The sequence below is a fragment of the Oryx dammah genome, unplaced genomic scaffold, assembly GCF_014754425.2.
Source record: "Oryx dammah isolate SB20612 unplaced genomic scaffold, SCBI_Odam_1.1 HiC_scaffold_27, whole genome shotgun sequence".
Taxonomy (NCBI): Eukaryota; Metazoa; Chordata; class Mammalia; order Artiodactyla; family Bovidae; genus Oryx; species Oryx dammah.
The window spans coordinates 44,928,223-45,000,311 of NW_024070211.1; the positions used below are offsets into that span (position 1 = coordinate 44,928,223).

Below are 72,089 nucleotides of genomic sequence, written 5' to 3' on the forward strand. Positions count from 1 at the left end.
GAATACTGGAGTGGGTTGCCATTTCCTTCTCCAGGGGATCTTCCCAACCCAGGGATAGAACCCAGGTCTCCTGCATTGGAGGCAGACGCTTTAACCTCTGAGCCACCAGGGAAACCCAAATCAACTATACTTCAAAAAAATAAATAAAATTTTTTTAAAAAGAAATATATAGGGACTTGCTTGGTGGTCCAGTGGCTAAGAAACTCCACACTCCCATTGCAGAGGGTTGAGTTGGATCCCTGTTCAGGGAACTGGATCCCACATGCTGCAACTACAAGTTTACACGCCACAGTGAAAGATCCCAAATGCCACAGTGAAGATCTGGCACAGCCAAACACATAAGTGAATAAAAAAAAAAGATGTATATGGCTGATAAAAATCCCTTATAATCCCATGCCCCAGAAAACCACTGCTAGTAGTTTGGTATATATTTCTTTTTATTTCTCATTTAACACACACACACAAACATGGTAACTAATATATATTACATAACTATAGACAGTTAAACCTTGAACAACATGGTTTGACTTACACAGGTCCACTTACATAAGGATTTTTTTCAATAAATACAGTACCAGTATTATTGTTTATAGACCTTTAAATTAACTAAGTGTGCAGGGAGAATTTGTGTCTGATTAGAGATCACAATATGTGGAATCAAAACAACTAGGGTTTGAGTCGTGAGTCTATCCAAACTGTTTCAGCTTCCTGTCCTTGAATGAGTCATTTACCGATTCCTTTGTTTTTGAGGCAAGATTACAGCACTTGGATTTTCAACTGCACAGGGGGTTGGCGCCACTAACCACCCCCTCCCAGTTGTTCAATAGTCAACTGTGTGTGTGTGTGTGTACATCCTCCAAAAAATTTGTACCAGTTTACACAATGACATAAACATAGATATATAATTATTTAAAGATATAGGATTATATTATGTGCACTATACTGCAGGTTTGAGACTAGAATGAGGCAAATGAGAGACTAAAAAGTAAAATTTAAGGACTCATCACTCTCCAGGACCAACTCTGCACTCTTATTGTGCTAAAGGCCTGTGCCTCCTTAGGTATTGTGCACCAGGCCTAGGTCTTGCCTCAATTAGTTTCAGTCCCTTCTGCAAACGGCCTTTTATTTTCTTGTAGTTATTTTATCTTGAGTATCTTTCCATATAGAACTCCTTCCAGTGACTGAATAACCTTCCATTTATGAATAGATCAAAATGTATTTATCCTATCACCTTTTAAAAACATCCTTTGGCTGTGCATCTTAGTTCCATGGCCAGAGATCAAACCCAAGCCCCTTGCACTGACAGTTTGAAGTCTTAACCACTGGACTACCAGGAAAGTCCCTACCCAATCGCCTTTTGAAGGACATTTGTTTCTAATTTTGTTGTTCACTGTTGTTCAGTCGCTCAGTCGTGTTCAACTCTTTGTGACCCCGTGGACTGCAGCACGCCAGGCTTCCTTGTCTTTCACTATCACCCGGAGTTTGCTCAAACTTATGTCCATTGAATCAGTGACGCCATCCAACCATCTCTTTCTCTGTCATCCCCGTCTCCTCCTGCCTTCAATCTTTCCTACCATCAGGATCTTTTCCAGTGAGTCAGCTCTTGTGCATCAGGTGGCCAAAGTATAAAAGCTTCAGTTTCAGTCCTTCTAGTGAATATTCAGGACTGATCTCCTTTAGGACAGACTAGCTGGATCTCCTTGCAGTCCAAGGGACTCTCAAGAGTCTTCTCCAACACTGCAGTTTGAAAGCATCAATTCTTTCACGCTTAACTTTCACATCTATACATGACTACTGGAAAAACCATAGCTTTGACTATACAGACCTTTGTTGGCAAAATGATATCTCTACTTTTTAATACTCTGTCTTGGTTTGTCATAACTTTTCTTCCAAGGAGCAAGCATCTTTTAATTTCATGGCCGCAGTCACCTTCCCCAGTGATTTTGGAGCCCAAGAAAATAAAGTCTGTCACTGTTTCCATTCTTCCCCCCATCTATTTGCCGTGAAGTGATGGGACCAATGCCATGATCTTCATGATTTGAATGCTGAGTTTTAATCCAGCTTTTTCACTCTCCTCTTTTACCTTCATCAAGATACTCTTTAGTTCCTCTTCACTTTTTGCCATTAGGGTGGTGCCATCTGCATATATGAAGTTATTGATATTTCTCCTGGCAATTTATACTCATCATATACGCCTGTTTCCTAACGGTCAGACCAACTCTGGACATTATTCATGTTTAAAAGCTCTGGCAGTTAGATAGATAAAAATAATAGCTTGGGTTTTAAAATTAATTATTTTATTTTTGGCTGTGTTGGGTCTTCTCTGCTGCACGGGCTTTCTCTAGTTGGCACGAGTCAGGTTTACTCTGCACTTGCCCTGCATGGGCTTTTTATTGCAGTGGCTTCTTTTGTTGTGGAGGACAGGCTCTAGGCACACCTGCTTCAGTAGTTGTGGCTTGTGGGCTTGAGCACAACTATTGATAGTTGTGGTAAACAGGCTTAGTTGCTCCTTAGCATGTGAAATTTTCCCAGACCAGGGATCTAACCTGTGTCTCCTGAACTTGCAGGCAGATTCTTTACTATTGAGCCACCAGGGAAGCCCAATAGCCTGTTTTAATTTTAACTTGTATTTCTTTAAATGATGTGGGATAATTTTTACTCTTAATTTACAATTTGTATGACTTCCTTTGAGAATTGCCTCATCTTACCCTTTGGCAATTTCCCCAAATTGTTTTTCCCTGAAATTTTATGACATTTTTGTATATTAGGGATCTTAAACTTTTTCTAAATTTATTTTGACAATACTTTTCCCCAGATCGTCTTGTGTCATTTTGTCTTTTTATTTTGTTCAGTTTTTTGGTTTAATTGTTTGTCTGTTTTGTTTTGTCTTCATTTTTTGGAGTTCTACTATTTTGATGGAGTCTAACACATCAGTCTTCTTTTATGGCTTCTGGGTTACATTACATGTTTAGAAAGCCGTTTCTCATTCAAAACAATGTTTATAACAGCTTGAGATTTATTCATATACCATAAAATTCACCCTGTTAAAATACACAGTTTAGTGGTTTTTAGTATAACCCTGAGTTGTCCAACTGTCCTCACTATGTAATTTTAGAACATTTCATTACTGCAAAGAGAAATCCATACCCCTTAGCAATCCTTCCCCATTGCCCCCTCCTTCCATCCCCTAACAACCACTAGCCTAGTTCTGCTTCTATATATTGCCTATCTGGACATTTCAAATGAATAGAATCATGCAATATGTGGCCTTCTATGCTTGGCTTCCTTCACTTAGCATAATGTTTTCAAGTTACATTCACATTGTGGCATGTATCTGTTATTAATTCCTTTACACAGCTGAATAATATTGTTTACAGATATAACAATTGATGGATATTTGAGTTGTTTCCACTTTTGGCCTATTGTGATTAATGCTGCAGGAATTCCTTGGCAGTCCAGTGATTAGGTCCCTGAGCTCTCACTGCCAAGGACCTGGGTTTGATCCCTGGTCAGGGAACTAAGACCTGCAGCCAAAAGAAAAAAAACTTCCTATAAACATCAGTATACACATTTTTGTTTGAACACCTATTTTCAATTATTTTGGGTAGATACCTAGAAGTTTAATTACTGGGTTATCTGGTAACTCTATGTTTGACATTTTTGAGGAACTTCCTGTGTTCCAAGCAGAAGTAGTATTTAACAATCCCACCAGTAATGTATTAATATTACGTTTCCAATTTCTCCACATTCTTGTCAATTTTTTTTTTTTTTTTTGACCATGCTACCTGGTTTGTAGGATCTTAGTTCCCCAATCAGGGATTGAACGTGGGCCATGTCAATAGAACTCTTAAGTCCAACCACTGGACCACTAGGGAACTTCTGTCATACTTCTTATTGTCTGCCACTTAAATTTTAGCCATTCTAGTAAGTGTGAAGTGGTCTCTCATTATGCTTATGATTTACATTTCCTGGCTGACTCATTTGAAAAGACCCTGATTCTGGGAAAGATTGAGGGCAGAAGGAGAAGCGGACGACAGAGGATGAGATGGCTGGATGGCATCACCGACTTGATGGACATGGGTTTGAGTGAACTCCGGGAGTTGGTGATGGACAGGGAGGCCCGGCATGCTGCGGTTCATGGGGTCGCAAAGAGTCGGACATGACTGAGCGACTGAACTGGACGGTAATAATGTTGAGCATTTTTTCATGTGCTTATTGGTGATTTGTCTGGTTTCTTTGGACAAAGTTCAGTTGAAATCCTTTTCTCATTTGTTAACTGGATTTGTTGTTGTTGTTGGGTTGAGTTCTTTATATATCCTGGATATGTATGCATGAGTGAACACTCAGTCACTCAGTCATATCTGACTCTTCATTACCCCATGAACTGCAGCCTTCCAGGCTCCTCTGTCCATGGAATTTTCCAGGTGAGAATACTTGAGTGGGTTGCTATTTCCACTCCAGGGGATCTTCCTGTTCCAGGAATACATAAGCTTATATATCCTGGATACTAGAGCCTAATTATATAGGTAATTTTCAAGTACTTTTTCCCATTATGTGGGCTGTCTTTTTCTTGGTAGTGTTCTTTATACTTGAAAAGTAGTGTTTATACTTTAAAAAGTATAATATTTTTGAATTTTGATAATTTTTATATCAAAATTTAAATCCACTTTTGATAATTTTGATAAAATCCAATTATTTATGTTTTATTTTACTTGCTTGTGCTTTTGGTATCATATCCATGAAACTATTACCTTATCCAAGATCATATTTATTCATATAAAGAGAAGAGCGAAAAAGTTGGCTTAAAGCTCAACATTCAGAAAATGAAGATCATGGCATTCGGTCCCATCACTTCATGGGAAATAGATGGGGAAACAGTGGAAACAGTGTCAGTCTTTATTTTGGGGGGCTCCAAAATCACTGCAGATGGTGACTGCAGCCATGAAATTAAAAGACGCTTACTCCTTGGAAGAAAAGTTATGACCAACCTAGATAGTATATTCAAAAGCAGAGACATTACTTTGCCGACTAAGGTCCGTCTAGTCAAGGCTATGGTTTTTCCAGTGGTCATGTATGGATGTGAGAGTTGGTCTGTGAAGAAGGCTGAGCACTGAAGAATTGATGCTTTTGAACTGTGGTGTTGGAGAAGACTCTTGAGAGTCCCTTGGACTGCAAGGAGATCCAACCAGTCCATTCTGAAGGAGATCAACCCTGGGATTTCTTTGGAAGGAATGATGCTAAAGCTGAAACTCCAGAACTTTGGCCACCTCATGCGAAGAGTTGACTCATTGGAAAAGGCTCTGATGCTGGGAGGGATTGGGGGCAGGAGGAGAAGGGGATGACAGAGGATGAGATGGCTGGATGGCATCACTGACTCAATGGACGTGAGTCTGAGTGAACTCTGGGAGATGGTGATGGACAGGGAGGCCTGGCGTGCTGCGATTCATGGGGTCGCAAAGAGTCGGACACGACTGAGCAACTGAACTGAACTGAACTTTCTCCTAAGAGTTGTATAGTTTTAGCTCTTATAGTTTTAGGTTTGGGGCTCATTTTAAATTAATTTTTGTGTATTAAGTGAGGTGGAGGCCCAACTTCTTTCTTTATGTATAGGTAACCAATGGTCCTAGGCTTCCCAGGTGGCTCAGTGGTCAAGAATCTGCCTGCCAATGCAGGAGATGCAAGAGACACAGGTGTGATCCCTGGGTTGCGAGGATCCCCTGGAGCAGGACATGGCCACCCACTCCAGTATTCTCGCCTGGAAAATTCCATGGACAGAGGGGCCTGGTGGGCTGCAGTCTATGGGGTCCCAAAGAGTTGGACACCACTGAGTGACTGAGAACACACGCACGCACCCATTGGTCCCAGCACCACTGCTTGAAAAGACAATTTTTTTTCTTTAAATTTTTTTGGCCGCTTGGCATGAAGAATCTAAGTTCCCTGACCCAGTATGGAACCTGTGCCCTCAGCAGCAGAAGCTTGGAGTCTTAACCAGTGGATGCCAGGGAAGCTCCCAGAAAAGAGGATTCTTTATTTTTTGAGCTGTTTCAGCATTATTATAAAAAATTAGTTGATCCTGGGGACCCTGGGCTTCCAATGCAGGGGGCCTGGATGCGATCCCTGGTCAGGGAACTAGATCCCATATGCCGCAACTAAGACCTAGTGCAGCCAAACAAACAAACAAATATTTTAAAAAATCCAAAGAAACAAAATTAGTTGATCCTGGAAATTCTCTGGCAGTCTAGTGGTTAAGGTTCTGCACTTTCACTGTAGGAGGCATGGGTTTGATCCCTGGACAGGGAACTGTGATCTCACAAGCCTGGAGTTGAGCAAACAAATAAATATATTGTTTTTAAAAGATTAGTTGATCCTTCATGTATGGGTTTATTTCTGAATTCTCAATTTTATTCCATTGATCTTAATATTTCTGCTTATGCCAGTAACATAAAGTCTTTTTTTAAATGTGTCACAAGTAAGATTGATGCAGCCAAATGAATAAATAAGAATAAATATTTATATAAATAAATAAATTTGGGTTGCTTTATGACTCCATAGAGTCTTGATTTACTGTCACTTTGTAGTAAGTTTTGGGGTCAAGAAGTATGAATCTTACCCCTTGTTCTTTAAGATTGTTTTTGGCTTTAATGGGCTCCTTCCATTTCCATAGGAAATTTGGAATCAACTTGTCAATTTCTGCATAAAAGAAGCAGCTTGAATTGTTCTCTTTCAAATTTTGTTAATATATTTACTCATGATTTCTTTTAGGACTTTTGCTATGCTAATATTATCCCCAAATCCCTCGAAATCCATCTTACTGACTTCAGTCTTGTCAGGCTGTGAAAAGATACAGAATTGGGGGACTTCCCTGTTAGTCCAGTGGCTAAGACTATGTGCTCCAAATGCAGGAAGACTGGATTCAATTCTTGGTCAGGGAACCATACACAACTAAAAACGCCACATACTGCAAAGATCAAAGATCCCATGTGCGACAACTAAGACACGACACAGCCAAACAAATAAAAAGACAAAAAATTTCCTAGCTCTCTGAATACTTACCTCCTCTGTCCAGTTAGGCATAAGAGATGCCAAACACCAAAATATTTGGTTACTACCTATAGGGTATCATTAATTTCAAAAATAAATATAGCTTAGTGCTGTGCCCATATCCAGAAACCAGGTTACGAATCTTGTATTGCCATACTTGGTTTTCTATTGCTACCTTGAAAAGTTTCCTCCTTTTTTAAGTCCATATGCAAAATGACTGAAACTTTAACTCATGTCTATCAGTACCTTGCTCATTTCTGCTCATTTATTCCTGGTAGCATGGTAAAGTCAAAGCAAGACATTCTAGTTAATAAGAAAATTCTATATCTTATTTTATGAAACACTTCGTTATTGTTGTTCAGTTGCTAAATCATATCTGACTCTTTGCAACCCCATGGACTGCAGCACGCCAGTCTTTCCTGTCCTTCACTATCTCCAGGAGTTTGCTCATTTCATGTCCATTGAATCGGTGATGCCATCCAACCATCTCATCTTCTGTCTACCCCCTTTCCCCCTGCCTTCAATCTTTCCTAGCAACAGGGTCTTTTCCAATGAGGCAGCTCTTTGCATCAGGTGGCCAAAGTACTAAAAGTTCAGTTCAGCATCAGTCCTTCCGACGAATATTCAGGGTTGATTTCCTTTAGGATTGACTGGTTTGATCTCCTTGCAGTCCAAGGGACTCTCGAGAGTCTTCTCCAATACCAAAATTCTCAGTGTAATACAAAAATGAATTTATGATAGATTTGACTTTAACTGCCCTGGCCAATATTATAATTCTGAGAGCTATTCCCTATTTTATCATCTAATTCCAAATGTAGATCATGTGTGTGGCATTCATTTTAGGATACTTGGGTTAAACACCATGTGACACATTTATGTAAGTAGTACCTTTGGGTTCTAGTCAAAATTAGCATTTCGCTATTCCTTTGATGGGGTTAACTGACAGTATCTTCTTGTAGCAAGCATTTTTATTTCTTTGCAAACTGGTCTACTGTTTATGTTTACTGGCTTCATTAGTACAAGTCTTCCCAATTACCATTAATGATGTATCTTTCTAACCAATAATTTAAAAATAAAAGTTAATCAAGAATTCTCTGGCAGTTCAGTGGTTAGGACTTCAGGCTTTCAATCCCTGATTGTGGAACTAGGATCGCAAAAGCCTGGAAAGCAAAATAAAAGGGAAATAAGTTAATCTCATCTTATATTTCATTGTGCTTTGTCTTCCAAATCAAAAACCTTTTCACCAGGACTTCCCCAGTGATCCAGTGGTTAAGAATCCACCTGTCAAAGTAGGGGACATGAGTTTGATCCCTGATCCAGGAAGATTCCACATGGCACAGGGCAACTAAGCCCATGAGCCACAACTGCTGAGCCTCCTCACTCTGGAAGCTATGCTCTGCAACAAAAGAAGGCACCCAAAGGAGAAGCTGGAGCACCCCCAACTGGAGAGCAGTCCCTGCTCACCACAGCTAGAAAAAAAGCCCATGTGTAGCAACAAACACCCAGTGCAGCCAGAAATAAATAAATAAATAAAAATGTCTGAGCAGCCAGAAAATTAACATGAATGAACATCTCCAAACTTTAGAAACGCGTTCAACAGTAACTTGACAGAATCAGGCATAGGCTATAATGAGACTAAGTGAATAAGGGAGAGACTTATCAACAAAGTAATACAAGGATCCAGTGCTGAGAGTTAGTTACTTACCATTTTCATGTTCTGTCCTTTAAATCCATTTCTCCAATTTCAAGGAAAGACATAGACTTCCCAATGAATGGGAGAAGTTCCAAAAAGTTGGGTGCTGTTTTATAATCACCAACATTTGGTTTCTTTATGCACCCAAGAACCTCAAAGCAATTTTTTTAGCCCTCTATTAATGGTATAGTTCATGAGGTTCTCACGGCAAGTATACTGGGTGGTCTACCATTCCCTCCTCCACTGGATTGCGTTTGGTCACAACTCTACAGTATGACTTGTCTTGGGTAGTCCTACACAGCATGGGTCATAGCTTCACTGAATTAAGCAAGTCCCTTTTGCCATGACAAGGTAGTGATGGTACAGCTCAGAATAACAGTCTGCAAACTGTGGTGGTCACTATTATATCTGGTTTTTTGGTCAGCCTAGATGTAGCAGCATGATGTGGAACTTTCTCAACTAAGGTTAAAAGTTGTTTCAACTGCACTGTTTATAAGATGAATCATCTGTCATTACCTACATCAATACTGTCTTATATAAAACATCATAGATGCTATACAAATTACTAACACTAGACATCAAAAATGTAAAGATAATGTGAAAAAGAAATTTGTATTTATATACAGGTATGAAGATTCATTCACTGATAATGAAGAAATAGCAATATGATTACTTTCCCATGGCCTAGTATAACCAATATGATTGCTTAATGGCAGCCAGCCTATACAATAATGAATGAGTTGTTATAACATTTTTATGGCATAGAGTATTACAGTCATATTCATAATACAGTATTGGAAATGTTATTACTTAAAAAAAAATAAAACCAAAAACACTTACTGTGAAGACAGGCTGAAATACAGTTTCTCCAGTGACCAGAGAGAGAGAAGCATACTGTGCAGCAATTAAATGTTTTGAAAGCAAAATTATAAAACAGTAAGGAAACTCAAATATTATTAATTTTATATTAACTATAGACTAGTATCTGCATATATTTTATGCATTCATGACATAGTTAACTTTTTCTTAATTTTTTCAACATTTTTAGAGTATGGAGTTTATTTTTTTCAAATTGTGACAAATGTCCCCAAAATTTTTCCAATATACTTATTGAAAAAAATCTGTACATAAGTGGATCCAGCAATTTAAACCTGTGTTCAAGGATTAACTGTATTAAAAACACACTAAAAATAAAGGCTAGAAGGAAACATGGCAGAAATAAAGACACAGACAGAAAACACACTTGTGGATGCAGCAGGGGAAGGGGGAACAAACTGAAAGAGTAGCGCTGAAAGATTTACATTGCCATATGTAAAACAGATAGCTAGTGGGAAGTTGCCGTGTAACACTGGGAGCTCAACCTGGTGCCAAGCTCGAGGGGTGGGAGGGGCTTCCCAGGTGGTACAGTGGTAAAGAACCCACCTGCTACTGCAGGAAACAGAAGAGGCACTGGTTCAATCCCTGGGTTGGGAAGATCCCCTGGAGTAGCAACCCACTCCAGTATTCTTGCCTGAAAAATTCCATGGACAGAGAAGCCTGGTGCGCTACAGTTCATGAAGTCAAAAAGAGCTGGACACAGCTGAGCACGCACACAGAGATGGGGGGTGGGTGGAATGAGGGGTTGGAGGGAGGTTCAAGAGGGAGAGAACATATATTTATTTACTTATGTCTAACTCACAGTGTTGTATGGCAGAGACCAATACAACATTGTAAAGCAATTGTCTTCCAATTAAAATAAGTTTTTTTAAATGTAAAAAGACAAATTTTTTAATTTAAAAAATTAACAAAATTATCTTGAGATAGTAGGTTCATTGATTATTTTTAATGTTCTTCTTTAAATTTTCTGTACTTTCCAAATTTTCTGTAATCTCCAATCTCACTTTCATGATCAGATTTTTTTTTTTTTAAATTAGGCTTCTCCGTCCATGGGATTTTCCAGACAAGAGTACTGGAGTGGGGTGCCATTGCCTTCTCCGATAGATAAAAGAAACTTGACAAATATTGAGATACTTATTTTAAAAGCTACAGCGAAGAAAATGAATCAAATATAATCACATTCCTCCCCTTTAACAACAAGTAGCAGAATACAGTGAAGTAATACCCACAAAATTTGAGGGAAAATGATTGTGATCCAACAGTCTATTTCCAAGCTGGTTCTTCACAAGCTGTACAGCAGAAAGTATTTTCACTCGTTCTTCATTCTTTCAAGGGCCAGAAAATATACTCTCCATGTATATTTTGTGGCTTCCCAGGTGATGGCTAGTGGTAAAGAATTCTGCCTACCAATGCAGGAGATTCAAGAAATTTGGGTTCCATCCCTGGGATGGGTTAATCCCCTGGATGAAAGCATGGCAACCCACTGCAGTATTCTTGCCTGGAGAATCCCATGGACAGGGAAGCCTGGTGGGTTACAGCTCCTGGGGTCTCACAGAGCTGGACATGACTGAAGTGACTGAGCATGGCACACATTTTGTAGAATATTACCCAGAGAAGTACTGCTCTAACTGACTTCCAAATGATTTACGTTAAAGAACTCTCTTGAATGGGAAATGCTGTGATAGAAGGAAGTAAACTTCTCAAATAATACAGTTTCACCCAAATGAATTGTATTTTTAAAAGATTTTGACTAAATTTCCCTACTAATTTACCTAAAAATTTCCTAAGAAGAAACTAGGACTCTTCACTCCTGTTAAGCATTTTTAAATGAAGTTCCATCATGGCAAATAACACCTACTCACTTGAGAAATTTTCATCACAAAGGAGAGGTGGGAAAAAAATCAGCCCTCAGGTGTTTGGACTGCTCAGTATAACTGTGTGATCTGACTTTAGTGTCTCCAGCCAAGTAATAAACAAAGAGTAAACCTGAATGTCTGTACAGGACCTAACTTGATGTGGAATCAAGGGAATTCAAAAACAATCATCCAACATTACATGGTTTGGGCCTTTGTTTTTCAGAACACTGTAATTTTTCACAATCTTTGCTTTGAACTCTCTATTATTGTAATATCCCTTCCTGTGGATTCTTCTGAAAGTCTCTCATCATGTCACCCTGAGGGTCAGATTTGTTCCAGCAGTGAAATGAAAAGATGCTAGTCCTAGTCAAGATGCCTGGAGTCTAGTTGAGCTTAGATAGTTATGAGCGTGATCCTTGAGCTAGTGATCAAAACTCTTTCAGAACCTCAGTGTCCTTTTTCCTCACTATCTCACTCAGGTCTAAATAAATTAATGGATGCACAGATGCTTTGCACATTCTCAGATCCTCTTATAAAGGTAAAGTACTATTGTTCATCTTTTTTAAAAAAAAAAAAATTCTCTTTTTATTCATTTATTTTTTCTTTTGGTAGAGCCAAGTAGCATGTGGGATCTTAGTTCTCGGACCACGGATAGAACCCTTGACTCCTGCAGTGGAAGTGCAGAGTCTTAACCGCTGGACCACCAGGGAAGTCTCTAGTTATTCTTTTAATTTGAAATCACTATTATTGTCAGTCTTTTTTTTATACTTATTTTTAATTGGTTTACAATGTTCTATTAGTTTCTGCGGTACAACAACGTTAATCAGCTATATGCCTACATATATCCCCTCCCCGATGAGCCTCCCTCCCACTCTCCCATCCCACCCAGTCTTGATAATCTAGCATGCTGCATTATTTGCCCTTCAGATTAGTGTCAACATCAGTTCCACTGTCTTCATGCATAGAACAAGTACCAGACATTTTCTGAGTACTAAGCCAGCTCTTACTGGAGATAAGCAAAGCTATCTTTGGCACTTTCACATTTTGGATAAGTTTTTCCACCTTGTTCTATCCTGCGTTTAGTGTAATCCCATTGACTATAGCCCACCAGGCTCCTCTGTCTGTGGGATTTTTCAGGCAGGAATACTGGAGTGGGTTGTCATTTCCTTCTCCAGGGGATCTTCCTAACACAGGGATCAAACCCATGGCTCCTGTCTCCTGCATTGCAGGTAGATTCTTTACCAGCTGAGCCATGGGGGACACCCCTTCCACCCATGTCTTTGTCCTTAAAGTCCTCTCCATTCAGCAGGAGAATGGGTAGTGAAAGACAGAGGATTGTGCTTGGGAGGTTTTAATGGACCCAGACATTGTTCCTACCACGCCTGCTCACATTTCATTGAGCCTAGTCACATCTAGGTGTAGTGCAAGTTGGAAAATGGATTCTAGCTATGCAGTCAGGAAAAAAAGAACACAATTATGGGTGAACACCGAGCCTCTGCCCCACGTCGGCAATCATGTGACACCAACATGTCCGTGGGTCTGCTGTCTTAAGTCCCTCTAGGCTCACACCTACCATGGGGCCCAACCCTGTCCACCAGATGGCCCAGAACTCTGCCCTATGCACCAGTGCTCCAGCACTAGCTCTATGACCCCCAGGATCCTACAGTCAGAGACCTTGTGACCTGGCTCCACCCACCAATCGGCCAGCACCAGGAACAGCCTAACCTATAGTCGATGAACACCCGCACGGGACATTTTAGATGGTGCAGCCAGCCATGTTATGACCTGGCCCTGCCCACCAGCATGCCAATACCAGCTCTGGGACCCCAGGGTCCTGAAGCAAAAGACCCGAGAGATCTAGCCCCAGTCACTAGCAGCCCAGCACCAGCTTTACAACACCCAGGAAAGGAGCACATCAAAGGGACAAACTGAAAGAACTCCAGACAGGCAAAACTGGGACAATGTTAGCAGCGTAATAACATAGTTTTGGATTATATAACTCAGAGTAAAGTTTAGTATATATGAGTCTATACAGATACAAATGAATTAATGAATAAGTAAATGAATGGAGAAGAAACAAATCTTCCTGACAGAATTCCATTTAATATATATATAGATTGGCCCTCTTCCAGATGAGCCTAATCTCTACTCCTCCCCTATCCTGTTCCTCCTCTACCTTCTTGTGAGTAGTCTAGATTTATTGGCTTGCTTCAAAAAAAAAAGAGAGAAAAAAAGTAATTTTATAGTTGAGAAATCTGGCAAATTTTGCCTCAACCTAGTGATAATGGTTAATTTCTCTAGTGATGTTACCTAAGGTCATCTACCCTTGATATAAGAAAGGCACTTCATCTCTAAAGTGTTCAGTTTCAAAAACCCATAACTCCAATCTATTTACGATAGGAAAAAAAAAAAAAAAAAAAACCACCAAAACAGAGAAATCCTAACTTGAGGGACATTCTACAAAGTATTTGACCAGTACTCCTCAAAACTATCAAGGTCATCAAAATACAGGGAACATCTGAGAAGCTTTTATAGCCCAGAGGAGCCTAAAGATTCATGATGATCAAATGTTGTGTGGTACCCTGGATGAAATCTGGACTAGATAAAAGACATTAAGGGAAAACTAGTGAAATCTACCAAGTGTGGGGCTTACTTAATATCTGTGGACCAGTGTTGGTTCCCTAGCTGTGACAAGAGTCCTGTAGTAACATAAAACGTCAAAGATATGAGAAACTGAATGAGTGGTCTATGGTAACTGTATCATTGATGCGACTTTTCAGTTGAGTCTGATGTTATTTCCAAATTAAAGCTTTTCCTTAAAAAATTCTTACTAGGAAAGGTTATTTTTTGGAGGGAGCCTCAGGTTGTAAAATATGGTTTTGTATAAATTATTCCCTCTTGAAAGTGGTCCTACCAAGCAAGAAATAGTGGCCATGAAGGTGAAGGTTAGGCACCCTTGGAAAAGATCCTTTAATTTTATAAACTGTGCTTTAGGTCAGAACATATTAGCATTTGGTCTAAGAACTCCAAGCTAAGCACTTATGAGGAAAGTTCACAGAAGCACCATAAGGGCCTGCCTGTCCTTGCCTGAGGCCTTATTCATCTGTCCTTGTTCTCTGGTAGAAAGTATGGATTTGACATCTAAAGGAACATTTTCCCACTGATTTCTCATGCTAGCCTGGGGCCTCTGAGAACCAGGGGCTGAGCCTTCATGTGGAGCTCTGAATCTGGGGAGGGCCAGTAGGGGGGTGATTATGCAGACTAAGCTTTCTACATTTTCTCTTTCTCCGCTTGGCAGCACAAGTACAAAGTTCTGAAGATAAAAGACTTCCATTAACACCAAACCAATGGAAGTCAAAGAGATTTCTTGACTACAGTTAGGACATATCTATAATTTCTCTTTTTCTCTTCTTTCTCTATCCCCCCTCACTCCACCCTTTTAAAACATGTGTATTAATCAAAGTCAGGATTTTGACTCTATTGGGCTGTTTTCCAGCTTCTACATTTTAGGAGTGCTGCAAAGATTCAGATGAAGCTTTAACAGTGAGTAGAAGCAAATGCCTTAATCCCTGGCAGCTCTTTCCCAGCTTCCAAGGAAGGGAGATAAATGGGGAAACAATAGAAACTGTCTTTTTTCCACGCAAAATCATTGTTCCTTACTTCCTAGACATCTGCTCTCTTCACTCATTCAAAGAGCACTTGAAGAGCCTCCCCTGCACTTCAGGGACTCACATCCACTTTTATATCCGGACCTTATCATCAGGACTGCTCTACTTCCTCCACTAATGTGCTCTTTGGCCACAATCTCCTCCCTTGTTTGTTCATTTATTTATTAAAAAACTATTTATTGAGCACATCCTCTTATACTGAATTAAGTGCAAGAGATACGGTGATGGACAAGATGAAACAGATCCTGCTCTTGGGGAATTTACAGTGTACCAAAGGACACAAGCGTAGACAAGTAACATCGATAAAGAACTGAGGTTCTGAAAAGTTTGGGGTAGAGGGATGAGACTAATGTAAGAAACGTGGTTGGAGAAAGCTCTTTAAAAAGGTAATGCGTGTACTGCAATCTGAATGAAGAATCAGCCTGGTGAGTTGCAGAAAGAATTTTTCAGACTGAGGGAACCAGAAATCATAGGAACCTGAGGCAGGAATGAGCTTAAAGTACTCAGGGAGCTATGTGGCTGGAAGGCTATGTTAAAAGAACAGGAGATAAGGCCTGGAAGATAAGCAGGTTCCACTTCTCAGGGACTTTGTATGTCCTAATGAGTCTTCATTTTCACGTCTTGGGAAGCCATCAGAGAGTTACTACCAGGGGACCAACATGATCACTTTTCTTTGGAGAGAATATATCCTTTTCCATATGAGTGAGTGAGTGAGCGAAAGTCACTCAGTCGTGTCCAACTCTTTGCGACCCCAAGGACTATGCAGTCCATGGAATTCTCCAGGCCAGAATACTGGAGTGGGTTGCCTTTCCCTTTGATAGAGGATCTTTCCAACCCAGGAATCAAACCCAGGTCTCCTGCATTGCAGGCGGATTCTTTACCAGCTGAGCCACAAGGGAAGCCCAAGAATACTGCAGTGGGTACCCTATCTCTTCTTCAGCAGATCATCCCGACCAGGAATTGAACCTGGATCTCCTGCAATGCAGGCAGATTCTTTACATCTGAGCTATCAGAGAAGCCCCCTTTTCCATATACCTTTACTCAAATTCACCAACTGTTTTTTTTTTTAAATATTTATACATTTGGAAGTCCCTAACCAATTATTTATATTTTATCCTTATTTGTTTTTCTCACATCTTATAAAACTTCTCCCATCATGTAAACAAATATACCAACAGCAAAAACCTGTCCCTGGGATTTCTTTAGTGGTCCAGTGGCTAAGACTCTGTGTTCCCAAAGCAGGGGTACTGGGTTCAATCCCTGGTCAGGGAACTAGATTCTACATGTTGAAACTAAAGATCCCAAATGCCAAAACGAAGAGATCTGTGTGTTGCAACTAAGACCCAGCACAGTCAAATAAGAAAAACAATGACCTCTCCCTGGATCTCACTTTCCCTTCCATTCTTATTCTCCTCCTTCTCTGGCAGCTTTTGCGCATCCTTGCCATTAGGCTTTCCTCTACCTAGATTGCTTACCTTTTATTACCTCCTCTTTCATGTAGCCAATATTTATTTCTTCAGGGTTGAACTTAAAAGTTACTTCCTCAAGGAGACTTTCCCTGACCTCCTGGTGTTTTCCTGGAGTCCTGTACTTTCCCATCACAGCATTCCTCTACAGTGTGATTTACCCCCTTGCACGCATGCTCAGTTGCCTCCAACTCTTTGCGACCCTATGGACTATAGCCCGCCAGGCTGTTCTGTCCATGGGATTCTTCAGGCAAGAATACTGGAGTGGGTTGCCCTTTCCTTTTCCAGGGGGTCTTCCCAACCCAGGGATCAAACCTGTGTCTCCTGCATTTGTAGGTGGATTCTTTACCACTGAGCCAGCTGGGAAGCTCTCCTATGCTCTGTGAAAATAGAGATTTTAGTTTTCTTGTTCACTGGGTACCCAGCATCTGACACAATGCCTGAAACACAGTGCTCAATACATAGTTGCTTAATGAGTACATAACTGACTTTCAGGCATTTGGTGGCTTGCAAGGGCAATGTATTATTGAAGTGAGTGCTATATGTGATGACAGTATTTTTGTTTTTAATATTTATTTTTATTTATTTGGCTGCATAGAGTCTTAGTTGTGGCACGTGAGATCTAGTCCCTTGACCAGGGATCGAACCCAGCTCCCCTGTATTGGGAGTGCAGAGTCTTAGCCACTGGACCACCAGGGAATTCCTGACAGTGTTTTTGTAATCCTAAAGGTTTCCATTAACTCTGCATATGGATTGTTAAATTAGGAGATGAGCATCAGCTGATGAACTTGCAGAGTGATTGACATAGGAGACTGGATACCTGGCAGATTTCTGGCCTTAATGTCCAGGGCAGCTAACTCCGCACTAGGAGTCTCTTCAAGAGCCCAGACTGGCTCATTCTGTTGTGAAGTGAAAGTCGCTTGGTCGTGTCTGACTCTGCAACCCATGGACTATAGCTTGCCAGGCTCCTCCTCTCCCTGGAATTCTACCAGAATACTGGAGGGGGTAGCCATTCCTTTCTCCAGGGGATCTTCCCAACCCAGGATCGAACCCCGGTCTCCTGCATTGCAGGCGGATTCTTTCCCATCTGAGTCACTAGGGAATGTCTCGAAAAAAGCTTTGCATCAGTCTTTATTGGTTTCCCTGACAAAGACAACTTTCAGATGTACAGCAGAATATTACCTGGCAGAGACATTGCCCAATCTATGCCTGGTTTTTAGTTATGCAAATGAAAAGACTCTCTTTGAAACAAACATGTTTTCTACTTGCTTAAGAATCAGATATTGGTTTTAAAAGAATGGGTCAGAGTGTGAGTATTCTGACGCTAGGAAGTAAAGAGCTAACAAGGAAAGCTGGTGAGCCATGAATTGGTGCTGAGGTAGACACAGGGTCAGTTATGTCTTCCTAGGTTTTGAAATGGGCAGTGGTTGTGAGTAAAGCAGGTTTAAAGATGAAGAACTTTTTTTGGCACATGGTGAATTTGAATTGCCCTTGAGACATCTAGGTAGCAATGATGAGTATATAAAATTTATACATATGTATGTTCATAGAAAATATTCTGGAAAGCCACACTCCTAAGTTTTAAGTTATTATGTCTGAGTGGCAGGATTATGGGTGATTTTAATTCTTTTTATTGTGTATGTGCTGTGATGAACATGTATTATCTGTGTATCAAGGAGGCATAGGAGAGGATCATGAGGCATCCTTGTGTTGCTCAGGGCACGCATCCTAAATTCCTTGCTCTTTTTTTTTTTTTTAGTTCTACCAGTTTATTGCTACCAACCTGTCTCCCTCCACCCTCATGCACACATGCTCAGTCATGTGACCCCATGGACCGCCAGGCTCCTCCATCCATGGGATTTTCCAGGCAACAATACTGGAGTGGGTTGCCATTTCCTTCTCAATTCCTTGCTCTTAATCTACTTCCCACTTTGTTTCTTGTCCGTTCAAGATTTTTTAGATTCTGATGGAAAATAACTTCAAAAATAATATATGTGTATATGTATAACTGAGTCACATACACAAAAAGGAATTCTACTTTTTGAAATTTAGTAATGTTTATCTTTTTGCCAGTTTTTCTAAATGTTCTGTGGACATCTAATAACAACATATGAGATACAAAATTTTAAATGTATCTGTGTAGGATATGATTAATATGGATATAAATATATTATACTTAAATTATTAATGACATCATTTCGTTCAGCTCCATCGCTCAGTCATGTCTAACTTTTTGCGACCTCATGGACTGCAGCACACCAGGCCTCCCTCCTAGAGTTTACTCGAACTCACGTCCATTGAGTCAGTGATGCCATCCAACCAGCTCATCCTCTGTTGTCCCCTTCTCCTCCTGCCTTCAATCTTTCCCAGCATCAGGGTCTTTTCAAATGAGTCAGTTCTTCGAATCAGGTGCCCAAAATATTGGAGTTTCAGCTTCAACATCATCCTTTCAATGAATATTCAGGACTGATTTCCTTTAGGATGGGCTGGTTGGATCTCCTTGCAGTCCAGGGAACTCTCAAGAGTCCTCTCCAACAGCACAGTTCAAAAGCATCAATTCTTCAGTGCTCAGCTTTCTTTATAGTCCAATTCTCACATGCATACATGACTACTGGAAAAACCATAGCTTTGACTAGATGGACCTTTGCTGGCAAAGTAATGTCTCTGCTTTTAAATATGCTGTCTAGTTTGGTCATAGCTTTTCTTCCAAGGAGCAAGCATCTGTTACTTTCATGGCTGCAATCACCATCTGCAGTGATTGTGGTACCCCCAAAAATAAAGTCTGTCACTGTTTCCATCATTTCCCCATCTATTTGTCATGAAGTGATGGGACCAGATGCCATGATCTTAGTTTTCTGAATGTTGAGTTTTAAGCCAAATTTTTCACTCTCCTCTTCTACTTTCATCAAGAGGCTCTTTAGTTCTTCACTTTCTGCCATAAGGGTGGTGTCATCTGCATATCTGAGGTTATTGATATTTCTCTCGGCAATCTTGTTTCCAGCTTGTGTTTCATCCAGCCGTGTTTCTCATGATGTACTCCGCATAGAAGTTAAATAAGCAGGGTGACAATATACAGCCTTGATGGACTCCTTTTCGTATTTGGAACCAGCCTGCTGTTCCATGTCCAGTTCTAACTGTTGCTCCCTGATTTGCATACAGGTTTCTCAAGAGGCAGGTCAGGTGGTCTGGTATTCCCATCTCTTGAAGAATTTTCCATAGTTTACTGTGATCCACACAGTCAAAGGCTTTGGCGTAGTCAATAAAGCAGAAATAGACGTTTTTTTGGAACTCTCTTGCTTTTTTGATGACCCAGTGGATGTTGCAATTTGATCTCTGGTTCTTCTGCCTTTTCTAAAACCAGCTTGAACATCTGGAAGGTCCATACCATTTCTGTCCTTTATTGTGCCTATCTTTGCATTAAATGTTCTCTTGGTATCTCTAATTTTCTTGAAGACATCATTCAAGATGTTAGTATTCTTATTTTTTTCGGCATTTGATAAAATATTCTCAGAGAAATGTTAATATGTCTCACTATGATTATGTATTTTTTCTTTCCCTTATATGTCTTCTGATTTTTGCTTTATATGTATCTTTGTTCTCTTGTTGTTAGGTGTCTAATGGTTTATGATGTCTTATCTTCTTTGTGAATTCTACTTTTTATTATTAAAAATATTCATCTTTGTTTCATTTAAAAATAAATAATTTTTTTTTAAAAAGAAAAGACTTTTATTTTAGATTATGACATCAGGAGCTCTTTTTCCCCTATGTAGGGGCTCAGACCAAACTCCAAGCATAGTCTCTTTGGCCTTGCCACTTGGTTCTTCCTTGTGGCACAGTTTGGACTCTTCCATAGGCCATGGTGCTGCTGGCCACCCTGAATGATAGAGAGAAGAGGCTGGGGTACACACAGCAAGGTGCTTTTCCCTGTGAAGAATTATTTCATTTTTTAGAATTCTATAGGACTTTGAGAACTTGGACAAAAATATCACAAATGCAAAATAAAGGGTTGACAAAATAAGACAGACTTACGGAGTAGATGAAAAGACAAGGCTTATTTAAGACTGAATGGTAGATTATTTCTTGAGAGGCTCTTAAAATGAGTTAGATAGCAAACTATTCTTTGTCTCCACTGAGGGAAGAGAAGAAGAAAATGGGCTTAAGTTGAAAAGGGGAGATTCTGGTTAGATCAGTGACGTTTAAACTCTTGGCAATAGAACACTTTCTTAAAAAAAAAAAAAACAAAACCTAGCACTGTTTATAATAGCCAGGACATGGAAGCAACCTAGATGTCTATCAGCAGACAAACGGATAAGAAAGCTGTGGTACATTAACACAATGGAGTATTACTCAGCCATTAAAAAGAATGCATTTGAATCAGTTCTAATGAGGTGGATGAAACTGGAGCCTATTATACAGAGTGAAGTAAGCCAGAAAGAAAAACACCAATATAGTATACGAATGCATATACATGGAATTTAGAAAGATGATAATGATAACCCTGTATGCAAGACAGCAAAAGAGACACAGATGTATAGAACAGTCTTTTGGACTCTGTGCAAGAGGGCGAGGGTGGGATGATTTGGGAGAATGGTACTGAAACATGTATATTATCATAAGTGAAATGAATCGCCTGTCCAGGTTTGATGCATGATACAGGATGCTTGGGGCTGGTGCACTGGTATGACCCAGGGGGATGGTATTAGGAGGGAAGTGGGAGGGGGTTCAGGATGGGGAACACGTGTACACCTGTGTCGGATTCATGTTGATGTATGGCAAAACCAATACAATGTTGTAAAATAATTAGCCTCCAATTAAAATAAATAAATTTATATTAAAAAAATAAATTAAAAAAACAAAACCTAAGAATCCAACATAAAACAGAGAAAAGAATGACTAATGGAAGCCTGAGTGGGGACAGCCTAGCACACCAGCTTTTTCACCCCTCAGAGGACTTGCCAAAGCAACTGGAAAACTAGTGGCTTAAAAAAAAAAAAAGAAAACTAGTGGCTTAAATCAGGGGTCAATAAACCTCACTTGGCTGCCTATTTTTGTATGGACCATGAGTTAAGAATGATTTTTCCAGTTTACCACAAGAATGGTTTTTTCAGTTTTCAATGGCTGGAGGAAGAAAAGGATTCTTTTACACGCCATGTAAAAATTAGAAGAAATTCAAATTTCAATGTCTATAAAGTTTTATTGGAGTATAGCCAATCTCATTTGTTTAGATATTGTCCATGGCTATTTTTGCTTTACAGGAGTAGAGTTAAATGGTTGCAATAGAGAGCACATGGTCTGTGAAGTCCAAAATATTTACTGATCCTTGGCAGAAAGTTTGCCAAACTCTGATTTAGATGAAAGAAAGGTTTTATGATATTGTTTTTCAACACTGGAATATGTGATCAACAGAATTTATATGACTTTTCTATTTGGAAAGCGCTGGGGTTAGGCCAGTCTGTGGTTTAAAGAGGTCCTGTCTGTAAGGAGGGAAGTGACTGGTCTCAACCTCCCAGGATTCCTGAAAGTCTGTCCCTTCCAGCCCTGCTAGGCTGTGGTTTTATCCTTGGGCTCCAGCCAGTCGCCTTCAGATGGCTGAAGGGAAAAGAAGGCAGTTACCTGGCGGTATGCCAAAAGTCCCCCTTCCATCCTCCTTCCACCTCCCAGTTTGGAGCCTGAAATTCCTGGCAGTTAAAAAAAGGATTTCCTTCAGAAGAACACAATTGTGGTAATGCTCTGGCCAGCCAGTCACTACATTTCACAGGGTGGGAAAACATCTGTGATTTGGGAAGAGGAAAGAAAATCCAACACTAAGAACTGATGAGAGAGATGGGAGAAAGCACTAAGTAAGAGCATGAGAAAGAAAAGCACAAGAACAAGAAGAAGCTGGATAACAAAAGCTTTCTTCCAAACTATGACCGATCATTTAAGATCAAATCAGATTATCTGCCTTAATTTACTACAACCCTTTGGTTCAGAGACTAGCATTTCATAAAGATTAGTTTTTTCCCATTATATTGAACAGGTGACCCTTCTGTGATTCTAGTTCTGCTATAAAATGGGGTGAGACCCTAATATCTTCAAAATCATAGGGTGATTTCTCAGCATAAAGTATAAAGACTGGTAATTGGGGGCTTAGGGAGAACATGTACAGGCAACTGATGCATTTCAAATAATTTGTTCTTTCATTCTTTATGCTCCCCACTCTGTTCTTTATTTGAAAAGGTTTGGTGATTACACTGGTGAAACCACAAAGCTAACAATAAAATATATAGCTCTCCGGCTCTCTGCAGGGAAAAAGCTAAATCAATAAACAACAAAATAAACAGCCAGAATCATGGCTTTAGATACAACATATATTGTGGTAGCTTTGGACTATGCCTTCATTTATTTTATATTAAAAAATATAAAAATAATACATGTGAAAAACAACACAAGGGCATGATTTTTATAAAATAAAGCGATACAGGAAGGAATGAAAAGCAAAAATCTTTCTCCCTATCCTCTGATCCTCAAATTTCCAATCACTGTCTCAAAAGGTGTCAACTGTTAATAATTGTTTCTTATATATGGGTCCACTGGGGCAAAAAAATTACATACATATCCTTTCAAAAATTTTACACAAATGGTGTAAATAGTTAACTATTATTTCCATTTTATAGATGCAGAAATTGAGGCTCCAAGAGGGCATAGGTCGACTTGTGCAAGGAGATGAACTAGTGATGGACAGGGAAGCCTGTTGTACGCAGTCCATGGGGTTGCAAAGAGTCAGACATGACTGAGCAACTGAACAGCTCATACTAAAAGGAAGGATATTTATACGGTATTTTTTTGGCTTAAGCAGCACTTTCACGTGAATTACTTTGACCACTAGTTTAGGGATTTTCCAATTCTGACAGCCGGCTTGTGGCCTCTCTATCATGCCCAGCTGGTTATTAGCATGTTGCTGGCCTAGCAGATTATAGGATATAAATAGATGGATTTGTTGTCTGACCAATTTTTTTTCCTGAAGTCAGGTACATTTAATGTTTACCACAGACAGAGGAGCCTGGCTGACTGTAGTCCATGGGGTTACAAAGAGTTGGACACAACTGAGCAAGTGAGCACACACGCACACACACACACTTGCTTCTTGGTTCAGGTTAAGAAGGCAGGAGTTTTGAGTACAAAAAAGATCTTCACAACCCAGATAATCATGATGATATGATCACTAATCTAGACCCAGACATCTTGGAATGTGAAGTCAAGTGGGCCTTAGAAAGCATCACTATGAACAAAGCTAGTGGAGGTGATGGAATTTCAATTGAGCTGTTTCAAATCCTGAAAGATGATGCTGTGAAAGTGCTGCAGTCAATATGCCAGCAAATTTGGAAAACTCAGTAGTGGCCACAGGACTGGAAAAGCTCAGTTTTCATTCCAATCCCAAAGAAAGGCAATGCCAAAGAATGTTCAAACTACTGCACAATTGCACTCATCTCACATGCTAGTAAAGTAATGCTCAAAATTCTCCAAGCCAGGCTTCAGCAATACGTGAACCGTGAACTTCCTAATGTTCAAGCTGGTTTTAGAAAAGGCAGAGGGACCAGAGATCAAATTGCCAACATCCACTGGATCATGGAAAAAGCAAGAGAGTTCCAGAAAAACATCCTTTTCTGCTTTATTGACTATGCCAAAGCCTTTGACTGTGTGGATCACAAGAAACTGTGGAAAATTCTGAGAGAGATGGGAATACCAGACCACCTGACCTGCCTCTTGAGAAATCTGTATGCAGGTCAGGAAGCAACAGTTAGAACTGGACATGGAACAACACACTGGTTCCAAATAGGAAAAGGAGTATGTCAAGGCTGTATGTTGTCACCCTGCTTATTTAAGTTCTATGCAGAGTACATCATGAGAAATGCTGGACTCGAAGAAACACAAGCTGGAATCAAGATTGCCGGGAGAAATATCAATAACCTCAGATATGCAGATGACACCATCCTTATGGCAGAAAGTGAAGAGAAGCTAAAAAGCCTCTTGATGAAAGTGAAAGAGGAGAGTGAAAAAGTTGGCTTAAAGCTCAACATTCAGAAAACGAAGATCATGGCATCCAGTCCCATGACTTCATGGGAAATAGATGGGGAAACAGTGGAAACAGTGTCAGACTTTATTTTGGGGGGCTCCAAAATCACTGCAGATGGTGACTGCAGCCATGAAATTAAAAGACGTTTACTCCTTGGAAGAAAAGTTATGACCAACCTGGATAGTATATTCAAAAGCAGAGACATTACTTTGCCAACTAAGGTCCGTCTAGTCAAGGCTATGGTTTTCCCTGTGGTCGTGTATGGATGTGAGAGTTGGACTGTGAAGAAGGGTGAACGCCAAAGAATTGATGCTTTTGAACTGTGGTGTTGGAGAAGACTCTTGAGAGTCCCTTGGACTGCAAGGAGATCCAACCAGTCCATTCTGAAGGAGATCAAGCCTGGGATTTCTTTGGAAGGAATGATGCTAAAGTTGACGCTCCAGTACTTTGGCCACCTCATGCAAAGAGTTGACTCATTGGAAAAGACTCTGATGCTGGGAGGGATTGGGGGCAGGAGGAGAAGGGGACGACAGAGGATGAGATGGCTGGATGGCATCAAGGACTCGATGGACGTGAGTCTGAGTGAACTCCAGGAGATGGTGATGGACAGGGAGGCCTGGCGTGCTGCGATTCATGGGGTCACAAAGAGTTGGACATGATTGAGCGACTGAACTGAATTGAAGAACTCACAGGATGGCTTCCCCACAGTTGTGTGTCATAGCACGGCTCCAAGTGGGTACCAAATCACCAAGGCTCAAAAGCTGCTGGAGAGCAGCTCTAGGGTGAGGATGCAGCTGTACTAACAACTCTGTGCCGTGCTGCGCTTAGTCACTCAGTTGTGTTCGACTCTTTGCAACCCCACGGACTGTAGCCCGCCAGGCTCCTCTGCCCATGGGGATTCTCCAGGCAAGAATATGGAGTGGGTTGCCATGCTCTCCTTCAGGGGATCTTACCAACTGAAGGATCGAACCCAGGTCTCCTGCATTGCAGCCAGATTCTTTACCAGCTGAGCCACCAGGGAGATCCTGAGCCACCAGGGAAACCCTCTAAAAACTCTATTACCTGCCAAAAGGTAGGCCTCCGCTGCTGTTATTTCTGCTGTGCTTTACTTTCTTCAGGATTTCCATAAATGCAAATTCCACTTTCCAGCTTCTATCTTCATAATTTCTGTATTTCTCCTCTTCTACTGAGATCTCTGCTTGTTGTTTCCCTGAATTTCCCCTTCCTTAGAACAGAAAAGATTTAAAAAGAGAACATGACCTTCATCCGAAGAGGTGTGAGGCTTGAAGCTCACTTTATAAACTCCTTGAGGGCAGCCACTGCTGAATCTGTTTCCTTGATTCTGGCCATCTAAGTGTCTGGACTGTAGTGGGTTTCCCCAATTGCTTGTTGACCATCAATGCTGTAGCAATCTTAAAAGTTTTCAGTGATAAAGAACACAGAATTAAAGCAAAAAAAAAAAAAAAATAGCATGTTATTGCTTTAAAAAATTTAAAACTTTTAATTACAATTATTTTCAAGCATACAGGAGAAAAAATAATATCCATATACTCACAAGCACATATTTAAACAGGATTCCAATTATCTTGAGGCTACTAAGAAAATGTTTCAGCATGCACTTTTCAGAATCATAGCAGTAGCATTAGAGTGAGAAATGGAACATGTCCTGCTCTATCAGTAAACAAGGATGTCACAGTCATCAGAGTCAGCGATTTTAATAGCCTTCCAACCTGAGCTGGTGAGTCCTGAGGAAGCTCAGGAAAGAAAATACCTGCTATCAAGCAGGCATCAGACTGCAGCCATTCCCTATGGTGAGCCCTGAGGAAACTCAGGATGTGAAAACACAGGATACTGGCCCCAGATAGCTGAGGTGCCTATCAAGGGAATAACTGCAGTAAGCCGAGACTTTTGCATATTTCCATACATAGTAGAGTGCTAAATTTCTATCTAGTTTTAATTAACAACCTTTTGATGTTTCTGACTACCTGCCATTTGTTGCAAAACCCCTATAAATCCTAGCTCCCCACTCAGAGCAGTTTCTCAGAGCTATCTGAAACCTGTCTCTCATGCTGCAGTACTCATATTGCCCAAAATAAAACTTAACTTGAAACTTTCACATTGTTCATTTTTTTCTTCAACAAGAAGCATTCATAATGATTGCAATGGTATTGACTAAATCCCTAAACCTCTCTGTGCATTCTTACATGTAAAGGGGGCATAAGAGTATTTGTTAGAAATTGTTGTTTGACTAAAATTTAACAGCACGTGACACATTACAATAAGTGCTCAATAAATGATAATTATTTTAGGCTTCAGGTCAGTTCAGTTGCTCAGTCGTGTCCAACTCTTTGTGACCCCATAAACCGCAGCACACCAGGCCTCCCTGTCCATATTTTCCAATAAATTACAGTAGACTATGAAGAACCAGAGATGCAGGGCTGTGCTTACAACTGTGCAAGTTGTTCTCTGCACAAACCTGGGGTGGGAGTCATTAATTTGTATTTTCTGGCACCTAGTGGTATAGCTGTTGAAGAAAATTTACCTTTTTCTACTCAAATTCTCCCTTTGGAGGGTTGGATGCAAGTGTATATGACTCAGTTCTATTCTGATAAACTGGAATCCTCTTGTACATCTAGATTACTGAATTTCAAAAGGTAGAAAGGGAAAATTATCTAATTTAAAGTCACTTAAATTTGTATTTTAAAAAACCATATGCAAAATTGTGTTAGCAAGAAAGAGACTGGGATAGATTATAACAAAAAGACAATTATGAGACTGTTCCTAAAACAGGAGCCTTAACACTACTGGAGTATAAATTACTACAACATTTTGGAAGCAAACTGGCATTATTTTACACTTAATCCCTTTGATACAGTAATTTTACACCTAGAAATTTATCCTACAGAAAAATAAGTACATGAAGGTAAACGTGCAAAACACATTCACTGCAGATTTGTAATAAAACAGCAAAACAAACAAGCAAGAATAGAAACTTTACGTACGCCAAAGAAAAATACTAAATAATAGACAAAAATGGTGACGCTGGTATGAGCACTGTTTTATTATGCTGATAGTCAAAGGAAGACTGAGAAATATGCAGCCATTTGCATGTCTGGGACTAGTTCATAAATTTATCTCATTAATGTTTCTTTCAAAAGATGCTTTTCTATGATTTTTGCAATATGTTGTGTGCTGCTTCATATCTGGTGTTTTGGTCTCACAAACTTAAAACAGGAAGATTTTTTTCATTTTTTTATATACCAAATAGGCGCAGAACACTTGCAGAATCAGCAACTAAATTCATTTCTTTAATGCAAATTCTTCTGGACAGGGAACAATTGTGATAATTGTATTTCTTGTACCTATTCAAACCTTGCCTTATTTGTGTGGGAAGAGCACCGACCTGATTAAATGCCCACACTGAAACAATATAGCCACTGTCTGATGCTGGTATCCTGGTGGTCCTCATTTTTAGAAATTATTTTTTGGTGATGCTGCACAGGATACAGGATCCTAGTTCCCCAACCAGCAATTGAACTAGCGCTCTCTCCAGAAGAGGGGAGTCTTAACCACTGGACTGCTAGCAAAGTCCTTGGTCCTTATTTTAATAAAGGACACAGGCCTGACTTCTTGGCTATCAATTTAGGTTCTAGTTGGAGTACCACAGGGACAGCAAAGTAACAGAAGGCAGTCCACCCAGAAGTCAAGTTGTACCCATTATCAGTTGCGAACTTGTGAAAATGCACTATTCTTGAGCACCATGTCCTAGATCTACCAAAGTAATTTACCTCTTAGCGTTCTCCAGGTGATTATAAAGTATTAGTCGCTCAGTGTGTTTGACCCTTTGTGACCCCTGACTGTCACCTGCCAGGCTCCTTTTTCCATGGAATTCTCCAGGCGAGAGTCCTGGAGTGGGTTACCATTTTCTTCTCTATGGGATCTTCCCAATCCAGGGATCAAACTGAGGTCTCCTGCATTGCAGGCAGATTCTTCACTGTCAGAGCCATCAGGGAAGCCCCAGGTGATTGTAATTCCCACAAATTAGTAATAATATTCACTGTTCAAATTAGTTGAGCCTTGATCAACAGCAAGGGTTAGAAGCACTGACCCCCATAGTTGAAAACTTGCATTTAACTTTACAGTTGGCCCTCCATACCTGCGTTTCCACATCTGTGTACTGTAGTATGTACTACTGAAAAAAGTTCCTATGTAACTGGAGCTGTGCACTTCAAACCCATGTTGTTTAAGGAACAACTGTACTTCTAATTTCTCCTTGAAACCAAACTTAGTATAAAATCATCCAGAAGAATTACTATTTGACACTTGCTGCCAAAAACATTTTTGAACAAAAAACTATTGAGAATAATCTACAAAGTTGTATTTGACTTTTACTTTTGGTAACAGAGCTCAGTTAATGGCCACAGGACAAAATAGACACAAAACTGTGTTCAGTGTTCCAAAACCTGGATCTATCACTTAAAACATTCATAAAAATCAGAAGTAGCATTAATTTTACTTTCATCTGAGTAACACATAAGCCTAGTTAATTCCTCCACAAGCCATTCATTCATCACTAAACAAATACTAAGTCCTTATTACTACTGGCATTAGTGATAGAACACACAGAAAGGTCAACTGGAAAGGGAATGTTCAAGGAATGTAGAAGGAAATTAATGGCTTTTAAAAACCCCTTTACATTCTCTCATTTAATTCTGAGAGAAATCCAGTTTCAGGTAAGTATACAGGTTCTGAACACTTTACCCTAAATGTTACCTCCACACATCATCGGAGAGCTTGCTGGAGGTCTGGACCTCATCCCAGACCTATTTACTCAGATCTGCAATTTACCAAGAGCCTCAGGTGATTCCTAAGCACGTTAAAGCTTGAGATATTTGGCCCTGATGCATAGCTTCCCAGCAGTAGAGCTGGCATAGGGGATGAGCCAGAGCCACATTCTAAAAGATGACCTTAAAAAGGCAACAAATGGATTGAACAGAATTCAAGAACGCAGTGTTGAGGTTGGAGCCCTGGAGAGGGCAGAGCTCAGCCAAGGTTTTGTTAAGTAAGCATACTGAGGATTCAGCAGGCACTGGAGACAACAGTCCTTTAAACCAGAAAATAGAAATTTGCATTTCTGAATGGAAAAGAGTGGAGTACAATGGAGAATCAAAATTTTTTAAGCATGGAATATTCTATGTGCTCTTATCAAAGAAGTTCTTTAGATTTGCTAATCAAACTTAGGTACATACAATTCATCTGAGCTTTTGATTTCAGCCTAAGTATCCAAGATTTTTCTTCTTTTTTTGGTCGCAGCGAGTGGCTTGCAGAATCTGTTAACTGATCAAAGATTGAACCTGAGCCCTAACCACTGCATTGCCAGGAAATTCACTTGGTTAGTGTATTAAACAGTTAGGACATAGCTGTGATTCATCTAGGTTTTACCCAGGCTTGTTGGCGACCACTCAAAACGACCAGAAGGTTAGTAACTAGTATTCTTAAGGTCTATCATTTCAGACATAGCCTTTTTGGATTTACAACATAGCCCTTGTCGGTTGACAAACCCCTTTCACCAAAATTCATTAAAAACACATCTGTTATGGTCTGAATCAAGTATGTGTCTGGAGTACTGTGGTGTGACATAAAATGGCAATATTCTCCACAAGGCAAAATTTTCTAGAGATGGCTACAGGTACTTCATGTAGCATTTACTTCAATTAAAATATCTATATGAAAATTTCATTTTCATCTTTGAAAATTTATATAGTTTCATTTCCTACAAACCATTGTTAGGAGTAACACTGACCATTACCTCTGATTTGCATGAGGAACTAAAGAGCTACTGACTTGCTCAATGTTACAGGGAAGCAGAGGTAGAAATCAAAAGCTTACAATCAATATAGCTTCTTCACTGCTGAACCCTTTTATAAAACCGGGCTACTTATTAGCACCATGCCTCTGGCATACACAAAGATGCAAAACAGAAGTCCATGAAACTTGTAGCTGTCATGACTTTCACTTACTAAATATTGTCTTGTGAAACAAAGATTTCTCTCTTTTGGCTGCGCTGGGTTTTTGACGCTGTGTGTGGGCTTTCTCCAGGTGCAGTACACTGTCTTCTCATTGCAGCCACTTCTCTCGCTACGGAGCACGGGTTCTAGGCACAAGGTCTTCAGTGGCTGCAGCACGTGGGCTCAGCAGTAGCATCTTTGGTGTTCTATGTCCTGGTTTATACTTTACTCCTACTGACATTTTATTTTTTCTCCTCTTGTTTTTCCTTTATACACCCCCGTTCTTCACTTATTTTGTATTATCTTTTTAAAACACCACTTTAGATTACTTTAAAAACAAATCAGGGTCTAGATTAATAATGATTTTCTTCCACATTCTAGAAATGCAAATTAAGTTAGGGACAGTTCTTTTCTTCCTAAAGAGACAGAAGCAGTTTGTTCACCTAATTTTAAAGCTTCGAACACAAAAGAAAGCTTTACTTAAATAATAAGAACAGAAAGGTAGCAGAAAAACAGAAGACAGTCCAAAAAGGCAAGAGAAACACATTAAGTGGGATTCTTAAACCGGTCCATCTAATTATTGCCTTCCGAAAGGCTAAATTTCAAATTAATGGTTCACAACTCTCTCTTTTCAGGTATAATTATCAAAATACTAATTATCAACGCTACATAACATAAAGAGCCCCAAATTCTCAACCAAAGTACATCATGAGAAACCCTGTGCTGGAAGAAACACAAGTTGGAATCAAGATTGCTGGGAGAAATATCAATAACCTCAGATATGCAGATGACACCATCCTCATGGCAGAAAGTGAAGAGGAGCTAAAAAGCCTCTTGATGAAAGTGAAAGAGGAGAGCAAAAAAGTTGGCTTAAAGCTCAACATTCAGAAAACGAAGATCATGGCATCCGGTCCCATCACTTCATGGGAAATAGATGGGGAAACAGTGTCAGACTTTATTTTTGGGGGCTCCAAAATCACTGCAGATGGTGACTGCAGCCATGAAATTAAAAGACGCTTACTCCTTGGAAGTTATGACCAACCTAGATAGCATATTCAAAAGCAGAGACATTACTTTGCCGACTAAGGTCCATCTAGTCAAGGCTATGGTTTTTCCTGTGGTCATGTATGGATGTGAGAGTTGGACTGTGAAGAAGGGTGAACGCCAAAGAATTGATGCTTTTGAACTGTATTGTTGGAGAAGACTCTTGAGAGTCCCTTGGACTGCAAGGAGATCCAACCAATCCATTCTGAAGGAGATCAACCCTGGAATTTCTTTGGAGGGAATGATGCTGAAGCTGAAGCTTCAGTACTTTGGCCACCTCATATGAAGAGTTGACTCACTGGAAAAGACTGATGCTGGCGGGGACTGGGGGCAGGAGGAGAAGGGGATGACCAAGGATGAGATGGCTGGATGGCATCACGGACTCGATGGACGTGGGTCTGAGTGAACTCCAGGAGATGGTGATGGACAGGGAGGCCTGGCGTGATGCAATTAATGGGGTCACAAAGAGTCGGACACTACTGAGCGACTGAACTGAAAGGAGAGAAATCACAGAACTGCCTTAAAATACAAAGAAAATATTTTTATTTGTATAACAAATATCCTAAGAAATGATGACATAATAAAATTAACATAGTTAAAGTATGTTAAGACACAAATAGGTATGAAATGCTATTAATGATTAATCTTTCTTTCTCACCCAACCTCCCATCAATTATTTTACAGAGTATCTCGAGTACATTTCTGACTGAATCGTAAGCATGATGTATCCAGGTGATTCAATTATGAACTCTTTGAAAGAATGGTTCCTTCCATTAGTCCTCATTAACTTTCTTTTTTTTCTTTTTCTTCTTTTTCTCTGGACTCTGAAAATAATCAACAAGAATGCTTTTGAAAGAGCTGGAAATGTACAAGTGACTATAAATAACTTTTTTAATAAAAAGCAGTCTATTTTATTTCCCTTGAAAACAAGCTTGGAAGAAAGACTAAAATCTAAAAATCACCTCTGTGACTTGTAGCAAATGATATTCTCTTCCATTTCAGACCAAATCCATTTTGTAGTAAGATTCTAGGTTTGGGAAGCAGCTTTTTATAACATGGAAGTTCCAAACACAACAGTGAGTTTTCTAATTGTTTCTCTTTAATGAAACCATTTTTAAAAACGGTTTTTAAAAAACTACCTGTTAATTTCTAACACACAGAGTAGAATAAAATATGGAAACTGCCCATGTCAACAAAACATTAATAATTAAAAACAAACATACAGCAACTGCTGTGCTGGTGCATGGCTCTTCTTCAGAAAGTGGTTCTTCCTTAACGTGTTTCTTTTTGTCCTTTTTCTTCTTCTTCTTCACAGATGTTTCCTGTTCTTCTACAACTTGTACTTCTTCTTCTGTGTCTTCTACATCTTCTACTACTTCTTCTTCAACTGAACAAGTGTAAAAATACTACAATTAACATTGTATCAGGCTCCTCTCCCTTCAACCCCCTTTGAGAGTCTGTTTTTTCCCAACATTTTGGTCAACTCTCCAATGTTTGTTACATATAATTTAATAGCTGTAAAGGTCCTTCAAATATTTACCTAGTATAATAGTACTAACAATAAATGATAGTAAGCAATTTAATACCTCTGTAAACCCAACCTCCTCATTCTTTTAAAAGTTAGTAATATCTATCTCTTTTGACTGTTTCTAGGGTTTGCTGATTTAACACATGAAAATTTATGCAAAATACTTAGCATAAACGCTTAGCACATTAAAATAAGGACTCAATAATGGGTAACTATCATTAGAAATTCATTGACCAAACACTTATTTAGTACCTACTATATGCCAGGGCTTGTTCTAGATAACTGGAGATACAGCAAGGAATAGCACAGATAAAAATTCTTGCTCTTACAAACCTTTTATTTTACTAGGAAACAGACCAAAAAAGAGAAAAAAAGTACACCATAAAATATTTTACGTAGTAAACAGTCCAAAGGATAAAAGCAAACAAAGAAAGGAGCACAAATGAAGGCAATTCCTATGGACATTTTATACAGGGTAGTTAGGCAAATACCTAAAAAAGAAAAGGAAGTGAACAATTCATCTATATTGAGGGAAAATATCCCACATTAAGAGAAGAGCAAATACTAAGATTATTTTAGGAGAGAAGGGAAGTTGGCAGGTTCATGGAATAGCAAGGCGGCTAGTGTGGCTGGAGCAGTGACCAATGGAATAGAATTAGATGAGAAGGTAATGGGAGTGCCACTGCAGCTGCTATACTAAGAATGGCAGTGATTGATATGGTTAGGTGCTAGAAATACTTTCCACGTAGAATTAAGAGGATGTGCTACCAGAATCATAAGACAAGTCAATGTTAAAGGCCAAAGCAACTAGGATTCCCATTTATAAGACGGAGAATATCATGTAAAAATGGATTGGGCGTGGCAAAGATCCAGGAAGGTTAAGTTTGAAAAGCTTAATGAATATTACAAGTCAAGATTCAAATCTACTAATGGGTTTACAGTTCTTTTTGTTCAGTAAGGAAAATGAAACACAGGGGTTAAATAACTTGCTTATGTTTTCTTCACCCAGGGCAGAAATCCACATTTGCTGATAGTGCTTTTTCCCCTCTAAGCTATTTAGAAACTAAAAGTTCAATCGGTAATTTCTTTAATGCTAATCACTCAACACAAGTGCAGCTAATAAACGGGGGACTTTACTTATCACCTTAAGAGAGCCTAGCTCGCTGGGGAGCACCTGTTGACTGTCACTCTGGTGGTAGGCTACCCATTCATTACTCTAGCTCTTTTCATGTAACAGAAACTGAAGTACTGCTGCATCAATTCTATGCTCAGCAAAAATATTTCAGCTACTAACTTAGAAACCACATACCTTGTTTTCTTCTCTTTTAAGCTGATTCTCAAAATAGTTCACATTAGGAATTAAAGTTTTGATACACTTAATATAATCCTATATATTCAAAGAGATGCTTTTCCCCTTTCTCTTATGAAATATGATAAATTTAACAATATTCTAACTCCCTAGAGAAGATGTTCATTAAAACAGAATTAGCTTCCAATATGGTGGTTTCATAATAAAGTTCTATTGTATGCACTTTCCCCATTTTTCTTAATATATTTTTAATTGAAGGTAATTGCTTTACAATATTGGTTTGATTTCTGTCACACATCAACATGAATTAGCCATAAGTGTACATATACCCCCTCCCACCTCCTGCCCCTCTAGGTTGTTACAGAGCTCCAGTTTGAGTTCCCTGAGTCATACAGAACTTTGTACTTCTTATGCAACAGGAATATAAATGTCATTAACAAAATTCAAACTAACCTTTAATTTTAACCTTGGCCTTTTTGGCCTTCTTTTCAATAACTTCATCCTCTTTGTCTACTTGTTCAATCTTGCGTTTTTTAGAATAGGTTGGTAGTGTGGAGTCACCAGAAGGATCATAAGTCTTCACTTCACTGAAAGAGCCACAGAATCTTAGAAAATCTTTACAAATGCTTATAATCAAATTAATTCTAAAGAGATTTAAAGGAAATGGTCATTAGGTAATACATGAGCATACCACACTTTCATTTTAGTGACTTAGGGAAGTTTATCAAAGTTAAGTCTCCAAAAGGTAAAGAGATGTCTACCTATTTTCTAGGGAGGTCAATCACACTTCAAGAGAACTGAAGTAAATGAGCTCTGCTTTAGTAATCAATGTAGTAACTATAGCACAGAAGAAATATTCAATTAAAAAAGGAGAAAAATGGAAGAAATCTCTTTAAACCAAAAGATAATACTAGAAAGTAAAAACTGAACCAATTAAAGTTTTAGGACACTGGGCAACTCAATGAAAACAAAAAAAAGCCCTAAATCAAGTTTAATACAGAATACTCCATTCACAAGATTACAAGAGGCAGAGGAATAAGAACGGATACATGCGGGTAAAGATTCCCTAAAACCAAGATATCTGCTTTTGTTCTAACAAGGTAGAAAGAAATAATTAAAATATTGAGTGTCAAAAATGTGAACTAAATCTCATAATTGGCATTTTAGGTCATAAGCAAAATGGCAGGAGAACATTAAAACAAGCTAAGGCATGTTTTATTAATCTGTCTTGTAGGCTCATGGCTGTTAACTTTTACAGGTTAAAAACATGAAACAAAGTAGTGACTAGTTCTCCAGGGTCTACCCCAGGTAAACAAACATGTTACTAAATTTTGTCTTTGTTTAAAAGAAAAAAACAAAAAAAAAATGAGAAACAAACATTCTTAAGGCTCTTGATGCATGTTTTCAATGTGTTACCCATGTTCTATTTGCATCACCACCACCTACTTCATCAGTATGGAACTTCAAATAAGAACAAAAACACTTCTCCCAACAAATATCTTTTTTTATAATTTCATAGTGAGGTCTGATATGCTTCTTAGCTGCTTTTAGACTTTTGCCTTCTGACTCTTTTTAAGCAAAAATTAATAATACATGCTTCCCCCAAATACACTCAACTTACCTTTTATGTTCATATTTTTCTGCTTTTGCTAATGCTTTTCCTGTCCCACTTATTTTCCTTATCTAAGAAAAGAAAAATTATTAATGTTTTCTAAGGCATAATCTCTTCATAATATATACACTAGTATGTCAATAATTTTTTGGCTGCTCTGGGTCTTTGTTGCTGCATATTGGCTACTCTCCAGTTGCAGTGTGGGCTACTCATTGCAGTGGCTTCTTTTGTTGTGGCTCTGCGGGTGCATGGGGTAGTTTATCTCACGGCATGTGGATCGTCCCGGACCAGGGATCAAATCCATGTCCCCTGCACTGGCAGGTGATCTTAATTAACCACTAGACCACAGTCACATACTAGGGAAACTCTTAACAGTAAGCAGAAATAGAATGTATCAATATTAGACATACTAAAATGTATCATAAAGTAAAACTAATTTGCAGGTGAAATGAAAATGTACATGCTACAGTTTATTAATTTTTGACAGGTAACATTTCTACAATATGCAGAACATGACTCTTACCCCTCTATCTTCCAACGTTCTCAACCTGGCTTCTAGTTTCGCTCTGTTCTCAACTCCCATTGCAGAACTGGAATCTTCACCAAAAGCATCATACCGGATAGCCAAAACAGTCTTGGCTGCCAGCATCCGAGAAATCTAACAAAGAACTTGAAGTTAGATGCATTCAAACTATACTCCAAGTTGAGATGTAAAAAAAATCACTCAAGTGTTTATTCATGAGAACACTACAGCTCAATCATTGACTTTACAAGTCACTCTAGGATTTTTTTTAAAAGTCAGGAATTACAAATATATTTATTGTAAACCATATTTAAGCCGTTTACCTTCTATCAGAACCTCTGCCACCGTATGATGGCTAACTGAAAAGATCTTGCCAGTAGTTCATGTCTAAAACTAGCTCAAGCCATTTTCCCATCTTTTTGTTTTTCTATGTGATATTAGACCCACATTATGAGGTCATCCACAGTAAGTATTGCCCCCTTTTAAGCTAAATAACATTTTGTTTTACTGAACTTTCATTTATTTCTTTCATCACTCTACTCTAAATTTATAAAATTTCTGTTAAACTAGGTATGTATAAAATCTTGAAAGTACTTTTAAGCATCAGATTCCTCTGTAAAATAGACACTAACAACTTATAGGGCTATTAAAAGCATCCACCAAAGGCCTATCCAGTGTTTAGCACAGTGTATGTGATATCATTTTAAAATGGGTCATGAATGTTGATGTATGACTTCCCGCCGCACAGAAAACTGACGGGCCATACCCCACCGCCGCCCACCAATGAATGGGAGTCTGGAAAAGTACTAAAACAGCTAACACTTTTTTCTTTCAGTGTACACTAGAGTTTAAAGAATTCACAATTCTCTATTTGATGAAAAAGAAACAAATGTTTATTGACCACTGTAGAATAAGATCAAAATCATTTGGAGGAAAAAAGGCCTGCGCCAGGAAAACTGTAACTCACCTTTCCTTTGTGTTTGGGGCTCGTCTGGCCTACAAGTGAAGCATGATAAATGAGACCATACTTAGGGGTATCTCGTCTAGACTTGAGGGCTCTGAAGAGTGCCTTTTCTGCTCCAAGAATCTGAACTGTAGAAGCTGCATGTTTGGCCAAATTCAAAAGAGAACCTTCAAAAGAAAAGTAGTAACTTTGAGGAAAGTACTTCCAAATATTTGAAAGTTCTATTTATTATACAAAAGACCTACAAAAGTCTAAGTATTACAGCCACAGAGTATATAAAAATCAGATATAATATAGGATTTTATAGTTTGGAATTAGCCCAAATTCCTGACACTTCAGCATTTGTGATTGATTCATCCATTAGCACCACAAGCAGAGGTATGTGATGAATGTCTATGGCAAACTGAAGCTTATTTGTTTAATCATACTTATTTGCCTGAAGAGATGGTATTACTACCTCACATTTCAGTAGCGCATCATGGTAGAGTTAAAAGTCTATGTATTCACAGACATCATCCAATATAGCCCATATTTTTCTGAGACTTATTTTAGACATGAAATATTCTACTCCTTTAAATATTAAAATGATAGGTAAATGAAAAACTTATTATTAAGGTATCTCAGTAAAATGATGTGATAAATTCAGGCTGAGGAGATATAAACACAATCAATAATCAGGCATCAAAAGCTGCTGCTTTGCCCAATATGCTGCACAGATTTTCTATCAGAGAATATCAATATTAATAGTTGCTCAACCACTAGATACATGTTCAAAATTCAAGAAACATATATTTCTATTAATCCCTGCATCTCTTCCTGCTACACATTTAGCTACATCTATGAAATTTCAGATGTAGACAACAAAACCAGCCCAGATGAGCAACCTAGAAGCTGAGGAGATATGAATGTCCTATTTTTCTGATTAATGATGCAGGTAAAAGAAGTACTCTAGTTTAAACACTTTGATGTAAATAAAATAAATTCTCTATCAATAGTATATACAGGCACACTCGAGATATAGTGGATTTCATTCCAGATCACCACAATAAAGCAAGTGTTGCAATAAACTAAGTATATGAATTCTTGTTTCTCAGTGCACATTGAAGTTATATATTATGGGTAATCTACTTAGTATGAAATAGCATTGTCTGGAAAAACAATGTACATACCTCAATTTAAAAATGCTTTACTTTTAAAAACATGTTAAACATCATCTGAACCTTCAGCAAGTTGTAGTAGTAACATCAAAGATCACTGACCAAAGACCAACATTACAAACATAAGAATGGAAAAGTTAGAAATATTGTGGGAATCACCAAAATGTGGCAGAGTCATCAAGTGCGCAAGTGGTGTTGGAAAAATGATGCCAATGGACTTGTTCTACACAGGGCTGACACAAACTATGAATTTACAAAACAAAGTATCTGTGAAGCACAGTAAAATGAGGTAACTCTGATTTCATCCTCCTGTATTCATCCAATTACTCTAATTAACCAAAACAAACTTCTGACAATGGACCACCAGTGTCTCAGAAGAGGTAGTGACTAAAGATGCCTTCACTATCCAAAAGGAAATCAGGCATATAAATAAAAATCATCATTGAACACTTGGTCCTTAGTCCTCACACATAAACCATTCACTTCTTTTCATTACCCAGACTTATCTTTAAACTCCAGTTTAAAAGAAAATAAGATCCTACCTAGAAAACAACTCTCAATACCCATGTTTACAAATTACATTAAAATCATCACCTGCATGAGCAATAAGTCGGGCTCCAACTAATTCCCCAACCATGACTGTAACATTGGGTGCAATGGCCATCATTCGATTTTGCAGATATTCATAAAGCTGGGTTCTATATTCAGAGATTTCAATCACCTAGTTTAAGAAACAAAATGAGTAAGTCATAAATAGTTTAAGAGTGAAAGCAGTATAAAATTAACATGTCTAAAACATCAGAGCCCCAAATTATCACAGAGCAGTTAGTTGTACAATCCCAGGAAAATTAGCCATTCCTTACCTCAGTTTTCTATAAAACAGCTGTTGTGAAATTTTAATATTTAAAAATTAGACAATATATGTAAACCTAATACACTGCTTAAAAATGTTAATCAACGTTTTAAAAAAAAAGAAACTCAAAAGGCTAGACATTTGTGTCATCCTCTGTGACTGTCATATAGCTATCTTCAAATGAGGGGTAAAAATTACAGGCTATAAACATTGATACTGCTAACAATAGAAATTAACTAGACAGTACTCCTTTAGCCTCATTTTATGATATTTTTCTCCCTGCAAGTATATAAGTCAAGATGGCATCAGATGAGGTAGTGACTGAACACCCTCATATTTATTTATCAGGTGAACAATACATTTAAAAATCATCACTGCCATCAGAAATTACAGAGCTGGTACCACCACCAAGAATTTCCCTATGTGCACAGTGTACCTGAGTGCAAAGGTGCAGAATGTTGCAAATATCTTCTTCTGAAACTTCGGTTCCCATAGATATCTCTGCAGCTGCTTTCACTTCTGCTTCAACCTCCTCTGGCAGTAATTCAGAAAGTTGAGCTGAGGCATAATTCTTTCTATCGCCTATGGAATGTTTGCAGAGGATGAGGGAGAATCACTCTTCAGTAAATTATACAAAATCCATCAAACAGTCAAAAGAAAAAGTAGAGATAAGCCAATGAAAGGGATGCCTGAACAAAACAAAAAGCAAACAAGTTTGACCAAGTAACTTTTCTCATGTAAGCGCTTGATTTTAGAGATTAATTCATTTTATGAATAGTCCTCAGGTTCCTCTACTAGTATTATTATTATAGTAATAGTATACAATTTAATATTAACAGTATAGATAGCAATACTATTTTTAACATTAATTACCATTAATGTATTTCAGGATACTTCCCAGTCCCACAGTTGTCCTTATTAATGGCAACTGCAGTGAGACACATTCACCCTAAGAAGCCAGTTCAGGGGAGTGGGGAACAGATAAATTGGGACTGACATATACACACTATGATATATAAAACAGATTACTAATAAGAACCTGCTACATAGGACAAGAAACTACTCAATATTCTGGAATGACCTACATGGAAAAAGTCTGAACAGTGGAGATATATATATATATATATATACACACACACACACAACTGATCACTGTGCTGTACAGAAAAAAGGAACACAATGAGTGTGTGTGCTTAGTCACATCCTTTGTGACCCTATGGACTATAGCCTGCCAGGCTCCTCTGTCCATGGAATTTCCCAGGCAAGAATACTAGATTGGGTTGCCATTTCCTCCTCCAGGGTATCTTCCTTGCCCAGGGATTCAAACCAGGTCTCCTGTGTTTCTTGCACTGGCAGACAGATTCTTTACCACTGAGCCATCTATACTCCAAAATTTTTCTTAAAAAAGAAGCCCAAGAAAAACCAAATTAGAGAACCATGTCCTCTACTGCACAGGCCACTGAAATCAAATTTTGTTTCTGAAATCTAGCAGATGTTAATATGGATATACTCCTCAAACATAGAAGACTAAAAACTCTGGGAAGAGAATAAAAAAAACAGTAACTCATGTTTTAGGATTTAAATAAATCACTATTTTCAATACCTTAAAGGATAAAGTTACTCACCAACTTTCTGTAAACACTTGCAGTATGTCAAATTATCCGAAATAATTTTTCCCAACTCAGGGAAATGCCAGCCATACCATTCTCTACACCGCATAATGTAGTTGTTTAGTTCTTTATCTAAGTCATCTAACAGGGCTGCAGTAGATTAAAATGAAAAAGAAAACAAGAACTTAAAAGGGTTTTAAAAAACCTTGTGATGAAATAGTCCATCATCCCAAACAGAAACTCTGCACCCATGAAATAATTACTCCTCATTCTCACCACTCCAGCTTGTTGATCTTTTATCCCCTCTATGAATTTGCCTATTCTAAGTACCTCATAAGGGGAATCACACAGTATCTGTCTTTTTGCAAGTAGTTTATTTCACCTAGCACAGTGTTTTCAAAATTCATCTATGCTGTACCATATATTAGAACTTGTAAGGATAAATAATATCCCATTGTATGGATATACCACTGTTTATCCCTTCATCTGCTAATAGGTATCTGGACTGTTTCTACCCTTTAGCTGAATCATGATGCTATGAACATAGCTGCATAAGTAACTGAGTAACTCCTCTCAGTTTTGGGGGCATACACACCTAGAAATACAATTGCTATTTAAAGAAATGTTTAAAACTGGAAACTGTTGAGACTTTAATGTCCAAAAATCATCAAATGATTTATTACATATATAAAGCAAAAAAAAACCCCACACCCATATCTTAAAGTTTTATCATTTTTTGTGGAAAAAGATCAATCAGCTTACATTAATAGTGTAGCGTAATTCCTATTATCCCCAAGTAGTCAAATTATAATTAGTTTTCCAATTTTCGATTCTGCATTTCCCAATTTACTTACTAAACTTCTAGCTGGCCTTTTCCTTCCTCAACAATCATAAAAGATACAATTTTAATAGTAGGAAAAATCACAATGAAGAGACAGGTTAGATCTCACATGTCCTATACTCACAAATTGCCTGAACAATCATGGTGTCCACTTTATCAGCACTAAATTTCAATCTGTATCGGGACAAGCTGGGGAGAAGGGAGAAAAATATGAATTACTAAAATAGCATCTAGGAAAAGCATTTAATTAACATCTTTAAAAAAAAAAAAAAAAAAAACCTTTTACCCAAACCTCTCTCTTGGAGTTAGATTATTTTTTCTACATGGGAAAAATCAGCTAAACAAGAATATAAAATTCAAGATCCCAAAGCACACATTTAGAAAGAAAACAATAGATCTGTCCCATTATAACCTACATTTCTGTAACATGAATTCATTAATGAATGACAAATAGTCCAAGTCATACCGGTTCATATGACATGACTTCTGCAACATTCTTAATGTTTTATGCCACCAGTAAGAAAACTACAGCAGTTTCTTCTCTTCATAAACACCCAAAGAGAAGAAAGCCATGGAACAAAGGTTTTCTTAATCCTGGCACTATTAACACAGAGGCCTGATTACTGTTGTGGGGGCTATCCTGGGCACTGTCTGATGTGCAACAACATCCCAGCCTCAACCCAACTGCCACCTGTCTTCTGAGGGGTATCTGACTGCCTTAGATGAGAGCGACTACTGTGCACAATGCCAATTAATCTTAATTTGGATCCTAACTCAATTTAGTTATTTGTTCTCTCTTAGGAATGTTTATTAAAAAGTTTTTCCTGACTCTTGTGCATTTTGCTCATTTATAAAACTCACTTTAATCCTTTCATTAATCTATGCTCATATTTTATTTATTCAGAGGTATAGACCTTTACATAGTATTTCTTTTTATTTAAAGTATTTTAATTTGGCTGCTCTAGGTCTTAGTTGTGGCATGTAGGATCTAGTTCTCACCTGGGATCAAACCAGGGCCCCTGCTTTGGGAGCACAGTCTTAGCCACAGGACCACCAAGAAAGTCCCTTTACTATTTCTTTAATATAAACTTGTCATTTTTTCTCTTTTGGCAGCATGTGGGAATTTACTTTCTTGACCAGGAATCAAACCTATGCCCTGTGCAGTGAAGCGTGGAGGGAAGTTCCAACATGTCTTTTTAACTGTTAACACTTCTTTCAGATTACAAAGTTACTTGTCTTTTACCCACAATCTTTTAATTTCACAAACCCTAGTGAAATTCACTGAATGCCATGTTTTTCAGGAATACATGTATCACAGCATAGCAGAAATGCCTGTTCTAATGGGACCTCTTGTTAAACATGATAGGTTAAGATGTTTTCTTTGCCTCAAGAAAAAACTGAATAAAAATCAGAGTAAAACAACAAACACACACAAAGCAGAAGAGAAAGATCATTAGCAGATGAGAAAGTTCAGGGAGATGCCAAGTAGATGGAGTAGCAAATGATTAGAAGATGTAAAACAGAAGGGGAAAAAAGCCCAGGAATTGCAGCATCTAATGCTGGAGAGGTAGAGAGTGCCATCACGAGGTTTAGAGCCCAGACAATGAAGCCAAACTGCCAGGGTTGAAATAATGGCTTCATCACTTACCAGCTATTATGACTTTGTACATCAATTTCCCCCTTTGTTAAATTGAGGATACTACAACTACGTTCCTCTTTAGATTCTTGAGGATTACATTAGTTTTTGTAACATACCTAGAACAGTGCTATATAATTATTAAGTAAAAATAAGACGACTATCTTCCAGTAAATCTCACCTGTGTGCCAACCCAAGACACATAGCTGTCATTTCACGTGGTTCTACCCCAGGGATTAATCCATCCATCTGTGAACGGATTCCTCTCATAAGTTCATTAACAACAGGACTGTGGATACAACTGAGATTCAGTTTTTCCTATATGAACAAGAACATTTGTATTAAATACAGAAACTTCTCCTAAATATTAAAATAGCATTGATTTAAACATATACATTTCTCAGTTTCATAAAAGCAGTTTGGGGTATGTGTGTGGGAAGACCATTTGAACATACTGTTGGTGGAGGTCAAAAACGGCATAAGCTTCTAGGAAAGCAGCCTTATGTACATGAATCAAAAGCCATAATTAGATCTGGGTCTCAGGTCCTTTTCCTACTGTCAGGGTCCCTGAGGTACTTTCAAAATACGCACTAATGTACAAATATACATAAATCTTTATATACCTCATACAAACAGAATGAATCTGTCTTGCAAGCCTTCATTTTTTTCACTTTGTAGGGTATTTGCTGCTGCTGCTACTGCTGCTAAGTCGCTTCAGTCGTGTCCAACTCTGTGCGACCCCAGAGACGGCAGCCCACCAGGCTCCCCCGTCCCTAGGATTCTCCAGGCAAGAACACTGGAGTGGGTTGCCATTTCCTTCTCCAATGCATGAAAGTGAAAAGTGAAACTGAAGTCGCTCAGTCATGTCCGACTCTTCGTGACCCCATGGACTGCAGCCTACCAGGCTCCTCTGCCCATGGGATTTTCCAGGCAAGAGTACTGGAGTGGGTTGCCATTGCCTTCTCTGAACTTCAAGAATGAGGGGACTATAAATCAACTATACTTCAATTAAAATAAGAAAAAAGAATGAGCGGTATGTTCATGTGCTTGAACTATAAGACCTACTGTAACTACTGAAAATCAAACCATCACAAATGGCTCCTAAAATGTCCTGATTTTCATGTTTTGGGGCCTACTTATCCACTCTTTCTTTCCATTCTTGCTTTATATTTAATTTTTAGCCACTCTACCTCCAGTAAAGTGTTCTAATAAACATATACACTAAAAAAGATATGATTCCATTTATATTGAAAGGAAAAAAGTCCCTAAACAAAAATATGGCAGGGTATATAGAGTGTTTTATCTGAGGTATTACTTATATACCCTTAGTTTTGACAGTCACATTGAAAATCAATTATTACACAGCATAGGGGGAAAAGATCAAGAATTCAATCCTGAGAACTTATATAAAACAATTCATTACAAAGGCCAGGCCTTTTCATTCATTACAAAGGTCAGCTCTGATGAAAAGGCTAAAGAAAACTGTAACTTTACCTTTATAACCCCTCCTAGTTTAGCATCAGCCACAGCTAAGGGTTCATGGGCTTCTTTAACTATTTTCTTCAGAACTTTCTTCAATTGCTTATTGATTTTGCCTTCCATTAGAGCTGTGAATGCTTGTTAGGAAGAAAAACAAAAGAGCTAACTCAAAACTTTATCTTCAAAGCTCATGATCTTATTTAAATTTTATAAATAAAGCCAAAAAGACAACACACTTCAAAAGCTGAATAACATTACTTCTGAAATGAAATGATAAACATTACAAACTTCACAATCTCATCTGATCTTCCCACCCTCATTTGCACTCCAGAACCAGGAGTTAAACCAGATCCAACATTCCTTCCCTTCACTCAATCCCTGAGCTCAGAATTATATGTTAGAAACAATCTGTTCTGTGATAGCAAATAGATTCACTCCCCTATGCCACTATGCATCAACTGATCTGATGTTCTGGATTGTGAAATACCATAAAAATCCTGTCACAACTGGTAAAAAGGAGTTTATTCATTTTGAAGGTTCTGACACATTGTAAGCATGCCTGAGTGGAGGTCTTATATTTGCCAATCCTTGATCCAGATGTGCCAAAAGGCCTCTACTACTAATCAGTGTCCAGTGATTGGGAATTACTACTGAGGGCAGCCAATTTGATTTGGAGAGTGTTTTCATTTTTAGCAAGCTCTAAATGTGCTACTTTTAACTCTCACCCTTTCTTAGAACTGTATTGAGATTCTCTGGACCCACATCTCTTCTGGTATCTGTCTGGGTTTTGGCTGAATTTAAAGTATGCCTGACAGAAAGTCTGTCACAATTTCTAAAAGGTCAGGCAGTTTGTGCTTAATCAGCCAGGTACTTGTTCTTTCCTCCTGACCAAATTTCCATTCATTTGATTTCAAATCCATTTCATCTCGTATCTGGAAGATGAAAGGCGAGGACAAAAGTGATCTAGCCGGCACACGCATCTCACAGAAAGGTCTTTACAAATAAGCTAAGATTCAAACTACTCCTGTTGAGTTCTAACAATTTACATATTGTGAAACCCTGACTCCTTTCTAATTTACATTTCTCTAATAACTGAAATCTTTCCTTACAAGTGTTTCTTTTATAATTAAAAATTTGTATTCAATGTCCTCCCTTTAGCTCTCAATCTTTCCTATCATTTACTTTCACACTTTAACCTAACCTAGTGCTCTCTTTTAAGATTTCTTAAAAGTAAAAAATTTCTACTTTAGATCCTATTCTAACATTCATGATTATTTATCTTCCTTGTATCTAAAACCCTGTTAATCACTCTTCATAATATGTATTTTAAAAAGATGGTATAAAAAGATGGTGACAGGGATAAGGAGAAGCTGAATCTTTCCCTTTCTCTATTAGGCACTCTTCAGCATTCCTCAGCATCTTTCCCTTCATCCAAATTTAGGCTGGCCCCAAATTTTATTGTGGCTGTTTGTAAGACATGAAACTTCAAAGTGTGACCAAGACAAACCTTGCCATGCAAATAGCACATTTTAGCTTCTGAGACCAATATAAAACTGACATCACACCCCAGACTCTTTCTTAGGCTACAAGTTTTAAATGTATGCCCTGACACCTACAATCACTCAGTTTCGGTTCTGTAATATCAAAACTGCCTTTTAACAAGGAGTGGGACGTTATAACAAGGTGATCAAGTTCAACTTTCTGGTAAAAATAGATGGGAAAAGGCATTGTAGGTTTCTAAGACCAGATTCCTGGTGGAGTTCACTACTTTCATTCATTTACCCAAAAATATTTATGCGCTAGGGATGTGACAGTGAACAACACAGCCTTTACCTTCACGGAATTTAGACTGAGAGAATCTGGGACTGACTTTAAATTCTCATCTAGCATGGCATTTTCTCCATTTATCTGACATTATTTTAAGGAATACCAAAAGCTCACTAAGAGTTCAATTCAGTCACTCAGTTGTGTCCGACTCTTTGCAACCCCATGAACCATAGCACATCAGGCCTCCCTATCCATCAACAACATGCTGGGGCCTACTCAAACCCACGTCCATTGATTCGGTGATGCCATCCAACCATCTCATCCTCTGTTGTCCCCTTCTCCTTCTGCCCTCAATCTTTCCCAGCATCAGGGTCTTCTCAAATGAGTCAGTATGAGATAACCTTTCAATCCCTGGTTGGGGAACTAAGATCCCACAATTGTGTGGTGCTCCCTCTCACCAAGGGCACTTGAGATCAGAGCTACAGCCCTTTACAACTCCAGGAGGAGTTATTCAAATCAGTCTATACGAATAATACTCCCCAGATTTGGAGAAAATTTCACTTGGGACATTACCAAAATTCTACCCATACTTATTTTTAAAACTGTGATGAACAGAACTATCTTTAAAAAAATTTTTTTAATTTTTTTACATTTTTAATTTTTCCCCCAGGCCAAAATGACCATATTTATGCTCTATGGCTCTATGAGGCTTTAATGAATTGATCTAAGCAGCCCTAGAACTATTTTAAAAATTGGCCCTCCTTCCGCTTACCCCTCTGCCAAGGTTGGGGTAGTCCATTGATATGCCAACATATTTCATTAGATTCCTAATTTTCACTATATAAGGGAACTACCCTTCTCTTGTGGGGTGAACAAAAATTATTTGGGTCAGTCAAATGAAGTTTACGGCTTAACTATTAGCCATATTCTTTCTTATGATCCTTCATTTTCAAAATATAGCACCAAGTAGTCAGCTGACTTGAGATACAGAATTCAAGCAACTGAAAAATTCATGATTAGTTTTATATTTAATCTTCCTGTTTTCCCTAGCATTAAAAGAACATTAGAAAACCAAGTGCTGGGCTTCCCAGGTGGTTCAGTGGTGAAGAATCCTCCTGCCAAATGCAGGAGACAAAGGTTCGATACTTGGTCTGGGAAGATCCTACCTGCCGCTGGCATCTAAGTCTCTTCACCACAACTACTGAAGCCCATGTGCCCTAGAGACTGTGTTCTTAAATAAGCACAACAAAGCATAGCCCCTACTCGCTGCAGTGCAGCAACAAACACCCAACACAGGCAAAAAGAAAAAAAAATCAAGTGCCTACTGCCAAGCCTACTTCAGTAAACTTTACTCTGAATCTGCTGTCTCATCACTAGGACTAGCTGAAAGATGTAACAGTCATCACCCATTCTTCTAAATCATAAAAAAAATCATGCTCTTTTAGGGAAACTCTTATGTATGCTTCTCCAGTTTTTGTTTTAAAAAACAAAAACCCACAACGACCCCCAACCTGTATTAGTTTTCTTAAATCTTTTAATAATATTGTGCTTTTTTTTTGAACTTTAAAAATGTATACACCTGGAGAGCTGCCTTATTATTTCAACTCCAAATCCTAGCTATTCTCAACTTTATCACTGAATTTAAAAAATCAGAAACCCGTGTACTTGACATTACCTTGATCCCTTGTAGAACAGCTTTTACTGAATTGTGCTTCAGCATTACGCTGTTGGGTTTCCACAGGGAGATCAACTTAACCACTTCTCACCTCTCATCACATGTGGGGGAAAAACCAGCCCTATAGTAAAAAAAGCTAACTCAATGTTGTCTCAGTGGTAGTGACGAATTTGAGTTAGATCACTTAAATTCAGTTTCAAAAAGAATGCATCATTGACAACATTGAATAAGGTTAACTTAGGCAACTAAAGCAAACAATTTCTTAGTAAGAATAACAAATTACCAGTATTTAAAAAACAAAAAAGCTAGTCTTTGATTTTACCTGCCAATGCCTCTGCTGTATCCTGAAATTTCTCAAAATGTTTCAGCTTTACTCTAGAATTAAGGGGAAAAAAATTGTTAATGAGGGCACACTGATTTTGCAAATGCCACATATTTAGAAGAGCTGGTGGACTGCTTCCAAGGTATACACCAATAAAAGAAACTTTCCTGCCACTGCATATTGCTGTAAAGGTAGACACTTCATAAAATAGCCGATTTCTCTAAATGCTAGGCTAGTAACATTCAGAGAACTATTACAGATATTACAGGCTTTGGAAATGGCAACCCACTCCAGTACTCTGGAGAAGAGCCTGGTAGGCTACAGTCCATGGGGTTGCAAAGAGTTGGACACGACTGAGCGACTTCACTTTCCTTTCCTTTAGAACAACAGCAAAAAAATATCCCACCGTATCTAAACAGGAAAGATGTTGAAGCTTCAACATAACTTCTGTTGCTTAAAGCTAGACACAGGTGCCTTTTACTATATAGGATAGAAAAAGTGTAAGGGTCCCTCTTAATTTGAGAATCTCAGGACACTGATTTGTCCATTTAGTACAAGCCATGAAAAAATAACTGTTAGATCTAAATTTTGCTAACCTCACTTTCCCCCCTCCTCCCTATTCACTTATGTGCAAGGCAACATTGTTTTATATCAAAACAAATACATTGTTAACCCATTGTTGTCTCAGTGGTAGTGACTAATATTTGAGTTAGATCATGCAAATTCAGGTCCAACAAGGAAACATCATCGACAACAATGAATCAGGTTACTCAAACAACTAAACCATATAGCCCTTTAAAAGGGAAAACCAAAACCAGTCTTCCACTGAGTCTAAAGCAGTATTATCTTCAGCAATACTGTTCCCTTACCTAGTTGGGGAACATCCTAGTGGCACCTCAAATCACACTTAACAATACAAAGATTTTAGGAAAAAAGCGGTTATTTCACCTTATTCTACCTCAACTCACCACCAATTTCACTCATCTGAAGTGGCATCTATTCATATCTCTATGTTTGCATAAACATATATATACAAAACATATGTACAAAAATGCATTCATGTTATATGTATTACTCTGAAGCATAGTTTTCCAGGACATCATGTTTCTGTAATAGTTTAGTATGACATCTCTTTGGGTTCAATACTCTTTAGCAAGCTTAAGTAGTTTCCTTCAATTCTAGTGAGTTTTTATTAGCATTAGCAAATGAATTATCAAATATGCTTTGGCATTCAAGGACACAATCAAGAGATTAGTTAGGTCCTTACTAAGGACCACGTTCACCAAATGGGCTATTTTACAAGGTGGTGAAACAGCGTTCTTGACTCTGCCTTGAGGAAAAGCCAGCTTTCTCCCCCACCACTCATTTCTTTATCTGGGTATAAAGATTATCATACTCTATTTTCTTGTCCAGAGACCTTGGGGAACACAAGTCTGTCTTTCTAGGATTTATTAGCTAGTTATTTAACCACTTCAGGGTGAGTTAGAAAATATTAGCCAAGGAGAGTAAATACACTAAGTTCAAAAACATCTGAATATCACTAAGAGAATCTGCAAGTTAAGTCTATTAGCAGTCCACGCTTTTTTCCTTTTTGGCCACATCTTGTGGCTTGTGGGATCTTAGTTTCCCAATCAGGGACTGAACCTGTGCCCTTGGCAGTGAGTGCTGAGTCCTAACCATTGAACTACCAGGAAATTCCCAAAGCCCACGCTTTTGACAATTATTACTTTAAACTTTATACTTAATTCACAATCAATTTACAGTTTAAAACATCTTACAAAAGAGTGATTTTGGGGTGCTTCCAATCTCATCTGCAATTAACACAAATTAATTGAGACAGCCTATGTTCCAGAAAAAGAATCTAATAATTAGGCTCATACCACTGTTACTCCTGAAGCTGAGTTCAAAAAGTTATGGATATATTATATGAATGAGGGGGACACATAAACTCGCAGAACAAGGCAAAAACAAAAACAAACACCTCTAAATGTTAACTGGGAAGTTCTTAGTTTCATGAAGACTTACATTTTATTTGCTTTCTCTGGAGTTTCAAATTCTTTCCATAAACTATCAACTTCTTGAAGTTTCTTTTCATTTAAAACCTGCAAATAAATGGATGGAATTTAAATCGATTTGGATATTTGTTAAAAACTTTCTATTTTTAGAGAGTCCCTTGACCCCTTCACAAAGCCTATCATATTCACAAATCAAAAAAATAAAAAAATTGCCTACTTTCTACAGAAAATTTGTTATTTATTGCTATGATCTCCCTAATATGAAATTATTAAGGATTTCTCTAAAACTTAGATAACATTAGTTCTAAGACACATTCTGACGTAAGAAATTTTGACATGGGAAGAGGAAAAATGGGCACTTTTGCCTATGAAACATAGTCATTAACATTTAGGTATATATTCCTCAAGACTTTTTGACTGTCTATGCTACATTTTATTAACGTGTACTTTCGGGAATCATGCTATACACTTAACATATCATGGATGTAATTCTAGGTTTTAACAAGAATTGCACTGGATGAATATAACATCATTTATACCCTTTGTATTTGTATATGTATACATGTATTTCTATAGGACAAATTACTGAAAGTGGAGTTAAATGATCATATGAGAAATGCATGTTGACAGACGTATTGTCAAAATGCCTTCAAGAGCTTCTAACAGTTTCACTTAAATCAAGGATGAATGTAAGTTCTTGTTCTTATTTTCCTCACCAATACTACGTGAGAAGTCAACTGTTCAAATATAAGCTAAGGTAGTATCAGTCCTAAAATGCAGTTCCCCCATATTTAACACCTTGAAACTGGGATGTCTTACAACTGATAGAAGGTCAGATTAATCAGCAGTATAAAATAATGGCATATTATATTTGATGAAATACAGTATTATATATATATATATTTTGCACGTGTTGTTTTATGGAAAGTTAGCTGATCAATGAAAAATTATGCTTTACTGCTAAACTACATTTCATCAAATCCTTAACATCACAGAAAATTTATAAAGACTTATTTCCCAGTTATAGCCTAATACATATTTCATGATAAAACATCAAGAAATTTTCTGTCAGAGTGGCAAGATGATTTTAAGGATCTGCATTGTTTAAATTTAACCCCCAACAGAGTCGAATCAAATATATTTACAGAGCTGGAAAAACAGGAATCAGAGTAATGAAGTAGTAAATGCAAAGCACACTTTGTATTAAAAAATTACGAGCTGTGAACTGTTCTATTTTTGTCATGAAAACTTTAGAACCCAAAGACATTTCATCAAATCTCAAGAAAGCACTGAAACTTGTAATTCAAAGTTATTTTTTTGAAATAATTCACATAATAGTTGTGGTTTTTGAAAATAGTTCACTCAGAATGTGGTCAACCATACCCAAAGTCCAATGATTGCTAAGAGGATATGTACCACCAAATAGGGGATATGACTCATGAGTAAAACTCAGTTTTTCTAGTTGAAAAGCAAGTATATTTGAAGATAATATTTGGATAACAAAACTGACATATTTAAGAGATATTATCAGTATTCACTAAGTTAAAGCACCAAAGGAAATGTAATGAAATCATGTTAATTGATGACCACTGAAAGGTCTTCAAACAAAACCTTGGTTACAGTTATGTTCCCATTTGTGGGCAACATATTGAAACAAACATGAAGTCTGAACAAAAATAAAATTAGGCTAGATTTTCTGTTATACATCTGTCTCAAATTTTTAATCATTCATTTTCAGACAAGGAAATCTGAAACATTAGTATGCAAAATTCATTTAGAGTTTACCATTTTGAATTAAGATGGAATGAACAGCTTAGCTATTGTTACCACTAAAATCTTTAGCACTGCTGTTATATTAATTTACTATAAAAAGCACTATATGTACTTATTTACATTTATAAAAGTGAGTTACATAGTATGTAATTATAGTCAATAAAGCTGGAAAAATATATTGCTTAGTAATCATGTTATATAGGAACTTTGGTATTCATATAAAAAAAACTTTGAGCTCCTCAAAAAATAAAGGAACACACACCACTATGCTACACAGCAGCACTGTACAATGTGACTGATGAATTAAAATTAAAAATTCCATCTCCCCAGCTTTACCAGCCACATTTCAAGTGCTACATAGCTGAATCGAAGAAGGAATGGCAACCAACTCCAGTATTCTTGCCTGGAGAATCCCACAGACAGAGGAGCCTGGCGTGCCATGGTCCATAGGGTCGCAGAGAGTCGGACACGACTGAAGCGACTAAGCACGCACGCACCCACACAGCTGTATGCAGCTACTGGCTACCACACTGGGAAGCACAGCTACGAAAGATCTGGGATAGTAAAGGATTGGGATAGTAAGGCTTAAGAATGTTGAGTCTTATTCTGTGTGCCATGTGACATAAAGAACACAGGCTTGAGTTTTTGCAATTATCTACAAATAATTATTTTAGGTATTGTCTCTGCATTTATATATAACTTTATTAAGGAGTAACAATTTTTTTAAGTTTTAAATTCTTTTTGAACCACTCTGTATATATGGATATGCATTTACTGGGTCATGATATAAAATGTATTCCTTAAAATAAAAAGTCTGAAAAAATGTTCATAAAGGATTCTCATTCAAGGATGAATTTTAGGCAACCAATGTATTAATAATTTTATACTCCAGCATTTTGAAAGATCATAGGAAAGGGACCTAACAACTTTGTATTGCATATTTACACACAGATATTTCATATACAGTAAGATTCACCCCCTTTAAGGTGTACAATTTACTTTCTAGGAATTTTCACAAAATTGTGCAACCATCACTTATCCAGAATATTCTGGAAGTCTATTTTATTCAGAATCAATAACTGCTACTAATACTGAATATTTATAAATGAAGCACATTTCAATATATTCAAGCCTTTAGTTATTTATAATATTGGGTTACATTACAGAAAAGAAAATTTAACAATTTTGAACCAAAAAACTGGCACATAAACATTAAAAACTGCAACAGAATACTCAAGACTTAGTTTTATGCAGAGGTCTCTTTATTAACGGAAATCAACAATTCATCATATGACTTTATACTTTATGACCCAGATCTAGAAACCATACAATTGCTAAGCCAATTCCGCCCCACCATTAGAGGCAACTACTAACAGTGCAAAGTTACCCTCCCCTCTTAGGATCCAGATCGGACAGAAATAAACATTAACATCACTTTAGATGAAATTCATCCAGACACTGACTCAAAATACAATAGACTGTGTTGGCTAGGAGAATTTGGGGGCATGTGCAGAACTCTAAGAATTTAGAAAAGACTGCAGGAAGCTGGGGAAAAGCTTAATAGAGCTGTTGACAGGCTCTAAGGCACTTTAGTCTCTTAAAATTGCTAACATTACAATCTCAGACAACAATAATGAGAGGAAAAATAAGCAAAATCAGCTTTGGGTTAATCATCTTATTGGTTTTCTTAAAAATAACAAACATTTACTTTAACATGCAAACAGAGGTATATTTTCAAATGTCAAAAGAATCTTGGAAAAATAAAACGAAAAATGCCCCCAAGTATTTTGGTATATACCCTTCCAGACTCTCTGCACCCACACCACATAGTTTTAAAATTCATAACCATACCACATATTTTATCTAGCACTTCCTTTGCCTTGTCAGCACATATGAAAATTTTTTGCTTTGCTATTTCCCTAGAGCTCGAGTGCCAGGCAAGTGGGTGGCACCTAATTTACCTCATTCTAACATCTCAACAGCATCGTACTATATGCACGTCCCACTGTTCAATTATTTTCTTGCTGATGAACTGAAAGTTAACCTTCCTTATTAAAACAGCGAACTCAAATTGGTTACCTCCAGCTCAGATTTCTTCTCTGGGCTTCAAACTTGAAAGGACCATTGTATTTCTAAGTTTAACAGACAGCGAAAGCTTCACATAGCCCAAACTGGAACTCTATTATCCTCCCCTCTCCCAACCCCCAAATCCCTAAAACTTTTCTTCCCTTCCCTACCTCCAAACACTCAACTTTTTAAACGCAAATCTCGCATACTTCAAAATTCGTCAGCCAATCCTGTCACTTCTACCTCCTATTCTCCGCAAAGAAACTTCACTAACAAAGTTAGATGAAGTCATTTTTCTGTTAAAACCTTCCAATCATTCCTCAAAACTCTCAGAACAAAATCTAAACTAGGTATCATAACCGGTAAAATTCTTACACGGCTCTTGCTCACCTAACTGGGCCAAAACCTTTTACCGAACCCGACGCCCACAACAGCGCGGCCACGTGTTCAGTGAAACATGCGCCTCCCAGGCCCAAAGTCTTCCCCTTCCTTTCAGAGCAGGGGGACAGAAAAGGCACCTACGCGATCCTGGACACTGTCGTCCTCTCCTACAGCTTTCCCTCTCATCTCCTGCCCAAAATCCGCCTTCCCCCTCCAAGAGTTCAATCTCCCACCGACCTTAAAGATGGCGTAGCCGACGGACGTTTCGAACAGCACCAGCATGGTGAGGACGGGTCAGGGCGCTGCGCGGCTCGCCGCGAGCTCTCCTACCAGTGAAAAAAGACCAAATCTACGGTCCCCAAAGGCCCGTAAGGCCGTGGCCGGCCAAAGACCAGCCTTCCCGCAAAGAAGCAAACCACGTTGCCTAAACGTTCCACACCACACTACAGGCAGAACGCCCGAACAGGAGAGTTCCTCGCTAAGGGTTCTGGGACATGACCTCACTTCCGCCAGATGACGTACCACATAGAGCGCCCTGACTTCCGGTATGTTCCCGCCACAGAGAATCACAAAAATATCGCGAGATTTCTTCCTAGCGAAACGAGCTTTTACACGCTGCTGCTGCTGCTGCTGCTGCTGCTGCTGCTGCTGCTGCTGCTGCAAGTTTTCAGTCGTGTCCGACTCTGTGCAACCCCATAGACGGCTGCTGCTGCTGCTGCTGCTGCTGCTGCTGCTGCTGCTGCTGCTGCTGCTGCTGCTGCTGCTGCTGCAAGTTTTCAGTCGTGTCCGACTCTGTGCAACCCCATAGACGGCTGCTGCTGCTGCTGCTGCTGCTGCTGCTGCTGCTGCTGCTGCTGCTGCAAGTTTTCAGTCGTGTCCGACTCTGTGCAACCCCATAGACGGCTGCTGCTGCTGCTGCTGCTGCTGCTGCTGCTGCTGCTGCTGCTGCTGCTGCTGCTGCTGCTGCTGCAAGTTTTCAGTCGTGTCCGACTCTGTGCAACCCCATAGACGGCAGCCCACCGATTCTCCAGGCAAGAACTCTGGAGTGGGTTGCCATTTCCTTCTCCAATGCATGACAGTGAAAAGTGAAAGTGAAGTCGCTTAGTCGTGTCCGACTCTTAGCGACCGCAAGGACTGCAGCCTACCAGGCTCCTCTGCCCAAGGGATTTTCCAGGCAAGAGTACTGGAGTGGGGTGCCATTGCCCTCTCCATTTACACTGTTAGGCTCAGGGAACTCTGAAAGCGAAAAACTTCGCTTCTGATTACTGATTTTTGAACTCCCATATATGATGTATTTTACCTTGAGAGAAATGCGGAGCTGTCTCCTGTGTTTGCCTTAAGCAACTGGAATTTGGGAAATGCTAGCCACTAGACTTTACTCCCCGATCGCCCTGTCTTGATGTGAAGTCCTCAGAGTGCCATGACTCTCAGTTTATCTGGAAACGCTCATAATCGTAATCTTCTCTGGCCAAACTGATTTTTATAACCTAGATGTTCAAATATATGTAGGCCATTCCCATTTTTGCTGCAAGGACTCTAGTATGCTTAGACTTTATGTGCCTGTTTCAGTATAATTTGCTTTTCTGGGTCTTTTCAGTCTCAGTACCTCAGTTATTCCACCAGTGTGGCTTCCAATAGGAATAAAATTTCCTTCCCACTTCCCAGGCCCTGTAGGCAGATTGCTTATAAATGTTCAGTTGCAACATGTTGAAAGGTTTTCCAGTAGTCATGTTTGGATGTCAGAGTTGGACTATAAAGAAAGCTGAGCGCCGAAAAATTGATGCATTTGAACTGTGGTGTCGGAGAAGACTCTTGAGAGTCCCTTGGACTGCAAGGAGATCCAACAAGACCATCCTAAAGGAGATCAGTTCTGAATATTCATTAGGAGGATCTTCCTGATCCAGGAATCGAAACAGGGTCTCCTGAATTGCAGGTGGATTCTTTATCAACTGAGCTATCAGGGAAGCTCATTCTAGTTAGAAGAAACAGAAAATACATAAATATCTAGTGTAGTAGATGATATAGATAGTACAGAGGAAAAGCAGGAGAGAAGTAGATGTTTTAGGATAGTCAGGAAAGGCTTCATTAAGAAGATTACATTTGAATAAATGAGGACACATAGAGGAAAAGGGGCAAACAGAACAGCATATTCAAAGTCACCAAGGCAAGAGGGTGCCTTGCCTTGGTACATTCTCATAACAGTAGGACCAGTATTGGAGTGACTCCAAATGACCTAATGAATTAGAATTCTTATCCATGTAACAACTAGTATATTTGTTGGTGTTCCGTGCTTGTCATATAATATAGTCTTCATAAGAAACTTGGGCAGCAGATACTCTTATTGTAAGCATCATTTTCCTTCTCAGAAAAGTTAAGTAATCCAACCCAAGTTTTTCCCCTATCATACCCATGGGTCTTATGTAAATCAAATGCATCTGTTTCAATTGAGTTCCTGTCTAGGTCCATTCTAGGGTTTCATGAACATTGAGACACAAACACTGGGGACTACTCTCTCCAGAGAACACAAAGGTGATCTGTATTCTGGTGACAAACCAGTCTAAGAAAGTCTCATCTCTGACCAGCTAAAATATGGTTTTGCCCATGCATTATGTTCTTTTGAGCTTGGACAAAATGAGCATTCCCTCTAACTAATCAGCTCTGAATACATGGCCAGATTTGAGTTTCTGAAATTAAAAGATGTTTGCTCCTTAGAAGAAAAGCTGTGACCAACCTAGACAGCATATTAAAAACCTGAGATATTACTTTGCCAACAAAGGTCCATCTAGTCAAGACTATGGTTTTTCCAGTGGTCATGTATGGATGTGAGAGTTGGACCATAAAAAAACCTGAGTGCCGAAGAACTGATGCTTTTGAACTGTGGTGTTGGAGAAGACTCTTGCGACTCCCTTTGACTGCAAGGAGATCCAACAAGTCCATCCTAAAGGATATCAGTCCTGAGTGGTCATTGGAAGGACTGATGCTGAAGCTGAAACTCCAATACTTTGGCCACCTGATGTGAAGAGCTGACTCATTTGAAAAGACCCTGATGTTGGGAAAGATTGAAGGTGGGTGGAGAAGGGGACAACAGAGGATGAGATGGTTGGATGGCATCACCGACTCAATGGACATGAGTTTGAGTAAACTCTGGGAGTTGGTGATGGACAGGGAGGCCTGAGTGCTGCAGTCCATGGGATTGCAAAGAACTGGACACGACTGAGCGACTGAACTGAACTGACTTGTAAAGCTAAGGTCCAAATCCTAAACCACATCTTAATATGGGCCTAGGCAGACCATCAGCTGGCATTTACCTTTGACATTACCATTTCTGTTTTAATTTCTACATTCCTTGCCTGCAGGGAGCTTACTATTTTTTCAAAAATAAGATCTATGTGTGTTAAACAATTATAAAATTCTAAAAGATATATAATTTTTAATATACCTACTACATACTAGATCATATATTTTGTTTTGGTCATTCAAAGACATGAAGTACATAATCCTTGCTGTCAAGGAGCCTATGATTGGTGGAGAAAGACAATTAATATAATATAAAAATGATACAACAGAAGTAAGCAAGAGTCTAAAGCTCAGCCTCGCCTCTTACTACTTATAGGTCTTTGGGTCCTTGAGTAAATGATTTAACTTCTTTGGTACTTTTTTTGTGTGTGTATCAAATAAGAATAACATTTACCTCACAGAGTTTTTGTGACTGTTAAATAAGATAATATTTTTGTTTGACATAAATGCTCAGTAAATGGCCTTTGTTACCATGCAATTCAATTAAGTTAAAATAATAATTCAGATAGACTAGTGGAGGGAGATGTCAAGAAGGAAACTAAAGAAATGTCAAACTAAATTGACACTGACTGCTTCTACTAAGGATAAGCGTACATACTGCATCCCCCTGATAGGAAACACACATGAAATGGAGCAGGACGATATGGTGCTTGCCCCCGACCGTGTCCTCTGCCTGCCTTTTGCCCGTGGAAAACTTCAGTCAAAGAATAAGTTTAATCAGAGAAGTGAGAAATGCTGAAACACAGGAAAACCAGCAAAGGAGACTAAATAATAATGTAGTCATTGAGCATGGTCACGGATCTTCACTTCTTTCTCAAGGGCTATAGATAATATTCTGAGCCATATCCTGTGAGCTGTCTCATGGATACTAAAACCTCAGGTGGAGAAGTTAATTACCTGATGACCAGACTGTACCTAGGACCTGAGCTGCCACAATTCTGAGAATTGACTGCAAAGAAATGGGAACAAGTGCACCCAGGAACTAAAGATTAACTGTACCTAAAACAACCAAGATGATGGTAGTCAGACCAGTGATGACCAATTTGAAGATGACTGTTAAGAGATGGCTGTGCTGCTTCTGCATGTAACCATCCCCCCACACTCTGTCTATAAAAGTTCTCACCCTCTTCTTGTGGGCGGGGGGCGGGGGCGTGCAGGGCAGAGTTGGCCTTTGGACAGATGTCTGTCATCCTCCACCTGCCCCTCCAGTTGCTGGCATCTGAAATAAAGCAAACTTTCCTTTCCACCAATCTGACCTGTTTACTGTCTTTGAAGCAGCAAGCAGCCGGACCCCGCCATGACTACCTTTCCGCACATACACCACTTTGCACACTGGAAAAACAAAAACAAAACGGGACAAAGCCAGGATCCAGCTCTGGATCCCAAATTAAATGAAATCTTGAGCTGTCCTATAAATTACTGACTCTCAAACAAAAACAATTCTGTTTATGACTTTTGCAGTGAGACTATCTGAAGATATGAGGGGAAGCTTTACAGATAATTGTGTGAGAAAATTGTTATTTTTCCTCTATTTACAGATTGTTAACTTGATAAACTTGGCAACTTTTTGGGTATTTTCCTTTTAATACATGTTTGTTCATTTATTCTGGTTTGTTTTGTGGTGAGCCAGCCTTTTAAATACTGGCCCCCTTAATAACTTCTTGGCAAGTAACTTTTTTTTTTTCTAAATTACTTTCTCCCTAGTCTTCTTTTGGCAGTCTCAGATTCCACTGAGAATTCCAGGTGCATTTTACCTATAAGATCTGAGTACACTGCATTGCCAGAGAAGGGAACCAGTGGGCTATTTTCACTAGACATAATCTTGCTGACTCCTGAGTTCACTCTCATGTGACAACAGAGTTTACTTGGACTAAATCTCTGGGTTTCTGGTTCTGCGTTTCTAGTTAGTGGTAAAGTCTGGATGTAGTTCCGGTTTTGATTTGTGTACAACTGGTAGCAGAAACATTAAATCTGGCATTTAGTTGTTTATGATATAACCAGTTTATGCCAGATGGCAGATAGCCAGAGGGAATCTGGTCATGATTGGGTAGCAGAAGTCAAAGTATCTTGCTTTTTATGTTTTTCGAGTTTTTTTTTTTTTTTAATTCTTGTTGGTTTTTCTATTTATTTGGTTTGGCACTCTGTATTGTTTTTCTTGTTTGTAGGTCATTATGAATTAAAGAACTAAAATTAATGTATCTGTCTGTGAACAGAAAGTTTTTTTGAGGTTTGGAACTGCTATAACCAACTGGTGAGTACTGTGTTCTGTGTTTCAACCCGTGGCTAAGGTTGAACTATGACTACTGGTTTACTTTTCTGTATGAATGAAAAAAAAGCCTTTTCCTTCCCTGCAAAAGGTTTAGATAGCTTTTATGAGGGTTAATTTGTATTTCTGTATCTATAGCGGTCTACCCTTTCTCTGAAAACTATTACAGATTAATTGGTGGTAAAAATCTGTCATTAGTATGCAATCAGGAAAATCACCATCAAAGGAGAGAAAATGTATACAATGAAAGAAAAACTGGGTGAATTCCCTTCCCTGGTGGTCCAGTGGTTAGGACTCTGTGCTTTTACTGCTGAGGATGTGGGTTTAATCCCTGGTTGAGGAACAAAGGGAGATTGCAACCCCACGGACTACAGCACACCAGGCCTCCCCCTGTCCATCACCAACTCCCGGAGTTTACTCAAACCCATGTCCATTGAGTCAGTGATGTCATCCAACTATCTCATCCTCTGCCATCCCTTTTTCCTCCAGCCCTCAATCTTTCCCAGCATCAGGGTCTTTTCAAATGAGTCAGCTCTTCGCATCAGGTGGCCAAAGTACTGGAGTTTCAGCTTCAATATCAGTCCTTCCAATGAACACCCAGGACTGATCTCCTTTAGGATGGACTGGTTGGATCTCCTTGCAGTCGAAGGGACTCTCAAGAGTCTTCTCCAACACCACAGTTCAAAAGCATCAATTCTTTGGCATTCAGCTTTCTTTACAGTCCAACTCTCACATCCATACATGACTGCTGGAAAAACCTTAGCTTTGACTAGATGGACCTTTGCTGGCAAAGTAATGTCTCTGCTTTTTAATATGCTGTCTAGGTTGGTCATAACTTTCCTTCCAAGGAGTAAGTGTCTTTTAATTTCATGGGTGCAATCACCATCTGCAGTGATTTTGGAGCCCAGAAAAATAAACTCAGCCACTGTTTCCACTGTTTCCCCATCTATTTGTCATGAAGTGATGGGACCGGATGCCATGATCTTAGTTTGGCCCATATACTTTGGCTGTAATAAATTGTAAGCATGAGTATAATAGCTGTCAGTAAATTCTGTGAGTCCTTCTAGTGAATTATCTGAGGGTGGTTTTGGGAACCCTCTCAACTTGCAGCTAGTGTCTGAAGTGAGGGCAGTCTTGTGGAGGACTGAGTACTCTCTAAACAGGACAGATGGCTCTAAACTCTTCAGTTTGGCTAACTTCAGGCATATAGATTTAGAATAAAGAAAAGAATCAGTTTAAAATGGATTCACAAGTATAGGAATGAATAAGTATATGAATGTGTGATAGAATGGAAATATAAATAGAGGACTTACTGTTTAAGGCTTGTCTGGAATTTCACCATCTCCTGAGAAATCTAAAGGGTTCTGGAGGCATGACTTTTTCTCTCCCCTTTCTCGAAAGTAAATAGGAAACTCCCATAAGTGAGTGAAGTCGCTCAGTCGTGAGCGACTCTTTGCGACCCCATAGACTACAGCCTACCAGGCTCCTCTGTCCATGGGATTTTCCAGGCAATAGTACTGGAGTGGATTGCCATTTCCTTCTCCAGGGAATCTTCCCAACCCAGGGCTTGAACCGGGGTCTCTCACATTGTAGACAGACGCTTTACCGTCTGAACAACCAGGGAAGTCAGGAAACTCCCATATAAATATACAAATGAACTAAGTCAAGTTGTGAGGGAGAGCTACAGGTATAAACAAAGTATTAATCAATCCTAAAGTTATGCCTCTGGATTAATCCATAACCTAGATTAATCCAAACAAATATTTCAAAACACAGTGCATGACTTGGGGAGAGATCCAGTGAGAATATTCCTCAGAAACTCCTTGCTTGCCCAAGATTCCAATAAGATTCTACTTATTTGTGTGTGTGTGAAATATTTTCTGAGTAAAGATGTTAGTATATTCTTGCCTAGCTCCAGAATAAAAGTATTAAAAATTATCTTAAATTTAACAGGGCCTCTGTTTCAGATGGAAAAAGCATCTGCCTACAACTCAGGTGACCTGGGTTTGATCCCTGGGTCGGGAAGACCCCCTGGAGAAGGAAATGGCAACCCATTCCAGTACTCTTGCCTTGAAAATCCCATGGACAGAGGACCCTGGTAGGCTATACAGTCCATGGGGTTGCAAAGAGTTGGACACAACTGAGAAACTTCACTTTCATTGTTTTATTTGGCTTACAGAGATTAATAGTTACTTATATGACTTACATTCATATTGTCTCCTCTGATAAGTTTTTAATTACGGTCCTTCTCCAACTCAAATCCCAAATTCAAAATAATAAAACTGTTCAGATGACTTTTATACCTAAACCTTACTTGAAGTTTCCTAGATAGCAGTAGTGGGCTTCCCTGGTAGCTCAGCTGGAAAAGAATCCACCTGCAACACAGGAGACCCCAGTCTGATTCCTGATTCAGAATGATCCCCTGGAGAAGGGATAGTGAGAGAGAGAGGGAGGAACTGTGCAAAATCTTGATGATTTTTGAATCTGGATGATGTATGAGATTTTTGAATCTGGATATTTGGGCTAGAGATGAGGTAGCTGACTGAGATACTGTTTGAGTTTCATGGGAAATAGATGGGGAAACAGCGGAAACAGTGTCAGACTTTATTTCTGGGGGCTCCAAAATCACTGCAGATGGTGACTGCAGCCATGAAATTAAAAGACGCTTGCTCCTTGGAAGAAAAGTTATGACCAACCTAGATAGCATATTCAAAAGCAGAGACATTACTTTGCCAACGAAGGTCTGTCTAGTCAAGGCTATGGTTTTTCCAGTGGTCATGTATGGATGTGAGAGTTGGACTGTGAAGAAAGGTGAGCGCCGAAGAGTTGATGCTTTTGAAGTGTGGTGTTGGAGAAGACTCTTGAGAGTCCCTTGGACTGCAAGGAGATCCAACCAGTCCATTCTAAAGGAGATTAGCCCTGGGTGTTCTTTGGAAGGAATGATGCTAAAGCAGAAACTCCAGTACTTTGGCCACTTCATGTGAAGAGTTGACTCATTGGAAAAGATTCTGATGCTGGGAGGGATTGGAGGCAGGAGGAGAAGGGGACAACAGAGGACGAGATGGCTGGATGGCATCACCGACTCAATGGACGTGCGTTTGAGTGAACTCCGGGAATTGGTATTGGACAGGGAGGCCTGGTGTGCTGCAATTCACGGGGTCGCAAAGAGTCGGACACAACTGAGCGACTGAACTGAACTGAACTGAAATAGATAGAAATGTTCCAAGTGAAATGAACTAGGACAGAGATAGGATTCTCTTCTAGTCAGTGATTGCATTAATCACTTTTTAAAATAGTCCAAATTTTATGGTGACCTTAAGGACTAAGGGAGGGCTGCCCCTCCCTGTTTAATTCCTAGAGGTAGTAAAGGACTTGCTTGGGAACAGACAAGCCAGTCAATCCTGAGTCCACACCCCCAACCATCTCCTTTCATCAGGCTGTTGCAGTTCAGGATGCTACCATCCTGCCTTAAATCACTCCCAGGCCAGATATGGGACACAGACACCTAGGGACCACCCCTGCAGTTCTCTACCAAAATCAAACTGTCCAATCCTAAACCTGCTCAGCTTGCTTATCCTGCCTCACCCTTTCCTTCCTGTGAAAACCACAATAAGGTCTTTTGCCCATGCCTCACGGTGCTTCCGCATGTGGTCCTGTGTGGTGTGCCATGTCTCCTGCTTCTAGGGATCTATGAGTATACAGACTTCTTCCTTTATGACAGTCCTTTTCGTCTGCATGTTGCAAAAAGTCGGACAGGACTGAGCGACTGAACATCTTACTATACCTGATTAAAATGAATCCTAAAACAAAAAAAAAAGACACAAAAGAAACAAACAAATCTGGAGCATATTTTAAAACAAGCATGTCCTTCCCAAAATAAAACCATACTTTATTCTTGCCTGGGAAGGAGCCTGGTAGGCTAGGCTATAGTCAATGGGGTGCCAGACATGACTTTGCAACTAAACCCCCGCTTCTCTGGTGGCTCAGTGGTAAAGAATCCACCTGCCAATGCAAGAGGCACGGGTTCAGTCCCTGATCCATGATAGATCTCACATGCTGTGGAGTGACTAAGCCCAAGCGCCACAACTACTGAACCTGTTCTCTAGAACCTGGGATCTGCAACTACTAAGCCCTTGTGCCCTAGAGCCAGTGCTCCACAAGAGACTAGCCCCCACTTGCCACAAGTAAAGAAAAGCCTATGCAGCAACAACGACCCAGCAAAGCCAAAAATAAGTAAGTAAATAAAATTAAAACAAAACAAAAACATACTATAGAATGTAAGCTTAGAATGTAAGCTCAGGGAGAGAAGACACTTTATGGTTTTGTTTTCTGGCTATGCCATGTGGCATGCAGGAACTTACTGTCTCCTGACCAGGGATGGGAGCCACATCCCCTGCAGTGGAAGTGCAGAGTCTTAACTACTGGAGTGCCAGGGAAGTACTGGGTGGACTTTGTTTTGTTCACTGCTTGAAGTGGAACACTACTGCAGAACAAACAAAAACTCCAAAAACCTATGATGTGGCATTTACAGAGCAGGTGGGTTGCAACAAACTTAGTATTAGTGGCTGAAAAGATGGTTAGCCATGAGATGCAGCAGCAACACGTTTTGCAACATTGTTGCCTGAGGTTACTTGAGCAGCAGACCATGTGTCTACTCAGTCCTGGGTGACCAAAATAGAAAACTGAAATTTAATAGAGGTTATTTTTAGTGGTGTGTGTCAAGATATTGTAAGAAAGAGATGAGATCAGGAAAGAATTCTTTCATGGGATTGTAGGAAATAGAAGAAAACAGAGGCAAAAATTTAGAGCCTTGCAAGTAAAAGTGGTGGCTACTTCTAGACTTCCATAGTAAGAGATAAGTCTTTGAGCTTTTTCTTTTCCTCTTCCTCTTCTCCCTTCACTGTCTCTTCTTTTTTCTCTCTTTTCCCTCTGGAACTATGTCATTAGGTAGAGTCATTAACTAATGTCCTGGTGTTACTTGAATAGGAGTGAAGAGCCTGGGGTGAGAAGGGTGTCCTATAGAGGGGAGGGTTAGAAAGGGATGTCAGAACTTGGGACTTCCCTGGTGGTCCAGTGGCTAAGATTCCACACTCCCAATGCAGGGGTCTCAGGTTCGATCCTTGGTCAGCAAAGTATTTCCCACATGCTGCAACTAAGACCTGGCCCAGTCAAATAAATACTAAAAAAAAAAAAGATGTCAGAACTTGGGCAGGGGAGAGAGACTTCCCTGTGGATGACTACCCAGTGCAGGATATTAGAGCTTGAGGGGCATGAGGGCATCCTTGTAGGGTAGCAGGCTGTTGTGAGGTATCAGAACCACATGAGGGGTTGACCTACCCCCAGAGAAGGAGACCTTCACGTGTTTACCCAGTGGGATTTCAGAATTGCTGTGGCCCAGTGAATACTGTGTGTCTTCAGTTTTCCCTTGTTCTGATTAAGAATGTTTTTCAGTCTTCAGTCTTCCTTGAGTTACCAGTGGGTGTGTCTGGGAAGATGACTTGTCTTTTTAGTTCATAGGTCATTGGACCATAAAGAGTCATATCTGAGCCTGATGAAGAAAACTGAACACCACCTGGAGAGCTTGGACTTTGAGCTGGATGTATTTACTGGGGAGGGCGGGGGTGGGAGGAGGGCATGGAGGGGGACTTTCAGCTGTCCTCTTGCAGAAAGCATTATCTATACAAAGAAAAAATAGTAAACAATATATGGTGACAAAAAGAACTGACAGTGCCATATCCTTGCTAGAAGATGAGCAATGGCTTTTCCTTGCCTTGAGTCATAAGAAAACTACATACCCTAGACTCATTTGGCTGAGTCCATGTGAGTGGATTCTGGCCAACAGGATATGGGTTGAAATCATGTCCCATTTCTAGGCCTTCCTCATTCTTCCTCTTGACCATTTGAAAGCAGAGAGGATTCAATTCAGGACTCTGAGAAGACTTTGGAACAGGGTTGGTAAACTATGGCCCATAGGTCAAATCTAGCCTACTATATATTTTTGTTAATAAAGGTTTACTGGAACATTGTTGTTTAGTTGCTAAGTTGTGTCTGACTCTTTTGCGACCCCATGGACTGCAGCACACCAGGCTCCTCTGTCCATGGGATTTCCCAGGCAAGAATACTGGATCGGGTTGCCATTTCCTTCTCCAGGGGATCTTTCTGATATAGGGATCAAACTCGAATCTTCTGCATTGGTTCTTTACCACTGAGCCACCAGGGAAGCCCCACTGGAACAAGCCCATTTATTTACATATTGTCTATAGTTGCTTTCATGACACAATGGGATCATTGAGTAGTTATGACAATATGTCCCACAAAGCCTAAAATATTTGCTATTTGTCCTTTTACAGAAAATATTTGCAGGTATCTGCTTGAGAAGATGGTGCCATCACATGTTGATTGGAAGCGGAATTCTGAATCAAAATATAAAAAGGTGCCTGCTGAGCACCCAGTTCAGGCTGTGATGTGAGTGAAAAAGAAAGCTTAATTTTGTTAAGACATTGAGATCTTTGAGTTATTTGTTAGTAGTTAACTACCTTATTACTAAAATACTGCTCTCCCTGGTTAAAAAAAAAAAGTGAAGTTGCTCAGTCGTGTCCAACTCTTTGGGATCCCATGGACACCAGGCTCCTCCATCCACAGGATTTTCTAGGCAAGAGTACTGGAATGGGTTGCCGTTTCCTTCTCCAGGGAACTTCCCGACCCAGGGATTGAACCCAGGCCTCCCATACTGTAGACAGACGCTTTCCGTCTGAGCCACCACTTGATCTTAGCCAAAAGGCTCTCCCTGGTACTTGGCTCATAGTGTTAGCAGCTCAGTCATGTCTGACTCTTTGCAACCCCATGCACCGTAGCCCGCCAGGCTCCTCCGTCCATGGGATTTTCCAGGCAAGAATACTGGAGTGGGTTGCCATTTCCTGGCTCATGGCAGGAACTAAATAATTTTGTTTACAAAAGTAGTATATCCATGGTGTAAAAAACAATCTAAATAACCCCCCCAAAGTAACAGAATTTGAAAGTCACTGTAATCCCTCCTTGATGAAGAACTATTGTTTAGAGTTTGATGTATATGATTGCAAACTGTGTGTGTATAAGCTTACATACAAACATTAGGTGGCCTGGCATAGTAGCTTAGCCAGATTGCCAGGGTTCAAATTCCAGCTTTTTGTCTATGAATTCTTGGGTAAGTTACATTACCTATTTGTCCCCCATTTTGCTCATCTTCAAATAGTGTTATCTTATAGGGTTGTTCTGAAGATTAAATGAAATAATTTATATTTCACATAGGGCATTGTCTTATAAATGGTGTTTGCTGTTATTAGCAATAGTACTACAGTTAGCAGTGGTATAGCAGTTTTTCTTTTTTCATAGAAATGGAAATCATAATAAGCATACAATTTTTTTTTTAACACTAAGTATAGCTTGGACATTTTTCCTATGTCAGTCTCTACAGATTAATCTCATTTTTAAAAATGATGACATGTAAATCTAAGGATGTGGCATAATTGTTTTTAATCTTATCCCTCATTGATTGACATAGGTCTCTTTTGATCTAGAGACTTATGAACTAAAGGGGCAAGGTATCTGTACCCACATACTCAGAATGCCAAGGTGTAGCAAGGACTGAGTACTGGTACATAATGTAATAAAGTTCCTATTTGGCAAGTGGGGAAGGATGGGAAATACACAGTAGTCATTTGTCCAAGGAGCCCAGATCCTTGTGGTGGGGACTATGGTCCTGTTTAGGTCTAATCCTAGTCCTTGGGAGGAACTCCCTTGTCCATTGTTCTCCAGGCTTCTTGCCGATACATTCTGGGAGGTTGTTTGGTTATTCTTCTTGGTCATATGTGAAGTGGACATTGCATATATTTTGGGGTAGTTTGCTCTGCTTTGTCAGCCTATTTTCTGCTCATAAAATGTTGGGGCCCCAAGGTTAAGACCCTAGGGGCAGAGGGATCAATTGGGAGATTGGGATTGACATATACATACTACTATATATATCAACTAGATAACTAATAAGGACTTGCTGTATAGCACAGGGAACGCTATTCAATACTTTGTAATGACCTATATGGGACAAGAATCTAAAAAAAGGGTGGATATATAGATGTGTATATATATACACACATATATGTGTAACTGATTGACTTTGCTGTACAGCAGAAACTAACACAACACTGTAAATCAACCATACTCCAATAAAACTTTTTAAAAATAATAAAATGAAGAACAAAGTTTAAGGACTTATCTGCTTTCAAGATATCATAAAGTCTGACACATATCAGTTAACTTACTTTTCAGCAAAGACAACAAAGCAAAAAAAAAAAAAAAGGCATCTGAGGCTTACCTAGGCAGTGAGGATTTTCAGGGAGAAGCTGCCAGAGAAGAGGGAAGTCCAGAGAAGTGAGCCCCTACTTTGGTGCCATTTATCACTCTGTAGAATTTGTTAACCCAAAGGTGATGACTATGGAAATGAGAAACTGAACATAAAGCAGTGGCTGAGAGATAGGGAAGCTAAACAGAGCTTTGGGGGTGAGGGGTCAAAAACTAGAGTTCAATTGAAGAAAATGTTTTTTTCCAAGGATATGTGTGATGGTGGTGGTTTAGTCGCTTAGTTGTGTCCAACTCTTGTGACCCCAAGGACTGTAGCCTTCCAGGCTCCTCTGTCCATGGGATTCTCCAGGCAAGAATACTGGAATGGGTTGCCATTTCCTTCTCCAGGGTATCACTTATCAAAGCTAACCATATGCTAGGCCTTAAAGCAAGTCTCAACAAACTCCAAAGCACAGAAGTTGTGTACAGAATATTCTCTGACATTAAAGAGATATTCTTTGAGATAGATATTAATGACAAAAAGATAAGTAGAAAATTACCATACATTTTGAAATTAAGGAATAAACTTCTAAATAATCCATGAGTTAAAGAAATCCCAGGGAACATTATAAAATATTTTTAGTTAAATAATAATGAAAATATGAAAATTATATGTCAAATTTTGTGGGAGGAAGCTGAAGCTACATATAGAGTGAAACCTTTTATAGATGATGAAGAATATAAAGTTAAAAATCAGTGATCTCAGTATTAACTTCAAGAAGCTAGAAAAAGAACAGATTAAACCCAAAGAAAGCAGAAGGAAGGAAGTAGGATAAAAGCAGAAATAAAATAGCAAGAAACATACAACACAGAGAATCAAGAAATTAAAAAGTTGGTTTTTGAAATGATTGATAAAATTAATACAACTCTGATGAGACTGTTCAAGAAAAATAGAGAAAGTATAAACAAACAATATTAGGAATAAAAAGGCAGGCATCTAACTGATTTTACAGATATTAAAAAGATAACAAAATAGTTATATACTTTACATCTGATATATAATAGTTTCAGAATAAGGCTTCCCTGGTAGCTCAGCTGGTAAAGAATCCACCTGCAATGCAGAAGACCCTGGTTTGATTCCTGGGTTGGGAAGTTCCCCTAGAGAAGGGATAGGCTACCCACTCCAGTATTCTTGGGCTTCCCATGGTGGCTCAGATGGTAAAAAAAATCTGCCTGCAAAGCAGAAGACCTGGGTTGATCCCTGGGTTGGGGAGATTCCCTGGAGGAGGGCATGGCAATCCACTCCAGTATTCTTCCCTGGAGAATCCCCATGGACAGAGGAACTTGGCAGGCTACAGTTCATGAGGTTGCAAAGAGCTGGACATGACTGAGTGACTAAGCACAGCACTGTTTCAGAATAACATTGGTAACACTGTTGTTAATACTAAATTCATTTAAGATTTGTGTTTTTTGTCTCTAGAATACGTCCCATTTGCTGGGTACAATCAAATTATTGTCCTTTAAATAATTCTTTACTAATTGTTAGGTCATTAATTTCACATAGTTTAGGTTGAACTGATTTTTTAAAGAGGAAAATATAAGACATGTTACTATGTCCCAACTTTTTATGAGATATAGTGACTTAAGTAAAATATTTTGTTTAGAAATGCTTCCCCTTGTTAAGTTCACCTGTTTTTATCTGAGGAGGCTATTTTCCTTTAGATTTCCAAAAAAAATTTACTCTGACATTAGTCAATATTTAACAGGTTTTAAAAAATGGATTTGTTGCAATAAATACAATATACTTAAAATTTTGAAATCAGAAACAGAAAATAGGCTAGGTCCAAAAATCACTCCAAAGAGCACCTAAGTCATATTTTGACACTAAAAAGCAAGTGGAAAAGAAGTCAAATTTTTCATTCTATTTTTTTCTCCTTTGACTCAATTTTTTTTCTCTTCCTTTTCTTAAAAAAAAAAAAAAGAAAATTCTCTATCTTCTGACTTCTTTCCCCAGTGTGGTGATTACAGATTTCACCAGTTTCTAGTTTTAGGCACTTTTTATTCACATCAAACATATAGTTTTATTGAAAAAGCCTCATCTTTAGAGATATAGGGAAATTATTAGAAAAACAGGAATAGTTGAAGTTATAAGCCTGTTGATCTGCCAATGGATGGGAAATCCTTTCACTTTGTGTTACTTTGCTCTTGCACCTGAGGCAAAAGGTACCACATTTTAACAAAGGCCATTTTCCCACCATTTCTTACTTTTACTTTTTATGCCTTTTGCAGCCCTTAAAAATGTTCCAACTAGCAATGGCTTCCACAGATAGGGCTTAATTCCCTCAAATGGCAAAGAAGTTGTTTATCCCTCACCTCAGGAATTTATTCTTGGCTGGTTTGTCCATCAATTAACATAGCTGTGGAATTCTGCTTCATCCAGAGTATCCTGCTAGCGTAGGAAAACACTGTTGTCATTCTTTTCTGGAGAAGGGAAGGAGAGCTGGTGACAAAAAAGAATGGCCCAGGGCATGGGTGCAGAATAGATTTGCAGGTAATGTTTCATTTTAATTTCTTCAAGAATTTTGTTTGAGAAACACTAAAAGATTGGTCAAAGTTCTTCCTGTTTCCCAGTCTTTCCAGTAGTACTTCCAGACCAGCATTCTTTAGTTTAAACACTTGTTCTTCTTCTTTACACTAAACTTGGTCACTGGTTCACTGGCTTCCCCAAGCCCTGCTGTCTTCTAGGGCCAAGTTGCTTCAGTCGTGTCTGACTCTTTGCGACCCTATGGACAGCAGACTTCTAGGTTTCTCTGTCCAAGGGTTTCTCCAGGCAAGAATATTGGAGTTGGATGCCATTTCCTACTCCAGGAGATCTTCCCGACTCAGGTATCAAACCCTCGTCACTTTCCTCTCCTGCACTGACAGGCGTGTTCTTTACCCCTAGCACCACCTAGGAAGCCCACTGTCCTCTAGAGTGGCTTTAATTTTTATAA

The 72,089-nt window shown here is 39.0% G+C and overlaps 1 protein-coding gene and 4 non-coding genes across 7 annotated transcripts; all 5 read right to left on the reverse strand.

Moving 5' to 3' along the window:
* Nucleotides 1-32,234: 32,234 nt before the first annotated feature.
* Nucleotides 32,235-55,722, reverse strand: NOP58 (NOP58 ribonucleoprotein). 3 transcript variants are annotated; one of them, XM_040228780.1, is made up of 16 exons: nt 55,458-55,711; nt 51,010-51,086; nt 48,985-49,037; nt 48,663-48,783; nt 45,236-45,357; nt 43,923-44,059; nt 42,230-42,294; nt 41,280-41,414; nt 40,091-40,236; nt 39,396-39,522; nt 37,648-37,811; nt 36,681-36,815; nt 36,167-36,228; nt 34,999-35,132; nt 32,932-33,095; nt 32,235-32,532 (listed from the first exon to the last, which is right to left on the reverse strand). In XM_040228780.1, exons 5-16 carry the CDS (start codon nt 45,341-45,343, stop codon nt 32,482-32,484), a joined length of 1,428 nt encoding a protein of 475 aa, XP_040084714.1. In that variant the 5' UTR covers nt 45,344-45,357; nt 48,663-48,783; nt 48,985-49,037; nt 51,010-51,086; nt 55,458-55,711; the 3' UTR covers nt 32,235-32,481. The 3 variants fall into 3 exon arrangements, with proteins under 3 accessions (XP_040084714.1, XP_040084712.1, XP_040084713.1); XM_040228778.1 differs by lacking the exon at nt 48,663-48,783 and having other exon boundaries at nt 55,458-55,722; XM_040228779.1 differs by lacking the exons at nt 48,663-48,783; nt 48,985-49,037 and having other exon boundaries at nt 55,458-55,704.
* Nucleotides 39,168-39,251, reverse strand: LOC120855237. The gene has a single exon (XR_005719203.1). It is a non-coding gene; the product is annotated as a small nucleolar RNA SNORD11 (small nucleolar RNA).
* LOC120855239 lies at nt 39,952-40,037 on the reverse strand. Its single transcript, XR_005719204.1, has one exon. It is a non-coding gene; the product is annotated as a small nucleolar RNA SNORD11B (small nucleolar RNA).
* Nucleotides 48,803-48,889, reverse strand: LOC120855225. Its single transcript, XR_005719192.1, has one exon. It is a non-coding gene; the product is annotated as a small nucleolar RNA SNORD70 (small nucleolar RNA).
* LOC120855227 lies at nt 49,657-49,745 on the reverse strand. The gene has a single exon (XR_005719194.1). It is a non-coding gene; the product is annotated as a small nucleolar RNA SNORD70 (small nucleolar RNA).
* Nucleotides 55,723-72,089: the final 16,367 nt, after the last annotated feature.

What these genes read in the sequence shown, in the direction of transcription:
- NOP58 (XM_040228778.1), bottom strand. Translation starts at nt 55,502, where the DNA reads ATGCTGGTGCTGTTCGAAACGTCCGTCGGCTACGCCATCTTTAAG. An exon ending in TCGGCTACGCCATCTTTAAG is followed by an intron (nt 51,087 to 55,457) that starts GTCGGTGGGAGA and finishes ATTTATTTGCAG; the next exon opens with GTTTTAAATGAAAAGAAACT. An exon ending in CATGATTGTTCAGGCAATTT is followed by an intron (nt 41,415 to 42,229) that starts GTGAGTATAGGA and finishes AATCTACTGCAG; the next exon opens with CCCTGTTAGATGACTTAGAT.